The sequence below is a fragment of the Anolis carolinensis genome, chromosome 3 (assembly GCF_035594765.1).
Source record: "Anolis carolinensis isolate JA03-04 chromosome 3, rAnoCar3.1.pri, whole genome shotgun sequence".
Lineage (NCBI taxonomy): Eukaryota > Metazoa > Chordata > Lepidosauria > Squamata > Dactyloidae > Anolis > Anolis carolinensis.
This window is the reverse complement of record NC_085843.1, coordinates 50,310,472-50,382,560: the sequence shown is the minus strand read 5'-3', so window position 1 is coordinate 50,382,560 and position 72,089 is coordinate 50,310,472. Positions and strand designations below refer to the sequence as shown.

At 40.0% G+C, this 72,089-nt stretch overlaps 2 protein-coding genes across 8 annotated transcripts; both read right to left on the bottom strand.

Annotated features, from left to right (window-relative positions):
• Positions 1 to 17,651: 17,651 nt before the first annotated feature.
• On the bottom strand, positions 17,652 to 42,341 carry LOC103278394 (OX-2 membrane glycoprotein). Of its 7 annotated transcripts, none has more exons than XR_010004126.1 (8): positions 42,191 to 42,341; positions 34,181 to 34,262; positions 31,470 to 31,793; positions 27,460 to 27,729; positions 26,507 to 26,607; positions 24,238 to 24,455; positions 22,005 to 22,260; positions 17,652 to 19,558 (listed from the first exon to the last, which is right to left on the bottom strand). XR_010004126.1 is itself a non-coding variant. In XM_008107752.3 (6 exons), exons 1-5 carry the CDS (start codon positions 42,200 to 42,202, stop codon positions 26,537 to 26,539), a joined length of 759 nt encoding a protein of 252 aa, XP_008105959.3. In that variant the 5' UTR covers positions 42,203 to 42,341; the 3' UTR covers positions 17,652 to 19,558; positions 26,507 to 26,536. The 7 variants fall into 7 exon arrangements, 3 of the variants coding, with proteins under 3 accessions (XP_008105959.3, XP_008105962.3, XP_008105960.3); XR_010004129.1 differs by having other exon boundaries at positions 22,005 to 22,207; XR_010004127.1 differs by lacking the exon at positions 24,238 to 24,455.
• A 9,149-nt stretch (positions 42,342 to 51,490) lies between these two features.
• On the bottom strand, positions 51,491 to 63,568 carry LOC103278395 (OX-2 membrane glycoprotein). Its single transcript, XM_008107757.3, has 5 exons — positions 59,697 to 63,568; positions 57,886 to 58,221; positions 56,359 to 56,670; positions 55,306 to 55,430; positions 51,491 to 54,012 (listed from the first exon to the last, which is right to left on the bottom strand). Exons 1-5 carry the CDS (start codon positions 59,743 to 59,745, stop codon positions 53,908 to 53,910), a joined length of 927 nt encoding a protein of 308 aa, XP_008105964.1. The 5' UTR covers positions 59,746 to 63,568; the 3' UTR covers positions 51,491 to 53,907.
• Between the last annotated feature and the right edge of the window lie 8,521 nt (positions 63,569 to 72,089).

Genomic DNA, 72,089 nt, shown 5'->3' with positions numbered 1-72,089 from the left:
AGCTCTGCCTTTTCCCTGTCCCCTGTTTTACCAACTTCTCCACACATAGGTCTTAGCATTTCCTTTTTCTTCCTTTTTCAACTGACATAACCAAACAACTTCCTTTTATTGTTTTCAATCTCTCTGGAAAACCTGAGCTCATTTTGTGCCTTAGCCTTGCAAACCTTTTCCCTACATATGTTGGATATTTGAATACCTTTTTGGTGATTTCCCCACTTTTCCATTTCTTGTGCATGTCTCTTTTAAATTTTAGCTCAGTTAAAAGTTATTTGGACATCCTTTCTGGTTATTTAACACTTATACTATTTTTTTCTCTCCTTGCTGGCGCTGTTTGTAATTGTGCTCCCATCCCTCATTTTCTCTTTTAGTATTCTTGTCCATGGAATCATGCCCAGTATTTCCTTAAATTTCCTGAAGTCAGTTCTTCTAAAGTCTAGAATGCATGTTTGACTTTTCTTAGTCTCACCTTTCTTTTTTTATCACAAACTCCAAGAGAACATGGACACTCCCACCTAAGGATCCCACCACTTCCACTCCATTGACCAGATCCTCACTGTTGCTTAGGATCAGATCCAGAAGAGCTGATCCCCTTGTTGCCTCTTCTACCTTCTGGACAATAAAATTGTCTACAAGACAAGTGAAGAATTTGTTGGAATTTGTACTCTTGGCAAAGTTTGTTTTCGAACAAATATCAGAGTAGTTGAAATCCCCCATTACTACTATATCTTTTCATTCTGCATGTTTGGTCATTTGGTCAAGGAAGACTTAAAGTTTCTGTCTAGCTTGGAGGTCTGTAGTACATCCCCACAACTACATCTTTTAAAGTCCTTGTTCCTTTCATTCTTATTTAGATGGCTTCCACTTTGTCTTCACTTTGTTCTAAATCTGTTTTCACTTTGTTCTGAATATTTCAAGTTGCTAGAAAGGACTAGATGTGATTAATGTTTAGGTTTTTTCCATCCCTCATTTTTCTGGTCTTAAATATGCTCATTTTAAAACTTGTTTGCCCTTGTGCCAGACCCCTTTCCCAGGTTGGTCCCATATTTAACACTTGGACTCCTGTCACTCAACTTGCCTTATTTGTTAAAATCCTTTCTGAGATGTTACTCCTGAATAACCATCCTTATTCATATTGTGCAACCAGTCCTCTTTATTAATTCTTAAATGAAAACATCCAGACAGAGATGTAGAAAATAAAACCAGCAAAGATTTATTGTATAATGACTTTAATATATAGCCTTATAATGGTTTTATATGTAGTACACTATAACACCTCACTTTAAAACAAAGCAATACTGTACATATCTGTAGAATATAAAATTTGAAAGAACTATACAATATTTAAAATGAAGAACAATTTTAACCAACACAAACTTACCAATATTTCAATGGAAAGTAGGGAACTGCTTTTGGCTGATGTTAATTCATTTGGATTGTTGTTGTTGCCATTTAAGTCATTTAAAATTTAGGACAACCCTAAGTCTAAAGTTTAGGGTGGGGACCAAGTAAATGACCTTGGAGGGCTGCATCCAGCCCATGGGCTTTAATTTAGGGACTCCTGTTTAAAACTATATTACATTTATTTTATTGTGTTTAAATTTTTTAATTTTATTGTATACAAGTGACAAGCAAAAACAAAAATCTAGCAAAACATATAAATTACAACATGCTAAAAAATCCTTTCCCTCCTTCCTTTCCCCTTCGAACCCATCACCAATGACTTCTATCAGTACTTACTGTGAATCTTATATCTAATAAAACCTACCCTTATAACTACTTTAAATTGTTTATTGTAAAAAAAAAACCATTCATATCAACCATGCTTTTGCTGTACTTTATTTTATTTGTTATAAGCTGCCTTGGGTACTGTACTGGAAGAAAGAAAAGATACAAATCAGATTATTGAGAGGGAGAGGTCATAGATGCAGAAAATTGACGATGAAATATCCCATAGTTTCCCACCCTTTCCTTGGTCCTTGAGAAGAGGGAACACCAGTCACAAGATCCTACTTTGACTGTTGCTTGGAAAAGTTACTTTCTGAATTAAAGTGCTGAAGATCTTCCAGTCAAACTACAGGAAAGGAGATTCCACCTGAACATCAGGAAGAACTTTCTCACTGTGAGAGCTGTTGGGCAGTGGAACTCTCTGCCCCAGACTGTGGTGGAGGCTCTTTCTTTGGAAGCTTTTAAGCAGAGGCTGGATGGCCATCTGTCGGGGGTGCTTTGAATGAGATTTTCCTGCTTCTTGCAGGGGGGTTGGACTGGATGGCCCGTGAGGTCTTTTCCAACTCTACTATTCTATGATTCTATGATTTGACTGTTGTTGTTATCGATGGTAGCGATGATGTATGGCTTCAAGACATTTCTGACATCTGGTGCTAAGACAAAGCTATTATGGGGTTTTCTTATGCCCCTTCTAAAAGGTAAAGGTTTCCCCTGACGTTAAGTCCAGTCATGTCTGACTCTGGCGGTTGGTGCTCATCTCCATTTCTAAGCGAAAGAGCTGGTGTTGTCCATAGACACCTCCAAGGTCATGTGGCCAGCATGACTGCATGGAGTGCCGTTACCTTCCCGCCGGAGCGGTACCTATGATCTACTCACATTTTGCATGTTTTCGAACTGCTAGGTTGGCAGGAGCTGGAGCTAACAGCAGGCGCTCAAGCTGCTCCTGGGATTTGAACCTGGGACCTTTCGGTCTGCATGTTCAGCAGCTCAGCGCTTTAACGCACCGCCACCGGGGCTCCTTAGGCCCCTTCTACGCTGCCCTATATCACAGAATCTGATCCCAAATTATCTTCTTAGCCCAGATTATCTGGCAGTGGGGACTCATATAATCAAAGCAGATAACCTGGGACCAGATCCTGGGATATAAGGACAATGGGCCCTTCCACACAACCAAGAATATCAAGGCAGATAATCCACAATATCTGCTTTCAGCAGGAATATCTGAGTTTATACTGCCATATAATGCAATTCCATATGGATTTTATACAGCTGTGTGGTAAGATTTGTTCAGAGGTACATTGCAAGCACCAACATCTGTGTCCAGGCTCACCCAGGAGATTTTCCTGCCTATTGCCTAGGAAATTCCAGAAGTTATAGTCCAAATAGATTTCCAGTCTCTAATTTTGACATGCTTCCTAATGGTTTCTGGTAATCAGGAGAAACTAAACAGTTTGCAGTCATTTTAGACTATTTCCCTCTGAAAGAGCCCGGAGTTTCTCTGAGGAAGTAGACCTACTGAACTAGAACATTAGTTTGTTGAACTTAACACTCTACCCTTGATAGGAAAGATACAATGTGTATGAAAAACAGGAAGTGCTTCATAATCTTACCACAAAGCAGGCGAACTGCAGAGGGAGGTGTGCTACACAGAGATAAAAGTAGGTTGCACAGTTAACAAAAGATCTGAAACTGCACGCATCTAAAATCAGAGATAGTTTTCGGTAGAAATAGGGAAATGCCAGGTGATGTCTGTTTCTTTCCAGCCAACAAATACTTTGTTGTTATCTCTAGGCAGTGATCTCTAAATGGCTGCTTATATTCCTACAGGTTAATCATAGACTGATAACATGGAAGTTGACTTTATCTCTGTTTTTGGACAATGCTTAATATTGGATGCAGGATGAAATAACTGATTATCAATGGCTGGGTTGATAGATAAATCTCAGACTGGGACACCATAATATGTTTACTTTTTCTTTTTCTAAAAAAAATTAATGATTTCTCTCATGTCTCACCAAGTCAAAGTATAAGGATGACTGGATGACACTCTGTAGTGTGTCTCAAAGTGAAGGATTATATAGAAGACTTTTAAAAAGCTTTATACCTATATTTAACATGGCAATGATTAGTTATGTATAAAGGTTTGGAATTTTTCTCTGTTGGTGACATACATTAAATCATAATGTATTGCTGCCAAATAAGTAGCATTGTACTGATTATGTATTCATTTACTCCTAGCCTTTTTGGACCTTCCATCAAGAAGTTTAGGATGACACATGTTCTTCCCTCTTATCTTCACAGCAACGTTGTGAAGTAGGTTAGGTTAAGAAGCATTAAATGCCATAAGGTGCCAAGTGCACTGGTTGACTGCCTAGAGATTTTCAGTGTGAATTCCTATTAGTCTGACCCTGTAGTCTTAAGGACTTTATCACACCAGTCTTTTGTCTCATTACAATCTGCAATCATGTTGTTTAAGCAAACAGAAGTATGCTGTTATTGTAACAATCTGTTTCACACCTCAGTACAACTATGCTATGTTGGCACTATGGTGCTGTGAAATCCCATGATCAGTTTTCTGCACAGTCTCACTTCCTACCCATATTTGCCCTACCCAGAACATGCACACTGTTTTTTTTCTATTTTCTTCTCCCCTCCCCCATATTTTGCCTCAAATGTGCAGGTACATACTTTTAGCATTCTATCATAAGACCTCCCTCTGTTTCTTAATATCAAGACTGCATCAGAAGGACTGAATCCATTATGACTATGGATTCATTGATGGGCTTTCACCATCAATGAAAAGAGACAATTCAATTATGATTCAAGTGCAGGGCAACTATGGAAGAGTCACAACTCTCTGTAGTAATCTCCATAACAAGGCACTTTCAGCTTTTCATTTAATTTTATTGATCTTGTGTGATAGCAATCAACCTTTTCTTTCTTTCTTGAAATCCTTGATTTGGATTCTATTCCCTGAAATGAAATAAGGCCTGAGGTCCTAGGTCTGGATTTGGTAATCTGGGTTTCCCCATCTGTCCATAATGCTTTCTACATGACACCATTTTGTGTGGGTTTCCAGATTTTGTAAAGGTTTTTAAAAGAATGAAACTGTTATGACTGCATTCAAAAAAACTTGCAATACCACTCCTAAATTTTGGTTAATGGCAGTAAGAACTTGTAAATAAAATATCCTGGTATTGTCAGATTGAAGAACCACATGGCATAGTAATTTGGGTGAATTCCAAGAAATTGGTGAATTCCAAGAAATTAGGTTTAAAATCCCCACTCAGCCTTTGAAATCCACGGAGAGATTGGAGCAAATTACATTCTCTCAATCTTAGATGGAAAGCAATGGCAAACTTCTTTTGAATATATCTTGCCAAAAAAAAACCCCTATAAAAAGGTCACCATAAATTGGGGGGATCCACTGTGCAGCAGTGAAAGTAGTACTTAAACAACAAAACATAGAAATCCACTAGGTGATCCCAAGCAAATCACACTCTTCCAACCTGAATGAAGATGAAAGCAAATCCTGTCTGAACAAATATTGCTAAGAAACCTTGTGATAGATTCATCTTAGCATTGCCATAAATTGGATGTAGGAGCCACGATGGCGCAATGGGTTAAACCCTTGTGAACTGCTGACTTGAAGGTTGGGTTGCTGATCTGAAGGTTGTTGGTTCGAATCTGTGAGACAGGGTGAGTTTATCTGTCAGTTCTAGCTTGCGGAGACATGAGAGTATCCTTCCAGTAACACATCCAGGCATTCTCTGGGCAACACCTCTGAAGATAACCAATTCTCTCACATCAGAAGCGACCCCCAAGTCACTTCTGACACAATAAAAAAATTGGATATAATTTGAAAATGCAAAAAAACAACAACATATGTTGAATTCACCACAAAATATCTTTAAAGATTGGTATTGTAACTGAAATGATAACAAGAATTGGGGCAAGGGGGGAGAGAGTTAGGTGCCCTACCTCCATTCTGTTTTACACAGTTTTGATCTTGTGGTGAATAGAATGCCTGAAATGGAGGATGGGAGGAAGCCATGGATATACAACACAGACGGAATACCTTGATGGGTTTATAGGCCAATTTTCTGGATCTGGGTCTTGCTAGAGGCCCCACCGACTACAGAAAATGCAAAATAAAAAATCAAACCCAAAACCGTGGCTGTTTCTTGACTTCCAGTTTTTCTTTATGGTAAATGCAGAGTGTGTATGACAGATTTCAAAGGTGAACTGCTCATCCTGTTGATCTCAAGGAAATTTACTTTCCACCCTTTTGGACAGAAAAAAATGTGTCCAGGGAGTCTAAAAAGGTTGAAGATCCCAAAAACAGCCTTGGACCTACATGTGCTCCCAAGTCAACACTTTGTTTACTTCTGGCTTAAATCAGTGTAATGAGCTTTAATTAAGGTTTTGGATCAGAGGCAATATTACTTCCGAAGATGAGCTTTAGAAATAAGCTGAAAGACCCCTTTCTCACTATAGGAAACTTGCCCCAAGTGTCATAACCAATACATCACAAAGAAACCTCTGCGATTCTAATACTGCATTTTAAAATAGAAGAAACCACTTTTGTTATATCACATTGCAGAAGAAACCATGCCACATGACCTGATTTAGCTGGGGAATTCCTTCTGACACATGACACATGGTATGAGAGCCCTTAGTTGTTTTGAGGCATCCATAAAATATTTAAATTTTTCCATGGCTATTGATTGTATTCAAATTACAGAAAACATAGAAAACCATCAGCCAGAAAAAGGAAAGATTGGAGGTGGGGGGGGGGGTCTCATCAACCATAAAGAAAAAAAACTTGCCTAAAAGTCCCACCTAAAAAACCTACAAAATAATACTCAGCATGTTTTACTCAGCAAGATAAATAAACATGTAGTAAAACTGACATGCAGAGATTTCAAAAGCTGGCTTTTGGTTTCAGATCATATCATACTTAAAATTCCCACAGCATGCATGTACTATTTTGAGCTCTGGGAGATTCAGAACCTAAACTCTGTACAGAAATCTTATTAGATTTTGTAAAAAAAAGAAATCCCTACTAGATGATTGCTGTGGTAGGTTGCCATGTTTCATTGCTTAATTTGTTATATATTCCTGAAATTAATCTGTGTACAGTGAGGCTATATTTGGGAAGAAGATATCCACTGCCTTGATGTTGAACTATCCATCTATTTTGCTAAAACAGGGAATGTGCAAAAAAAAATTGCAACCCTTTTTAGTGTCCAAGATAAGGCTGGATCTGGTGCCTTTAGGAGATTTAACTCAATCTCGGTACTTACTCAGAACTAAATGACTGTGAACTGTATGTAGGATGCTTAATGAGATCTGAGCAGAGGTCACGGTACAACTTAACCTTCTCCCTTTTGTGAGATTGAAGAAAATTCTTCCTCTTTTTGTAGCTACAGTCTTCACTCAAAAGAAATCTCCCAATTCAGACCTCAAAGGCTACAGTTATCCTATCAGATAGGAAATATTTCATGCAATCCATATAAAGATAAAGAAATGGTTTTGTTGACTCATTAAGTGGCATCCTTTTCTTCCGCAACAATGCAACAATGATTGGCCATGTTTTTAGTAACAAGCAGTGCCAGATTTACAATTGTGCTTTGGTGTGTTTAAGTACAGGACCCCGTTGGCCAAGGCGGGGGGGGGGGGGATCTACATGCCAAATTGTTTTTTACAAAGGTTTTTGTTTATATGGTGCAATTCTACATTTGAAGGAATTCTGTTTCAGAGCGATTCTAGACATAACGATAGCGATGGGAGTGTGCCACAAAGCAGGCAGTGTAGGCCTACTGGGTCTCCCTCCTTCAGGGCCCAAGTAATGGGCCTCATAACTTAACTAGCACAGGGTCTCATTTGTCCTAAATCCGGCACTGGCAACAAGAGGCTTAATTTGTTTTCAAGCAGTAGAGAGTATACTTTTTCACCATGATGACTCTCTGATCATTTTGTACCAGCCTTGATGTGGGACATGCAAAACACTGGACTTCTGTTTCAGCCTGCAAAACATTTACACATAAAACTCCCTTTATAAAAAGAGCAATGCATGTGCCTGCTCAAACTGCACAAAAACAAGGTCTTTCTTCTCTCTCTTATTCCGTACCTGCAATATTTCTGGTGTAGCTGGATGCATTTTATCAGCAAATAGATTCTGTATAAAGTTGCCTACCTGTATGTATAAGGGCTAAAATGAGGAGCTCGGTAACAATATATACCCTGCCCCCTGATGTTGCTGTGTACTCAGGACCATTCTAGACTTTTGGGAGTCAAACACAAGCTCTATACTGGACTTTGTGTTTGGGACTGAATGAACAAGAAACCTCAACACATTGGGCTCCAGTTCTGTCCTAGGACACTTCCAGGATGGAGCCAAGAAAGGGCTACTTCTGGTGGGGCTCCATCATGACTCCGTCCTGGAAGCATCCTAGGCTGGAGCCCTGAGAACACAAGAGGCTTCCCATGTTCTCATTGCATCGAATGGGGACAGTGCAGGGGGAAGCCGGGCAGAGTGCTTTCCTCCGTGTGATGGGGAAAGTGGCGATGCAGGGCACAGGGCAATGGTTTCCCCCACTGCCCCATGGATTCGCCATGCTGCGCGATGAATCCCCCCACTGTCACTCACGTTAGGTGCCTCCATGTGATGAGGTCCATAGTCGAAAAGTTGTCATAACTGGAGACACTGAGAGCTGTGATTTCAGCTAAATGCAGTTTCAGAATAGGTTCGTGTTGAATCTATGAAGACTGAAAATGCCCATGAAAATGGAGTTTAAGCTTTAATGCATGTCCAGGCCCTATCTCAAGTTTTAGCCTTATATCCATAGTACTAGGAAAAGAGAGACACCAACTTCTGTAACCACTTTTTGGTTCTTGTATATCACGGTGTCAGAGGTGTTTGCCATAGTGACAGAATGTCTATTATGATCTCATCACAAAGGCCACTGGAATAGTCACAGGTGTGCCTGTCTGGGGCATGCGGAGTTTGTTGCTCCATACCCAGCACCACCTGACTTACCAGAGTGCCTGTCCCATGAGGGAAAATGTCTGCCATCTGGCTTCCCCACATTGATTAAAGGCAACACATGAAGTTTCCCATGTTGCTGTGGTGGCAGCATGGCCAATCTGCCTTCCCTTTTACGATGAAGCCCCCCCCCCCCAGAAGTTTCAGTGCATCGTGAGATGAGAGCTGGGGAGCTTTGTTTTTTAAAAACAGGTGAACCAGCTGCCAAATTCACCCTTATGTGATGAGGTCCTTGGTATAATGTGATTATTAACACAGAGAACTGGAGTAGAAGGTTGGTGGCATTTATTGCTGCACTCGTAGTCATAGGAATGACTTCAAAATGGAATCATGGTTTACTCCATCTGCAAATGTCTTCAAATGACATCATTCATTTTTATGGATGAAAGTAAAGATGCATACTTAAGGGCATCATTGGGATAAAGGAGTGGTTCTCAACCTGGGGTCCCCAGATGGTTTTGGCCTACAGCTCCCAGAAATCCCAGGCAGTTTACAAGCTGTTAAGCTTTCTGGGATTTGTAGGGCAAAAATATCTGGGGACCCCAGGTTGAGAACCACTGGGATAAAGCATTCAACTCAGCCAGGAAAACTATGGTATCTCGTAGACTCATAGAGTTGGAAGAAACAAGAGCCATCAAGTCCAACCCGCTGCCATGCAGGAATACACAACCAAAGCACTCCTGACAGATGGCCATCCAGCCTCTATTTAAAAACCAGGAGAGAAGGAGACTCTGCTACATTCTGCATATTCCACTCTTGAACAGCTCTTACCTTCAGGAGATTCTTTCTAATAGTCAACATGAGAAAGGACCATGCTGCTAAGAAGTAGTTGTAATATCTTTATAAATCAGTACTCATAAATGTATTTTATGGGGAATATAGATATCAATGGTTACTGGTAATGGCTATGTATTACCTTAAATCCATAGTGACTTCCTGCTTCTGCAGAGCTCAGAAATGTTACCATTGATACCACATGTCTTAGAATCTTATAGTCAGCTATGACTCTATGCTTCTACATTTACTGCTGGTTAGTCTTGCTTCTGGAATGTGATAGGCCTCTAGTTAGCCACTGTGGGAACAGAATGTTGTCTTTATCTATATAGACATTTTGTCTGATCTATTACAACTCTTTTTATCTGTGAAAACTTGAAAAAAGGCACTGCTGTATCTACACTTCCCACATTCAGTGCCAAAAGTAATCCAACAAGGTCTCAAGCTTTCCATGACTACTACTCCAAAACAATTTTGCCAAATAGAGGAAACAAACAAATAACCCAGAGAAAATCCCAAGAGTTTATGACTTGGCTGCTGCTTTTTTAATGCTTTGGGATTGTAAAGTGTCATTAGACATTATTTGGTAGCTATAAAAAATCCCAAATTAGTTTCCATTATTCATATGCAGAGAAATCTAAGCACAAATACTGTATTTACTTGAATCTAGTGCATCATCAAATGTAAATGTGTACCTCAATTTTCAAAACCCTGAAACCAAAAAACATTTTTTTCTGGTAAATGTAATGCTCAGCTGCAACAAGTGCACTCTTTGAAATTTGATCAGAAAAGATGTGCATTACAGTTTCTGCCATCTTAGAACTGCGTCTTTCAAAACCAAAGTGTTAGGACACCACATCTTCCAGCAACTAAAAGGAAAACCAGAGAAATAGGTAACCCTTCCTTCAAGGAGCCTCTCCTGAGCCTCTCTGCCTCAGCTTCCTTGGCTGAATCTATGCTATAGAATGAATGCAGCTTGGCACCACTTTAATTGCCCTGGCTCAATGCTATGGGTTCCTGGAAGTTGTAGATCTACAATCTCTTTAGCCTTCTCTGCCAAAGAGGGCTGGTGCTACAACTCCCAGGATTGCATAGTACTAAGCCATGGCAATTAAAAGTGATGTCTAACTGCATTAATTCTGCAGTATAGATGCATCCTAGGTGGGCTATGTTGGGGTCTTAGGCTTTAGCACCCAGATCTCCTTAGAGCTGCAAACGGGAACCATAAGCAAAGCACATGACTTCCTGGAAGGAATTATGGAGACTAAATACTCCAAAGGCAATCATCCAAAAATAGGATTTATAATCTATGTCTGCAGGATTCTGGACCTTGTAGTTTAGGGAGAAGGTTTCCCATCATCAGGGAGAGATCTCCTGGGCTCACTGAACTACAAGCCCCAGAACTCTGTAGGTTTTAAAGTGGGCCAGGAAAGTTCTATCTGATCTTGGAAACTAAGGTCAATGCTAGTTAATGTTTGAAAGGGAGACCCTCAATGGTAGGTTATATTTCAGTGGAAGGAGTTGAAAGAATCACTTTGTGGGGTCCCCTTGGGCAACGGTTTCTGCCTCTCCTACCTCTCTCCCTCCCCCCTGCCTTTCTCTTCCTCCCCGCTGGGGAAGAAGTCAGGCCTTCAGAAAGTTTGGCTTCATTTTTTAACTCTCCTCTCTCTTTCCCAGGGAGGGAAAGCAGCTCTGTTTCTCCTCTGTTTCCCAAGTTGGGAGACTGGGGAGAAATGGCCAGGGAGGGAAAGGGGTGCCTCCTCTCTCAGCTGGGAGACTAAAGAGAAAGGCTTGGGGAGGGAAGCCCCTGTTCCACCATCAGGTGGAGGCTGGCAAATTCATTAGTCTCACCCTGATGGAAGGGCAAAGTCACCTTTTGCCGCGCAATTGTAATGTGCTGTTGACGCCAATGCACATCTCAATTTTGACTAAGCACTTAAGAGTACATTAGATTTGAGGAAATATGGTACATTATATATAACAATCCCTGAGAACCCATCCGTATCTTTATTATATTATGAAATGCAAAGGAAAAACTGCCTGTTGGTTTTTTGTATTGTTTTATTTTACCAATGTCTACATAGACAAAAAGTGAGATAAATAAGGTACTGACAAAAGCAGAATATGATTATTTGGACAAGTGAATATTTGAACAAATTCTTCAGTGAAAGCCCAGCCATGCTGTGAAATGCTACGAAGAGATCCAGAGTGGGTGAACAGACTGAAAAATGACAAATATGATTTAGTGTGTACTATAAGGGTAAAATTACTCAAGTCAGGAACAAAGGAAACATTCTAACTTCACTTGTACTGATAGCGTCTGAAATGGCAACAGGAAATCTGGAAATAGATCTTGGAAGTGAAAGCTTTGAGCCAAGAGATTATTAGAAAAGAGAGCAGAAATAAAATTGCCAGCATTGCGATCCTTCAGTACCTAGAATGTCTTTAGTTTACAGCTGTATCTGCATCATTAAATTAATGCATTTTGACACCACCTTAATTGCCACAGCTCAGTGCGATGGGATCGTGGGAGTTGTAGTTGCCTTGGGCCTTCTCTGCCTAAAAATGCTGATGCCTCACCAAACTATAAACCCCTGCATTCCATAGCATTTGCCATGGTAGATAAAGTGGTTTCAAACTACATTAATTCAACAGTGTAAATGAAGCCTTGGTTACCGGTTCCAGTTGCACTTGGGGATGCATTTATCTAGCAAATACTTGGCTCTTTTCTCCTGTATATGGAAAGTAAGACCATCAGAATCAGTTGATAATTGACAATTTGGATAAAGGAGTTTATTTTCCCTTCATCCTTCAGTTCTTTTCTTGATGAATGATAGTACACATGGCTCATCACATTTGGCAAATTACGAGGAGCACATTGTAGGTAACCTGGAGTTTATCCTAAATGAGAAGGCAGTGTTAATCTGCCTTCTGTGGACTTTCATATTAGTCCACATAATTGATCCAGGGCTCCTTTTAAAGTCCAGATAAAACTCTGAGCAGATTCACCAACCGTTCGAAATGGAAGCTAAGTCACTGGTTATATGGCATTTTCCAGCATTACTTTTGGCTAGGCTGGCTAGGGCTGATGAGGACGCCACACAGTTTTTTCCTGCACAGGCAAAATGATGGGTAGAATTAAAGGCTATATCAGAGGCTTAGACTTTTAAGAAGGAATCTGATAAAAAAGACAAACGTAATTAGGGTTGAATTATACGTTCCCTTAAAATAATTCAGTGGTGAACTTCTAAATTTGATCAAGCTTTTTGAGAACTTGTGCAATAGATAGATATGGAATTATGTACAATGACTATTACAACGTCTCAGATTACAATTGTGGATAATGTGGTTAATAGTGAAGGTATTGTTTTAAATGTTTTAATGTATTTTTATTCTATTTTAAAATGTTTATTTTAAGTGTACATTGTTTTAAAGCATCAAATAGTTGTCTATGTGTAAAACCACCTTGAGTCCTCTCCGGGGTTAAGAAAGTTGGGGTAGAAATGTTGCAAAATAAATAACCCAAATTGTGATTGCAGCACCAAACAAACGTAATGGAAAGTCCTATTAAACTAATAAAGGATTACTTATGAATTGAAATCCACGTGATTCTGTTGTTAAGTTGCAGTTTCATACTTGGGAATACATGTCACTGAGCTCAAAATATCTTCTGAGTAAACATATATGAAAGGGGTACAGTGCAAAAGCGAGTGAGAAAAATAAGATATTGCTCTTGTGTTGCTGCATTGCCATCATAGCCAGTACTGGGAATTGCAGTTCAAATACATTTGAAGAGCTGCACATTGCCCACACGATTAGAAAAGTATGTAAAACAAATGTGTGGTTTCTTTTAAATCAACTATAAAATCGAATGTGACATCAAACTGCTGGGTATGAACTAAAGAACATTGGTTCTCAAATCTGACACATTCATTCTATTGTTCCAAGTGGGAGGATTTTTCCCATGACTTACTAACCTTCTAAAAATGGAAATACAGAAGCTCAAGGAGAAGAAGAAAAATCAAAAGAGTAGAAACATTAGTTGCTGGAAATTGATCCTCTATTCTTATTACAAGTTTTAATCTCTGTAAGAAATTGAAAGCTTTTTTTCATGTTTCACGTGTAACTTGGGAAAAACATGCCTTATGCACCATAACATATTTGAAGTAGATCTTATTAAACTTGGTGGTATTTTTGAGTAAATATAGACTTTGGGCTTCATCCCAACTTTTGAAAGAAAGTGAAATTAAGTACATCTACCATGAACTTTCACAGCTGGATACGTATAAAATTTTGGCAAGGTCTTCTAAATTCTTAGTTGGGAAGTAAGTAATTTAAGCAATGTCAATGTGCTATCTATGCTGTCCATTAGGACCTGTTACATTTGCTTTTCTGGTTCTTCACATTTTCATATGGATGGTGCCAGAGAAAGCACAGACATTACCCTTGCCAAGATGGAAGCCCTTAATAACTTTTAAAATTCCCCTTTTAAGAAACAACTCTAGAACACAGTTATTCTCATGGTTTGTGCCAGGGAAAGGTCAGTGTGCCATGAGGGAATAAAAATAAGCAATGGCTTTTCTGAACTGACATACCAGGAGGCTCCCCACTCCTTCTGTATTTGCCTCACTGGTAAAAAATATATAATTGATTTAGAAGACAGCTCCCAGGGAAACTGGAGGAACTTTCTAGGGCAACAAATGGACTCTGCAATAAAGTGTTGTAGAGTTCCAGTCAGCAAACTAGCTCCTTTTCCTGGATACTCCATCTCTTCCTTCTCAATTTTCCTACCTCCCAATATTAATTCATCATTCCTGCGGTATGCACTAAACTCCACAGACCTCAAATGATTCCCTGTGAATGAACCCTGTCCTACCCTTATGTTTTTTTTCCTTAGCATTTTTTCCTACATCTACAAGCCATTTGGGTTTTCACAAGCCTGTTAATAGGTCGCTTTGTGTATACATAGTGTGTTGCCACTCCTTCACACTGCACAATTATAGCACTACAATTCTACTTAGATTACCATGGTCCCATCCAATGGACTCCTGGGATTTTGAGAAGAGAGATTTAGAATTTGCAGCCAGGGTACTCTAGTGCTGCTTGAGACAAAAGATAATACCGTGTCCTTATTCCACCTAGACAAATTACACATACTTTGTTTAATGTTGGTATGTGGACAGCAGGCTACTTTGATGGGATGCAGTTGTCCTCTATTTGTGTTGAAGGGCCATAGAGGACTTCTACCACATTGCCCATTTTCTACTGCCTGAAAGAACCACCTCCATTTGCTCTGTGACAAGATCATCCCTGCCTTCCTTCTTCAACAGATTCTACAATAAGATAAAAGGTAAAGGTTTCCCCTGACGTTAAGTCCAGTTGTATCTGACTCTGGGGGTTGGTGCTCATCTCAATTTCTAAGCCGAAGAGCCAGCATTGTCTGTAGACACTTCCAAGGTCATGTGGCCGGCATGACTGCATGGAGCACCGTTACAATAAGATAATGAGTCTGCAATATGTGATAATCAGCATGAACTGAAATCATGAACTATTACTCTATATAGATAAACTGTTTAGCAAATGGTGAAAGTTTTAGAGCAATGACCTCGTGGTTCTGCAGGGGGTGCTTTGTGCTTTTCCTGCATGGCAAAGGGTTGGATTGCATGGCCCATATGATCACTTCCAGTTCTATTATACTATGATTCTAAGACATTTTGGACTCTCATCATCCCTCACAGTTTCCTATGCTGGTTAATTCTGATGAGAGTTGCTGAGTGTTTGTAAAACATACAAATTTTCAACTAAAGTTCTATATTTAGTTTATTAATTAGGGATGCAAACAATTGTAGAAACTGTTGGAGTGAAGAAAAGTAAACTCGTCCTTTCACAAGTGATTCTTTTCCACTGGATGGCAATACAGGCAGGTTGTGTTTCCTGAGATCATAGAATCATTGAATAATAGAGTTGAAAGAGACCACATGGGCCATCTAGTCCAACCTCCTGCCATGCAGGAAAAACTCAATCCAAGTACCCCTGACAGATGGATCATCTTAAAGAACTGGGTATGTTTAGCCTGAAGAAGAGAAGGTTGAGATGATGTCATAAGGAAGAGGGAGCAGGCTTGTTTTCTGCTGCCCTGGAAACTAGGACTCGGAGCAATGGGTTCAAATTACAGGAAAGGAGATTCCACCTGAATGTTCAGAATAACTTCCTGATCGTACAAACTGTTCAGCAGTGAAACTCTCTGCCTTTGGGTGTGGTGAAAGCTCCTTCTTTGGAGATTTTAAATAGAAGCTGTATGGCCATTTGTCGGGGGTGCCTTGATTAGACTGGGTGGTCCATGTGGTCTCTTCCAATTCTGTGATTTCAAAACAAACAATAAAAGGTTTTACAATGGCCAGCAAATCTCACAAGAAACTATACTGATGGTGGTGTGTGGAGTTGATATTTTTAAATACTTTTCTAAGGCTCACCTGATAGATAGATAGATAGATAGATAGATAGATAGATAGATAGATAGATAGATAGAGATATATACATATACATACATACATACATACATATATGAAACAAAAGAAACGAGCACACCTAAAATCCCTTAAATCTATTTCATACAGCAATTAAAAGAAAGAATTAGAAGTTAAGTTCCAAACTTTTAGTAAAAATATTTAGAATGTCAGCCTAAATTGAAATATCCAGTCCATGAAAATCATTTTATAAATATGTATTTTGGAGGGTGGGGAGGGGAGGATAGATATATGGATTATCCAAAATAATTGATGGAATTATCCAAAACATAACTGTGGTCTTTAATTCAATGACTTTCTTGTGAAGCATGTGGACCCATGTAGTACAAGAAACAGTGACATGGACAAATAAACACGTTAAATTATATCGTATTGTACTATATTTGTGGCAACTATGAAACAAAGAGCCAGTGTGGTTGACTTGCTCTCCAAGAAATCAGGCTCCAATCTCTGTTCAGCCCACCTTGAGACCTTGGGCAAGTTTATATGCAGTTCCCTAGTGCAGCAGTTCTCAAAGTGCGCTCCGTGGAGCCCTTGGGGATCCTTGAAGCATACCGAGGGGCTCTGCGCGTACTCCTTCTTCCCTTCCACTTCCCCCTTCAAGCATTCTCTCTTCTTTCCTACTCCTCCCCCTCCCCCTGCCTCCCTCGCCCACAAAAGCCTTTTTCTCTCAGCCCTCTCACGCCAAAAGCCTTGTCCCTTCATTGCTGCCAAAAGCCTTGTTCCTCACCTTCCTCACTTCCCAGATCCTTTCCCCCTCACCTTCCTTGCTTGCAAAACCCTTAATTCCCTCCCATCACTCAGGGAGTGCTTTGATTGTGCATTTTCTGCATGGCAGATGGGGTTGGACTTGATGGCCCCTGAGGTCTTCCACTGAAATGCTGTTAAATTTTTACTGGTTAAAAATTTTCTTTATTTTAAATACTGTATTGTCCTTCCTTCCTTCCTTCCTTTTCTTTTGCACTACAAACAAGATGTGTGCAGTGTGCATAGAAATTTGTTCATGTTTTTTACAATTAATTTACACAAATACTCTTCATCCATCTGTCACTGGTCCAGCCCATCTGTCAAATTTTAAAACAATGTGTCAAAATGTTTGTCCATGCCTAATGTATATACATTATATATAATACAATATGTAATATAATATATAAGCAATTCTTGGGACTCCACAAGAAACTTTTGCTTCAAAAAGGGCTCCAGGGATGAAAAAGTTTGAAAACCCCTGCCCTAGACGAAGGCAATGACATATTTTCCCCTAATAAATCTTGCCAAGAAAGCCAAGTGATAAGTTTCGTTTAAGGTCCCCATACATCAGAGATAACTTGAAGGTGCACAACAATATGAATCAAACAGAGAAATAGAGAACATTGCTTAACAAAGCAAAATAACAGAGTTGAGCCCTGGGAGTAGGTTTGGTCTATCTAGTAGAGTTTGAACTACTCTACTAGATAGGGGAGACTGAACTGTGAATCTACATGGCCCTTCAATAATGAATATACTAGAAGATACACCTTGAACAAGAACATTATAAGATAAATGTACTATGGACAACCAGACCAGCTTTCCAGATGAGGTATATTAAGAAGTTTTAATTATTATTTTTATTTAATTATTTATTTTGATGTATGATCCCATCATAAAACAGAGCAGCTTTCAATATGGACTGAAATGATACCAAAACATTTACTACATCAATTCAATTGTATCTTAAAATTATAACAATTTAAATTCATAAGCAATTTTTAACACAGCAATTTTTAAAAAAATACAAGACCCATCTGTTAAAATCTCTTTCTCAGCAGTTTGATCAGTTGCCCAAAGCCTCCCTGAACAAAACTTGAAGTCGTCAGGTTCAGACCTATGGTTGGTGTCTGTCTTTTCCTTCTTGGCCACAATCCCTTAGCAAAGGTACACATAAATTATAATGGCAGATAAGTGAAACTCAGTTAATAGTGAAACTTTGCTGTGGTTCAGTCACAGAAAACTGCTAAATATCTTCTAATTTAACATAAAGTTCACAAAGAATGACAAAGGAGCTAGCAGGGCTTGCTAAGACTAGCCTTCCCAGAATCCTTTGTGAAATAACAACAACAACAATAACAACAACAATTTATTTATTTATGTCCTGCCATCTCTCCCTGGAGGAAATCTGAGCAGTTGAGTCCCTCCGGGGAGAACTTTTTGGATCCTGCTTGAGTCAATGTAGAAAATTCACAGAAGTGTAATCCTTTGAAAATCATTGTTAAACTTAATGTTAAATTCATAGTTATATGTGAAATAGATAACTTTCAAAATGCTCTTCTGTACATCAAGCTGAGGAAATGTAAATTTAATTTCAGCAGGTTGTCATATTTCTGTCTTTATCATATCAATTATTTTACATAGCTGAAGAAACTGAAAGAAAGTTCCAGTTAAGATTACCAACTTAACTGTGTTAGTCTAAATCCTGGTTTAGTCCCAAATAGAGAAAAAACCGTTGAATCAATTAGCTTTACAGACATATTATTCAATGTTATTCAATAGGGATATTTTCGTTACAACTAATGAACAGTGTTCTACTAGTTTGCATATTGTGAAGACATAAATACAAATATATTTGACAAAGTGTTTCCCTTCTTTATTCCTTTTTCTGATTAGATGACCATTAAGTGCACAGCCTCCCAAACGGCATTGATACAGTTCCTTTGCATAGATATCTGAAAGTATTATCTATATTTAAATTATGTACATGTGTATTTGCTGAATATTCCTCAACTTTGAGGTGACATTTAATTGAAAGAGTAAAAAAAATGCAAACTATAATGTAAATCCCATAAAAAATCTCAAAAAACCTCTGTAAGTGTTTCCATAATTAGTGCAAGGGTTGGATATTTTGGGGGTTTTTTTAATGCTAGAGGTAGTCACATAAGGAGACTATAATGAAGGCAATGGTGTTGTGAGGATAGGCTTTTAAGCAGAAAGCCCTTAGCAGCATTTGTAGAAAGACCCCGAAACATTGTATGGGAGGTCTACCTGATTCTGAAGTAAATTAAGTTAATTAATATTGATAATCATCTATAAAGGCAGGGGAATAAAAGACACAACTCCGAATTCTCAGATTAACTACCTGAACCATTGGGTGGAGGCCATGTAAAAGAAGAAATTGCCATGTAACACAGTTACAAATAATGCTAGGAATCAATCATCATAGAAAATGTAAGATTCAATAAGGCTCTTCACCCATATTTCTTTCATACATCTGAAATTGATATAATTAATTCACTCGGTTTTTCTAAGGGTTCAAAACAATATCACTTCTAGCTTCCAGTGTTTTCTCTGTCATCTTTCCTCCTTTTCCCAGACTCGATTGGTGGATCATTACTTTTTAGTCTTAAAATGCAGTCTAGCCAATTTAGTCTAGATTGGTACCATCTCCTAGGTCCTTTGTTTGTCAATTTTATGGAACGAAATGTTGAGGTTGATTGAAGCATCCCTTTGAAACCTAGAAGAAAACAGACATACTTTTGCAGCCATATGACATTTTCCCTTTTGCTCCTAAAACAGTTTGATCCTCACATATGAATAATTATTTCCTTGTCAAAGGATAGTCTTACAGCCCCAGTCAATCCTCTTGACAAACTAGATCTCAATCTGTCTTTATACCAATCTTATTTTTCACATTTTCCATTTTCTTCTGTTATTTTAAATATGCTTGAGCACATCCGTGACATATTATTGTTTAGATACGAACTTTTTTACTGTGGTCACTACTCCTCACTTGAATATTACCGAATGCTTCTTTCTTGTGAGAAAGGTATTGTCTGAGCAATATATGTCTTGCCCCACAGCCTGTTTTTGGGGAGCTTTGTGATCTGCACTTTGAAGATAACTAAAACCTTCTAGAATGAAAAAACTTTCCTATAACAGCTTTAAAATAAACACCAGTAATATGAACATGAAGGGCAAGGTCAGAGTTCTCCCAGTACAATACATCCTGGCTGGGAGATGCTGCTACTGTCTGGAAAAGATCCCATTTCCATTGTTTATAGGAAATGATTTTCAAAAGCTAAAAAGTCAGTTTGGAGAGGACATTTTATCAACAGAACTTCTGAATTATGATTTCTACTCCAAGAATGAAAGAAAGAAAGAATGAATTTGAAACTTCTAATTACTTTGCAAGTAGTTTAAAATATTCAAATTAAGCAGATGGTGCTTTGAGCATTGGGACTAGGACTCTGGAGTGACTAGGGACTAGGACTCTATAGTGATTTGAGCATTGGGACTAGGACTCTGGAGACCAGGTTCAAATCCTCACTCAGCCATGGAAACTCACTTAGTGACTTTTGGCACATCACACTCTCACAAGCTCAAAGAAAGGGAAAGCCAAACCTCTCTGAAAAAAATATTGCCAAGGAAATCCTGTGATGGGGTCACTTCAAAGTTACTACCAACTGGAAATGAATTGAAAGCACACAAGAAACAGGAACAAACATGCATGTGCAGTACTATTATCCTAACAGCGTTTTCTACTTGAAGAAGAAACCTACCCTCTCAAGGCTGTTTCTTATCAAACTGCACTGTTTCCTTCTATGTCCATTGTCTTGCCCCATGAAGACTCTCACTGTTTACCCCTAGTTAAGCCTTTTTTTAGTTAGAGAGATTAATATTTTATGTACAGTTTGTAGAGGGTCGGTCTAGACAGCCTCTTTGCATTTGAAGCCTCCTTCGCCTTGCCTTTTTAAGAATCCCCTCACGGGCAGAGCCTCAGGAAAGGCACTTCTGGTTCTGAGAAGAGTCAGCCTTTTTCGTGACTGGATGGTGAAGAGAACGGAAGGCCAGGTCTACAAATAGCACGTCTAGTTGGAGCTATATGAGCTGTATTCAAGTTCATTCTTATCAGTATTGAAGTCCAGTCAGAGTTAAATATTGAGATCATTTTAGAGACAGTTAAACACCATACAAGAAAGAGACAATAGGAGGAAATAATGATTCAAGAGCCTCAGTTTGGCCAGAACTGTGTCTATCTCTCAAAGACTTTGTAGTGAGACTCAGGAGAAGAGAAAGTCTAAAATTCTTGTCAGTTAATACATGCTTGTTTGATTTAACCATATAGTCTCCGACATGTTCCTTGTGCAACCAATTCACCTTCCAAGTAGTTAAGATAGCATGGGGGCTTCCTGAGTACATCCATATTAAAGTTATAATTGTATCCATATGTACATAGAACTAAGTCCAATTAAATGCAGTGAATAAACATTCTGGCTTGATTTTGGCATTAGATATCTCCTTCTTCTATTCTCCCTTTTATAGGGGGCACATTTAGTGAGGAGGGAAATAGCATTCCCAACTACAAGAGGTCCATTAAGCATTTCTACATCTGTCTATATATATATAGCATAAGAGCCTATTTTGAGAAATGTAAGGCAGGCCTCGCTTTAGTTAGTAAGAATGGGGATATCAAACAATTAACTTGAAATCTGGGAACAACAGTATTGACAAAGATATTAATATGATATTAATCATTAACCTAAAGCAGAATTTCTCAGTCATATTCATTCACATTGAGTTCATATTCTGCAGTTCACAATATTGCCATTAAAAACACACACTTGAAATAGTAATTTGGGTTCTTTTCATTGAAAATTAATTTTATGAAAATCCGTATTTATCACCATGATATTGTTTGATTTTGGGAGCTTATCAGAGTTTAGACTGAGTTGTACCTGGATAGGAGATCATCAGAAAATGACAGAAATCTCAAGTTAGGACTAGAAAGAAACCCAATGCAAAACTCCAGAAAGATATTACCAGGTAGAGTGCACACTACTGGTTAATATGGATCAGTAGTTTGACTCAGTATAATGACAATTTCACATTACAGAATTAGTGTATTAAATGCCCTGGAGACTAGGAACAATGGCTTCAAACTACAGGAAAGGAGATTTCACCTGAACATCAGGACGAACTTCCTCACTGTGAGCTGTTTGGCAGTGGAACTCTCTCCCCCGGACTGTGGTGGAGGCTCCTTCTTTGGAGGCTTTTAAGCAGAGGCTGGATGGCCATCTGTCGGGGGTGCTTTGAATGCGATTTCCTGCTTCTTGGCGGGGGGTTGGACTGGATGGCCCATGAGGTCTCTTCCAACTCTACTATTCTATGATTCAAATTTTGTCATAATATGTTTAGAAACTGCTTTGAGTTCCCCATCTGGAGTGAAAAAAGCAGTATAGAAGTGAAGTAAATAAATAAATAAATTATAGTGTTATGATTCCATTTTAACCATTGTGGCTGCATCATGTGGGAATTCTGGGCCATGCTATCCCTAAATGCAAACCCCAGTTTTCCTTAGGATGTTGTCATGGCAGTTAAAATATAGCTGCAGGACCAATGTTGGTTAGAGTGAAAGGCTGTTATCCATACATTCTCAATATATAAACTTTGAGATGGAGGGCTTCATCACTAACAACAGGAAGCTACTCTTTCCCCTTTTCCCTTTTAACAGATTTTTTCTGGTGAGTAAAAAGAGGGAAGAAGCAGTGGGAAAACAGACGAAATAATGAAGCTTACTTTAAATTTCCAACAAAATTTAGTAAATGAGGCAATATAATAGCTCAGTTATAGCCTTATCTGGAAGCACTTCACAAGAGATGTTCTGTTTGCTCAAAGATAACATGAATGCATACAATGGCTACAATGGGACTTTATTCCTATGTTTCTCTGAGAAATGAAAATGGGACTGTGAGTTTAGAATGCATCCAAGGCAAGGTTTGGTCTGCATACCATTTTTACAGAAAAAGTATACTTTTGTGGTCTTGTACATATGGGTTCAGGGCTGTTTCTCCATCAGCTTTTAAAAACTTTGACCAGCATCCCTTGGAAACATAAGGAAATACAGTAGAGTCCCACTAATCCAAGCCTCGCTTATCCAAGCCTCTGGATAATCCAAGCCATTTTTGTAGTCAATGTTTTCAATATATTGTGATATTTCGGTGCTAAATTCGTAAATACAGTAATTACAACATAATATTACTGCGTATTGAACTACTTTTTCTGTCAAATTTGTTGTATAACATGATGTTTTGGTGCTTAATTTTTAAAATCATAACCTAATTTGATGTTTAATAGGCTTTTCCTTAATCCCTCCTTATTATCCAAGATATTCGCTTATCCAAGCTTCTGCCGGCCCGTTTAGCTTGGATAAGTGAGACTTTACTGTATTAGAGAATCAGAATTCTTCAAAGTATCAGTTTCCTTTGTTTGATAACGGAAGCTGGCATTACTGGCAATATTATTCTTTCTTCTGGAATTTAGCTTCAAGATAAGAATTCACAGGAAAACACCCGTCTACCCATTAATTTAATATGACCTCCTGGTTGAAGCAGGATGCGCTGCTACAGAAAACATTATGCTACTAGCTGATAAAAAAGCTCAGTCCCAAGAAAATAGCCTTGCCCAAATTGCGGAATACATGGTTGAAAATATTATTCCCCCCCCCCCCCAATATTTTTAAAGGAGATCTTTGTATTCTGATGATTGCCCAACTATACCCTGTTATGGAAAGCAAAATTTCAAATGTCTATGTATTTGATTAAAATTGCTTACTTTAAAATGTAAAATATGTGTTTTTAATGAAAGAATATTTAATTGAAATATATTTTATCTAATTCTGAATACTATAGTTTGCTTTCAATGCATTTTATCTTTTTGTCATAATTTTTAAACAACCTTATTTATAAACTAAAGTTATCTGTCACATGAGAAAGAACTCCATAGCAGAAGAACATCCAATACAGGCAGTCCCTGAGTTACAAACATTTGACTTACTAATGACTCAGTTAAAAATGGGGCTGAAACAACAGGAAGTGAGAGAAATCTTCTCATTTGAAGGGAAATTCACTCCTGGAAGAGTTATCATGTGGAAAAGGTGTCACCACTGAAGCTTTACCACCAATCCTTGTTTTCACAGCAAGCCAAATTGTTCAAAATCCAGTTATCACATTGACAGAAAGTGAGATGAAATCTTCTGAACAGGAGTACAGATAGCAAAATAAACACCACAGGGATGTTAACCTCCTCTATGCTATCCCAAGCATACACACACACACACATGTCAGAACCCTGCTACTAGAGCCTGGGTATGGCTCTGAGTTTCAGGGTCACTGACAATGTGAACTGATAAGACACCTGCATCTCGGGATCCTGAGAAGAAACGGCTGCTGGACTTGGCGGGGAAACTTCGCGGGGTTTTGTTGGGTGGGAAATGCATTTTCAAATGAGGGGGGAGGGTATAAAAAGGAATGCTGGCAGACGCCTCCCATTCTTGGCTTTTTCCATGTCGATGTTTCCTGCAGTAAACTTTCTGGTGACAACACAGCTAGTCTTGTGTATTCATTCAGGAGCGGCTGTAGTGAGCCGACACACACATATAGAGAGAGAGAGGGAGGGAGGGAGGGAGAGTTACACTTTAAAAATGTGTATGTTCCAACTTACATACAAATTCTACTTAAGAACAAACCTACAGAACCTATCTTGTTTGTAACTTGGAGATTGTCTGTAGTTAGTTTCACAAGCCAAGGTTCTGACCCATTTATATGTAAAATCGTTATGTATTTGAGCTAGAAGTGCAACAAGGTAAAACAGTGAAATTATGGTAAAACAGGAATTATCATTCCAGAGTCTAGATGTACCCAACAAGATGGAAGGTTTTTTGCCTTCTCTAAGAAAGGTTTTTATTGTCCTTGAATAAGGAGGAGGTAATAGCAGAGAAATAGAAAGTGAGTCAATCATGGGGTTTTCTAGGGCTAAGGTCACCCAGTGGGTTTCTGTGACCAAGCAAGGAACAATCCAACTCTGGTTTCCAGTATCACAGTCCAATGCTTGAACTCTACATCACACTGGTTCTCAGTCATAGTGGCCTACATATCAAATTAAGTGGTTGTTTAGGAAGATCTATGACGTCTTCACATGGCCCTTTTGGGCAGTGCTGTTTTGCCGGCAATTGCCGGTGAAAGGGAGGCACCCTGCACATCCTCCCTCCTTCCCCATTATATGGTGGGGACAGGACAGGGTGTGTTGACATCCTGTCCCTGTCCCATCAGATGGAAGAAAGGGCAGCAATGTATGTTGCCCTGCCACCCTTTCCCCATCATACAAGGGAAAGGGGAGGAAAGTGCGGATAGCTCCATCAGAGCTACCCAAAACACATGTTCCTCCCTGTAGTGGTGGAAGAAGTGTCTTTCTGTGATTCCCCTCCACTTTGGGAGGAATGTGGGTGGGACCTGTGTCGTGTGATGGTGCATGGCAGGCCCCAGCCTTGCTGCAAATAAAAGCGCCAAAAAGGGGCTAAAATGTCCCGTGTGAAAAGGTCCCTAGAGAAGATTCAAACCTATAATATTGCATCTCTAGCAATATACTGATTAACCTCTATTTCCAATATTCAGTAAACCTGTGGTCTCATCTACAAAAACATAACCTAGACTCACCCTGAGCTCACCTCTGGTTGTCCCCACAACAGTTCACCACTTCCAGTAACTATTCTAGGTTAAACAGTTTTAATCCAGTTTATCCCCAATTTTGGAAAAGCTATGGGATGTGACTACAAGACAGCATGGATAGCAGGATTGTCCATTTCAAACCAGTCCACTGTCTGCATGCGACACTGCCACAATCGTATTTTCCCTGTACTGATGAGCACAAAGGGGGGTGGATTGCACTTGAGTCGATGTTGCCCTTCTCTCAGCCAACTGCAGGTGTCTGTATGAGTTCCTGGCCATCATGGCTGTTCTGTAATGACGTCAGCTGAGACACCACAGGACGAGGAAGAAGATGGAAATATTGGTTCTTTCATTCAGGCCTTGAGAAAATGATTTTCACAACGAAGATGTCACTGCAGAAAGGTTGCTCTCCCTTATCCTACCACAAGGTGTTTCTCCTATTGATGATCCACAGATAAGGATCACTCCAACAGATCTCTATACTTATGGATGCATATATAGATAGGGAGAGGTGTTCTTCCCAAATACTAAGGTCTCAAACCATCCAGGGCTTTAAATGTAATTGTTCGCCAGCTTTTCTGATTTCTATCCCCTTCTTCTTTTCCAGCAGTTCATGACAGCAGCAGGTTTCTTCTTGGGGCTTGGCAGAATACAAGGGCAAGTGAAGAGCCTTCTGTGTGCTACTGAAAAGATTGCTTGCAGTAGTCAACTTCAAGGTTAAATCACATGGAAGAGATCATTTAGTATGTTATATCTAATCTCTGATGCAGTAATCTATATATAACATCCATATCCATATATCGCCTTTTCTTTCTTGTCTCCATGTCTACACCTAGCCCTATTTGTTTTGTTTTACAAGATCCCGATCCCCTTATTTGCTCACATGCATGCATTTTTGTGCAGCTATTTTAAATTCTATACATTGTTTGTGCATTTCTCTTTTCATTTAAATAACTTACCATTATGATTTGTAGCCTCAAGCGATGTATCTAATTCATAGGAAGGACCATAGGCATTATGGACAGAAGGATTAGAACCGCATGATTTTTATGACTGTGACCTACGAGGAGGAAAGAAAATGATGTCTCAGGTGGCAATATAAACAGGTAATTCTGTACCTATGTAGTCGCAATTTCAAACCAAAATATATGAGTTCTTCAACCTGTATAAGATACACAAAGTAAATATATGCAGAAATGGTGATTTGCAAAATTTATTATGCTTTGGCAGACTACCGCATAGAACTTCCATCAATTTTCCCCCTAATTCATTATCTGGCTTCTGACTGTTTATCAGGGTTTGCAATCAAGCTTCCATTTAAAAGCAAGAATTCTATTCTGTACATAGTTCAGCCTGCCTAATATTTTTTCTGTTTGCTTTAGAATTACAGTATACCCAGAAATTTAAGAATAAAGTGTTATTCTAAAGAAGGGTAACTATGTGTTGTTGAAGGCTTTCATGCCGGAATCACTGGGATGTTGTGAGTTTTCCGGGCTGTACGGCCATGTTCCAGAAGAACATACAGCCCGGAAACATGGCCATACAGCCTTCTGGAACATGGCCATATGGCCCGGAAAACTCACAGCAACCCAGTGATTTCGGCATGAAAGCCTTCATATTTATTATTTTATGTTTATTATTTTTAAAACAAAACAGTTGTAAATTAAACATTTTATGATAAATATTAATATAAATATCTTCCTATCCAATAAAAGATGAGCAATCACAGCAGTATTTGATTGGATACATTCACCCTATTTGGTGGTGCTTTCACAATAATTCTAATTTCTACTCTGCTTCTCCTCACATAAAAAATAAACCGAAGAGCTAAGTAAGATTTTATAAGACTAGTAAACATTCTGTTAGCATCTATGAAATTGTAGTGCTAGGATTTTGTATCTTGTTCACTTACCTCTTCCTGGTAGTGCCAGCTTGAGGTCTACTTCTTTTCCTCGGTGTTTAACTCTACAGATCAGTTCTTGTCCAACTTGGCTTTCTGAGGTATTTAGAAAGATGCTGCTCATGACAGACACTGTGCCATTAGGATTTGTGACCTGTTTCTCATTCATTTTGCCTCCTTGTGTGAGCCATGAGATCTGAGGATGTGGGAAGCTAGTTGCAAAGCAGGTGGCATCTGTATGTGTTTTAGAAGTTTTATAGTGTATAAAGGTGTTGAGGTGAGCTGTGTGACACAAACAACAAAAAGGCCCTTTAGCAAAGTCTCAAAATTCTTTCTAAAATCCTGCTTGATTTTGTTAGATTACTTTGTAGGTTTTTGTTTTTTAAATTCAATTTGTCTTATGAAATATGTTCTTAATCACATCATTTCATTGTCTAAAATTGTAAGCTTGTTTCCTTCATGTACAGTATTGCTTTTCATATTCTCATTCCCTAAAATCTAACCCTGGGAATTGCTATAAGTCAAATCAATTATCTCTATCTCATTAGCTCTTTGACTACCAATTATGTTTTTTGCTGAAATTTCTTATCTAGTACAAATTGAAACATGAAGCTCCCGGTGGCACAGCACATTAAACTGCTGAGCTGCTGAACTTGCTGACCAAAAGGTCGGTGGTTCGAATCTGGGGAGCGGGGTGAGCTCCTGCTGTTAGCCCCAGCTTCTGCCAACCTAGCAGTTCAAAAACATGCAAATGTGAGTAGATCAATAGGTACCGCTCCAGCAGGAAGCTAACAGTGCTCCATGTAGTCATACCAGCTACATGATCTTGGAGGCATCTATAGATAATGCTGGCTCTCAGCTTAGAAATGGAGATGAGCACCGACCCCCAGAGTCAGACTCGATTAGACTTCATGTCAGGGGAAAACCTTTACCTTAGAAATTTAAACAGATCTTAACTAAAACCAGACTAGGAGGAAGTCCAAGAAGAGCTCATAAACATAAAGTAGGTGGAGATAATGTGCAGGAACTACTACATTCATAGAAATAATAATAATAATAATAATAATAATAATAATTATTATTATTATTATTATTATTATTATTATTATTATTAAGGTTTTTTATACCCTTCCTTTTCTCTCCACAAGGAGACTCAAAGTGGCTTACATTAAAAGCATTTCAATACAATTTAAAATATATAAATATGAAAACAGAATTAAATATCAATTGTATTAAACCTCAGTTAAAATCTATAAAAACATATTCAAAGATAAAAACCACTGCACTCCCTGACTTGATCTTAAAAACCTTCTTCTTTAAAAGCCTGCCCAAATAAAAAGGTTTTAGCCTGCTGTTGGGCAGGGAGTTCCAGATTCGAGGGGCAGCCACAAAGAAGGTCATCTCTCTCAGGGCAGGTCCGTACAAGGGAATGTGATTAGTAGGCTTGAGCAAATTTTTCGTTAGTTCGTTAAATTCGTTTAAAATTCGTTTCATAATTACTTTTGAATTGATATTGAACCATCTGCTCACTGCCTTACAAATATTACGAATTTGAATAATAAAAGTACCTTTTTTTCGTTTGTTTCTGATGTCTTCGGATGTAGCTGTAGCCCCTCTGAGAGGAGAAGCCATGTTGGCATGCCTCTCAGCCAATCAGAGCAGAAGAGGGAGGGAGGGAGAGGCATGGCCATCGATCTGCTAGCATTTTAAAAATGCCATTGAGATGCCCCCCCCCCCCCCCGCGGGGACCACACCGGATCAGTAGAAGCCTTCCGCGAAGCAGGGAGGGAGCGAAGAGAAGAGAGAAGAGACATGCCTGCCTGCGCTTGGCCTTCTCCTCGCCCTGCCTCGCCCTGCCTTGGAGCCGCCGTTTGGTTTTGCTTCTTCAGCCAGGCTTAAAGGGGAATACCAAAACCAGGCTTGCCTTCCTAAACGGAATCCTTAGAGCCAGAGGATATCCCTTTAAGAGATATCTCCACTGAGGAGATCTCCCGGAAAGGATTCTGGCACCAGCTCAATTGCAACAGATTCAGTGCCATGTCATGTGAGCTGTAGTTTTACAAAGTCCCTAGCCTTCCCTGCAGAAGAGAGCCAGTACCATGCCAAACTACAACTCCCAGTTTTCTGTCAAATTGTTTTGGATTTCAACTCCTACAATTCCTAACTCCAGACATGGGCAAAGTTTGCCCTTGCCTGGTATAGAAGCATTCTATTCTTCTTCTCCAGACATGCCAACAGTATTAAGTGATAAAATCTTGGGCATTTTTTCCTTTAATGCTAAAAGTTCATAGGTTGTTCAGCAACAGCCTACTGGCTGGGTTGCTATGAGTTTTCCGGGCTCTATGGCCATGTGCCAGAAGCATTCTCTCCTGACGTTTCACCCACATCTGTGGCAGACATACTCAGAGGTTTTGACGTCTGTGCGAAGCTAGGCAAGTGGGGTTTATATATCTGTGGAAGGTCCAGGGTGGGAGAAAGAACTCTTGTCTGTGGGAGGCAAGTGTGAATGTTGCAATTGGTCACCTTGATTAGCATTGAATAGCCTTGCAGCTTCAAAGCCTGGCTGCTTCCTACCTGGGGGAATCCTTTGTTGGGAGGTATTAGCTTGCCCTGATTGTTTCCTGTCTGGAATTCCCATTTTCTGGGTGTTGTTCTTTTACTGTCCTGATTTTAGCTTTTCTGTAGCTAAAAATGCATATAAAATTGATTCTATAGGGAGGATAAATGATTGGATTTCAACTCCTACAGCTTAGCTTTCTCTGCCAATAATGGTACCATACCAAACTAAAGCTCCCAAGATTCTGTAGCAGTGAGCCATCTTGGATATTGTAAGGGATTTATTATTATTATTATTATTATTATTATTATTAGACCTTGCTCCCAGGAAGGTGCCTTCGCTGTGGCTCCCAACTTATCTATCTACCTTTCCACATATTCTCCACATTGTGTGTATGTGTATGTATATTATATATACATGAGCCCCGATGGCGAAGTGTGTTAAAGCACTGAGCTGCTGAACTTGCAGACCGAAAGGTCCCAGGTTCAAATCCCGGGAGCAGAGTGAGTGCCCGCTGTTAGCTCCAGCTTCTGCCAACCTAGCAGCTTGAAAACATGCCAATGTGAGTAGATCAATAGGTACTGCTCTGGCGGGAAGGTAATGGCACTCCATGTAGTCATGCCGGCCACATGACCTTGGAGGTGTCTATGGACAACACTGGCTCTTGGGCTTAGAAATGGAGATGAGCACCAACCCCCAGAGTCGGACATGACTGAACTTAACGTCAAGGGATACCTTTACCTTTACCTATACACACACACACACACACACACACACACACACACATATGCAGTATATATCACACACACCCCAATTTAACAAAGTTTCAGCCACAAAAACAAAGTTTCTGAAGTAGAACAATGACTTTCACAGTAAAGACAACCCAATTTAACAGGAAATAAGACTTTCAAACCAGGAACAGATTTCTGCAATTATTAAAAAATGGTTTATTACAAAAGCTATGAAAATTCGCCAAAAGTCAGAGGAGAAGGGAAACGTTCCAAATTTTGGTGAGCTATCAGTGTTAAATGTGTTCTACCACTGTACCAAGTTTGAAGAAGATCACTCAAAAAATGAGGGCGGGAGAGTCCTGTAAAATCTCCCCTCGTGCTGTTTTTTTTGGCCACTGCGCATGCGCGTCCGCCATTAACGAATTACTTTTGAAACTAACGAATTTTCGTTAATTTCGAATTTTTTGGGGGGCAAAATTCGGAAATGACATCAGAAACGAAACGCTGGCGCCCCCTACTTTTGAAACAAGTTTAGAATCAATTTTTTCATGGATCGCTCAAGCCTAGTGATTAGCCAAATATCCTGGACCCGAGCCACCTAGAGCTTTAAAGTTCATAACCAGCACTTTGAATTGTGCCAGGAAACAAACTGGCAGCCAGTGGAGCTACTGTAACAGGCGGGTTGCCTGCTCCCTGTAGCCAACCCCAGTTAATTTTTAAAAGGAAAGACTTACCATAAACAGAAAGACAGGGTTTCCCTGTGACAGGCCCCAAGGGAAATGTATTAAATATGCATTGGTAGCACCCATTATCTTGGATGCTGGCATTCCAAAAGGTGATTGCAGTTTCATTAACTCCTAAAACTGTGAAATTGAATTGTGCGTCTGGCAGAACAATTTTCGGACCTCTTACATTATGATACACTGCAATATTTACAAGGCTTCCATTCATTTGTTTCTGCCATGTAACTTGAGTAGTCTCATACAGTTTTGATGGTGTACATCTCAAGGTAGCTTTGCCACCCAGTTCCACATCTTTGTTGTGTGTAATTATGGCACCTGTGATAACACACACAGAAAAAAACATAAAACACACCTTAGAGTAAAGAAAATAAGCCAAGGTATAGGTGGGTTCATATGTTCCCCCTGTTTTCTCCTTTCCCAGGGTGACAATTTTGAAACTTTCACTTCTAGGGTTGATTAAACACAGGTTCCCACATGATCTGAAACTATCAAACTCAAATTTAACTTTGTTTTTGGAAAGCCAGCATAGTTTGAGTGATGAACTGGGATTCTGGGAACCAAGAATTCAACTCTCTGGTCAGCCATGGAAAGGCACTAGTTCACCTTGGGCAAGTCACACTGATTCAGTCTAAAAAGAAGGCAATAGCAGACCTTCTCTGAATAAAGCGTGTTAAAAAAAAATCACGTGAGAGGGTCAGCATAAGTTGGAGTTCATTTCACTCTCACATTTGTGGGCAGTGAGAAGAGTATTTGAAAGATTTCTGCAACTGAATCTGTGGATACTAATCTCTTGTTTTAGTACAGACACAAATGTTGTATAAAATTTTCAGGTTCCATCAACCAAGATGCTCTCATCAATTTGTCCTTCCAATTATTTTCTCAGTTCCCGATGAGACATCCTTCTAGTAATTATATCTTTCCACCAAATCAATTCTACTTGACTCAGAATATGGGCAGCAAAAACTGCTTGTGTTTTGCAAGGCCATCTTGTGCCTATTTATGGGTGCTAGATCAATTCTTTTATACTTTCTTAATTTCAGGCAGTTTAGATTCTGCTTCTGGTTTCTCATGACAGCTTTCAGGTGGTGAATCTCACTGTTGCCCTTCATGGCAACCAAGCCCTGGATTCTTCTTCTGCTGTGGTAGCTACTTCAAGTGTGTCCTTTTCATTAGGCAAAATAATGGTTCACCTGAGGCTATAATGAGTACAATAATGAGTGCTGGACATTGCCTTTAAAGTCCTAAACAGTTCAGGTCCAGACTGTTTGACTAACCGCATCTCCACATACAAGCCAGCCTGGGCACTGCCAAAGGCAGATGAGGCCCTGCTCTCAGTCCCACCCCCGTCTCAAGCATGACTGGTGGGAACGAGAGAAGGGGCCTTCCCCATGGTCGTCCCCTGCCTCTGGAACTCTCCTTAAAGAGATCAAAATGCCCCCTCCTTTCTCTCTTTCAAAAAACCACTAAAAAACCTTCTTATGCTCTCTAGGATAAAGAGAAGATAATGCATAGACTATCTAGTACAGACATTACAGAACGGAAATGGCTTGTTACTTTGGCATTGTTGGCTTTTAAATTTTATACTTTTATTATTCTTATCCTAAGTATTGTCTCCTTAATGTTTAAGTGTGAAAAAGTAATTGTCATGTCATTGTCGATTTGTGGTAATACCTTTATTATGACTTTGATGTGGATGTTCGATATGTTTTTTGATTTGTGTGGCCTTGGTTGTTTCGGTTTTGTTAGCACCTTACGGCATTGAATGTTTGCCACTACTTCTTGTAAACCACCCTGAGTCCCCACGGGGAGATAGGGTGGGATATAAAAAAGGATTATTATTATTATTTTATTATGACACAGCAAATTATTATTATTATTATTATTATTATTATTATTATTATTATTATTATTATTATATGACACAGCAAACAAGATAGATATGCTGGATTTCGTATCACAAAATCACAAGTCAAACACTTCCCAAGTGTCTAGGACTGTGTGATGTATTTTCGGATGATGCGTGCAGATCCCAGTAGGGTGGCCTTTTGCAGTAGGCAGATCGTAATTTTGTCAATGTCTATTGTTTCCAAATGCCGGCTGAGATCTTTTGGCACGGCACCCAGTGTGCCCATCACCACCGGGACCACCTGCACTGGTTTCTGCCAGAGTCTTTGAAGTTCAATCTTGAGGTCCTGATAGCGGCTGAGTTTTTCCTGTTGTTTTTCATCAATGAGACTGTCACCTGGGATTATTATTATTATTATTATTATTACTATTAAGCAGCAACAAGATTTTGGCAGAAAAATTCTGTATTTAGTCCATGGCCTGGAGTCTCTTCAGTTAGTCTGTTACCTTTCGTCACTGAGTTTGAAAAAAAAAAAATCCCTTCCAGTCCTCTTGGCTTTTGTGTCTGAAATGAAATAGATTGCTGTCGGTGCATGCACTAGAATTTGTCTCTACCTGGCCATAATATAAATCCACATGTGCCAGATTGTGTTTGAAGACTGGAAATAAAAAAGTATTTTTACTGAAATATACTCAAAGAGAGTGGACCTATTGAACAGCCATAGGGCATATGTTTAACTTCAAACAAGAAAAGGAACCATGTGAAAATGAAGTATTGTATTGTGTTTGAGACAGGATCTACATAATAAAGAGCTTCCTGATATTAAACCTCAATTGTTAGATCATATTAGACTTACCTTGTATTCTACAGAGCTCTGTAAGTATGATACACCCAATTAGGTTCTGGAAAATCCACAAAGAACAATTACCTTCTTTCACCTAGTAACAGGAAAAAATAAAAATAAAAACTCTTACAGAATCATAATAGATTCCATTTGCCACTACAACAATGTCCACGTACATAATGAAGAATATCATATCATAGCATTCCCCCAAACGAGGGGAGAAAAACAAATCTATACAAGCTTAGACAAGACATCACATATGGCAAATTATTTGCCTGTGTGCCACTCAAATCTGACATAAAATATTGAAACCTTGAAGACAAGTACATTTATTAAAGCATGAGCATGTTATCCCAAATGTTCGAGGTATATGCAGCAAACATTACTGGGGACAGGACTGTAGATTATGACACTAGAGATAAATTGAACACAGAAAATACAAATAGTGGCAGCTGAGCTCTCAAATCATAGCTGCATAGCATAGCCTCAAAGCAAAGCTGCAGAGAGGAGAGTCAGCTTCGCCTGGTCACCTCTCCCTTCCAAGCTCCATAACTCAAAGGGAAGAGGTGATCTCTCGGGTGAACTCTCTCCTCTCCAGGCTACAAACAGGACAGCTGTGCAGGCAGGCGATGCTTTACCTGCCCACACGACAGTGTCAAAAGACAAAACTGGTATTGTGCTCTTCCTCGCCTAAAAGTAACACTCTTAGTTCACTCAACCAGGTGAGTGACTTAAGGATGCGACTCCCTTTATGTTGCTATGTCTCAACTTGTAAATCTTGCAAGATTGCCAGCTTTCTCCGTCAGGAGAGGAGATTTGATAGCATGGTCCACCTTTTATGGGGAATGAGTATTTGTACTATCACCATACACAGGGTGAAGCCTTATCCAACCAAAGGTTTCACTAGGTTGGTGTCACTCAGTGCGGTAACTCATGGTGATCACCCACCTGCACTCAACCATATTGAATCCTTAGTTTTTGCTTGGGCTTGTTTCGTATGTTATGCATAAATTGTCGTTCTCATTTATCACTGAATATAATGACAAAATCCACAACTATAGAAAGCCAAGAACAATGAAGGCAACAATGTGCACTTCTAGCTTGTGTAGACAAATGAAACCATATGATTCAAAGAATGTTGGATAAGCGAATATGTTGGACAATAAGGAGGGATTAAGGAAAAGCCTATTAAACATCAAATTAGGTTATGATTTTACAAATTAAGCACCAAAACCATGTTATACAACAAACTTGACAGAAATAGTAGTTCTATATGCAGTAATGCTATGTAGTAATTACTGTATTTACGAATTTAGCACCAAAATATCACGATGTATTGAAAACATTGACTACAAAAATGTGTTGGATAATCCAGAACGTTGGATAAGCGAGTGTTAGATAAGTGAGACTCTACTGTACATGTAAGCCAGGCTTACAAAGAGGGTTTTTGTGGTTAGATCTAACTACAGGGGCATTTTTATAAATTTTATGCCAAAACACCACATGAAAATTTTAGAGACAGTCATTTTTGGTATGTCCCCTCTGACAGTGTCACCTGTGTAATCCATACCCTTCATCGCTGTATGCCATTGTATTTGAACATTCTGCTTGTATGGCCGATCACAAATGAAGGAGAGAGCAGGGGGTGAACATGATGACTCTACCCTTCCTCTGCTATGGCTCTGGTTCCCTTCCATGAGTTTAAATCAAATATCTGAAGTAGGGAGCTATGGCTACTTGTAAAGCTTTCTCTCATGGAGTTTCAAACTCAATAAAATCAGATGTCTGAATTGCAACAAGAACCTCTATGAGAATAAAAGCCTCTCAATCTTTGCTCCAGTTAATATTCCTCTACAATGTGCCCAACCTTTGGTCCTCCAGGTATTTGGAACTTCCACTCCCAGGAACCTTGGCTAGCTTGTGCAATGGTCAGGAATTCTGGGAGCTGAAGTCCCAAACACCTGGAGAACCAAAGCTTGGACACCACTGTGTCTAGCACAAAAAAAACCCCTGAGGATACCATAGGGCAGTGCTAACATACTCTCCCAATTTCCATGTTAGTTCTAAACTACAAGTGTGGAAGGATTCTGTAAAGGACAAAATACTTCTTATTCATTATAAAAAAAAACAGGCTGCCTTATCACACTAGATTGTTGTTATGCCATTATAAGTCATGGCAATATTGTATAGAATCCTGGGATATATACTTAGGGAGGTGCATTTGCAATTTTCAACTAGAGAGCTCTTGGACCTCACTAAACTACAAGCCCCAAATTCTCCAGGATATTGTAATAGCATTTAAAGTGGGATAGTAGCACTTGTAAGTGTATAGTGTGATTGGATCCTAAAATAATGTTACCTGTGTTTTAAATGGCATGAAATGGTGTTAAAAGTCCTAGAAAAAATGTAAGAAGGATATTATATTAACATAAGCATAAGAAAAATAATTTAATCTCTTACGGGTAATTATTTTTTAAATGTGTTCACTGTTTCAATCATGTTATAAAAATATATTGTGAGTCAATTAATTTTTAAATGTTTGTAAATTAATACTTTTAAATTCTTTTAAATCCCATTTGAGGAGAAAGATGGGATATATAGTCTATGAACAAACAAATAATAAACATTTAACAACCAGGGATTCCATATCCGGGGGTTATCACTGTAAAGGCCATGATAGTCACACTTTTCTCTCAAGAATATTTGTAAAAGAAAATCCACTGATCTTAGGGTTAAAGCTTCTGATATGTTCGGAAATAAAATTAACAAATAAATACACAAATAAAAAATATATTTTATTACAGATCACTGAGTCTCAAGCTGAGAGAGAATGATATGACAGAGCCAGGATCAGAAATGGGCACTACCTGATTCATAGCAAAGTGCTATTAAAATACTATAGTCATTGAAAATGATTAAACACTTGAGAATGTTTAAGGAACAGAGTCATTATGAAAGGGAAATAAGTCCATTGTTAAGAAAAGGTCTTAGAGGAAAATGAGGCCAAGGAAAGGTTTTAGCTACAGGACAAGAAAAGGAAGCATCTGGAGAAAGAATAACAAGGAGAGAACAAATTAATTTTTAAAAGAAAAACAAAATGAAAAGTAGTTAGTTTGTGCCTTAATGTCTTAATGAGAAATACCCCAAAGAAGCCAAGAATGGATGAGAGAGAGAGAGAGAGCGAGAGAGAGAGAGGTGAAAAGCAATCAAGTAAACAAGAAATATTAGAACTCTGAAATAGCTTTAGAGCCCCATCTACACTGATCATTTAATACAGTTTCAAACCAGCACTGAAAAATGTGGTTCCACTGAGCAGATGCTTACATTGGAAATCCTGGAATCAGTTTGATGGCCAAATAGCAATTACACAAACCACAGAGTGTTGATGCATATTAAGAGATTTCTTCCATGCTCTTTTGTGGGAGTTCGTTGTCTGGCCACCACAATTGGAAGCTAGTTTTGAGCTGAATTAAATTGTCAGTGTAAATAGAGCCTAAGTATAGACGTCTCTAGGGATACATCTAAAATTAATGAAGATGTAATTAATGCATTAATTAATGCAGAAGAATAAATGAGCTGCATTAAATTGTCAGTGTAAATACAGCCTAAGTGTAGACGTTTCTAGGGATACATCTAGAATTAATGCAGTTTAACATTGCTTTAACTACTATGTCTCAATGCTATTGTAACTTGATGAGGCACAAGCATTCTTTGACAGAGAAAGCTAAAAGCATTGTAGAACTACAACTCCATTGAATCCATGGTATTGAGCCAGGGAGATTAAAGTGCTGTCAAACTGCATTACTTCTGCAGTATAGATGCATCCTAGATGCTGCAATCCATGGACATTCTATCAAGTGGCACATGTGTAAATGAGCCTCCATTGATTACTCCCAATACACAATGTTTGCATATTATCCAGTTTAATTCAAACAGTAGACATATACCTTAGCCCAGGCATGGGCAAACTTCAGTCCTCCCGGTTATTTGGACTTCAACTCCCACAATTCCTAACAGCCTACCGGCTGTTAGGAATTGTGGGAATTGAAGTCCACAAAACACCTGGAGGGTGAAGTTTGCCCATGCCTGCCTTAGCCTTATCAGTAATCTTAAATGGAATCAAATTCATTCATTTCAGTGGGATCAGTGTTTGCACAATGCCTCTGGTCCTGCACAAGGATTAATGTACTTTCAAGACATAATGTTCTAACACCTAGTTATGGTTCTTTTCCCATTTGTTTACCAAAATAGAGCTTTCTCTCTTGCTTCTCAGCAGTCTACATGGCCAATTTTGAAAACAGAAATTTGGTAACATGTTTTCTTGACTTCAATGGCATGTCCAACTGAATGAGCCTGCAATCATCACTAATTCTAATAGGATTAATCTGTAAACATTTACTGTCTAAAACTCAAAGATTTCAGGGGGATTCAAACCACATTTGTAATCATATGCATCCAGAAGCATGACCATTGCAGTTGATGAACTTACTTTTAAATATGTCATCTTACATATAACCCAAGATCAGGATATGTTCTTTCTGAGTACGCTGTGTACAGGATTCAGGATCTACCTTTCTTAGGTAAAGGTAAAGGTTTTCCCCTGACATTAAATCTAGTCATGTCTGACTCTGGGGGTTGGTGCTCATCTCCATTTCTAAGCCAAAGAGCCGCCGTTGTCCATAGACACGGCCAAGGTCATGTGGCCGACGTGACTGCATGGAATGCCGTTACTTTCCCGCCAGAGCGGTACCCATTGATCTACTCACATTTGCATGTTTTCAAACTGCTAGTTTGGCAGAAGCTGGGGCTAACAGCAGGAGCTCACCCCACTCCCCAAATTCAAATCGCCAACCTTTCGGTCAGCAACTTCAGAAGCTCAGAAGTTTAACCACTGCACCACTTGGGGTTCCCATATCTTTTTTACATTACGGTAACTCAGATGAAAAAGATTCTGTCCTACAATCTTAATCTTCTAGTAATGTTATAATTTTTGACAGCCTACAAGAAAATAACTTAATTTGTTCTTGGGCTCAAAGCAAATGTTTCAAGTTTTGGATTGGTCTGAATGGCCTTTTAGTGGTCTTCTGTAGCCCAGCATGTTTTTATTACAAGAAGATTGAGGATCTCTTCAGATCCTATACATCTTAAGTGATAAGTTTTTTTATATGTAGACACCTGGAGACAAAAAAGAGAAGAGGACCTGCCTCTTAAAATCTGGTAGTGGGTAACTTTTTGATTATGTTTTTCAGTGGGAGGTAGAATGACCCAAGTGAAGGGCTTCTTCAACCTCCCTCTACACCCCAGATAAGGATCAGGTGAAGTTGATAATGCTGAGCTGTAACTGGGACTGAAAGAACACAGAAAGGTAACTCGCTGACTGCAAGAAATCGTATGACATTAATACCGTATTTCTTCAAATCTAAGACACACTTTCCCCCCATATAAATATCTCTAAAAATTTGGTACATCTTAGAATTGTGGGTAGTTTTTTATGTATGTAAATCTTTTTTTCTGTTGGTGATACTGGGATTAGTGTGTGTGTTACGATGAATGATGTCTTTGAATAGAAGAAATCCAAGGAAGGAAAGCAATCTGTTGATGTGGCGCTGCAGCTCCTTGTCAGATTGCACATATCAATATAAATGAAGTTTATGTTTGTATATCCATTTGTTATTGCATTGTGAAAAAATAGCTAGATAGATATTTACAAAATTTGAGACATATGGTTAGAATTGTCTGATTCAGATATAGTTAGGGAACATGAGGAACACTTTATTATTATTATTATTATTATTATTATTATTATTATTATTATTATTCATTCCTTCATACAAAGTATGATCAAATTTATGACTTCTCAGGAGCAACGTGCTTTCTAAGATCAACTGAGAGTGATGTACAATGGTAGGAACGTTTGAGCTTCAAATGAGAGAGCCTTACTTGATGAAATCAATCCACCTGCAATGTGGTTTCCTTCTATTCTTACTGGATTCTGTTATCCAATTTTCCTGTCAGTCATGTAATCTCATTATATTCTTCCAAAGTATGATAGCCTCAATTTAGTCATTTTTGCTTCTAATGAAAGTTCAAGCTTAATTTCCAATAGGGCCCATTTACTTGTCTTTTGGGCAGTATGTTGTATCCATAGAACTCTCACGTTTACAATCAACTGATGTTTTTTCTACCGCCATGTATTAAAAATAAAAATACCATGATATTGATTATTCTGACTTTGGTGTTTAATGAACAATCATTAAAAGTGGTTAATTATTATTTCAAACAATGTAGGGTACTCCATCTTCTGCAGCCTACTGTACTACAGCTACATTGTAAACAAACGGTCAGACCTAAGTTGGGTGTCCAATCTGCACTTTGTGTGTGTGTGTGTGTTATTTTACATTGTATTTGCAGTCCAAAATAGTAGCAACTGTGAATTCAGACTCAGGAGACTTATTTGTGCGATGTGCGTCTGATGGTTAGCTTAGAAATCTTCTGGTTGTAAGATTTATGAAGGCATTGGAAGTGATGAAATTGTATTGTGAAGGCCACAAGAAGCCCATGCAGTTTAAAATCCAAGCAATGTAGAAGATATTTATCTGAAACTAAATATTTATCTGAAACTAAAATAAGTACGATTTTGCAGACGTTGTGTGCCTTAAGGTTGTTTCTGACTAAATGGCAACCCTTAGGCAATCCTGTCATGTGTTTTCTTGGCCAGGTTTGTTCTGAGGTGGCTTGCTTTTGTCTTTTTTTGAGAGAATGTAACTTGCGAAAGGTCACCCAGTGGGTTCCCATGGCCAAGCGGGGATTTGAACTCTCATCTCCAAAACTGTAGTGCAACACTCAAAGAAAGCATTACACCACACTGGCTTTCACCTTTTTTGCAGATACATCAGTATTAATTGCTACAAATCCTTATTAGTTTCAGCTAGTGTAGACTTACTGAATCATTTATTGAGAGTGATTCAAAACATATGTAAATTCCATCGATTCCATTGTTTAGTTCCAGTTGGGACCAACAGCAAGATTGAATCCCATGTTTTCCACAAGTTACATTGTGTTTTAAAATTCAGATTGCCCACATTTATATCAGCTGTTGCCAGAATGGTCTCAAAATGTTATAAGGCTTTTATTTTATCTAGGAGTTGGTTCACACCAAAAACAATGGAATTTCCTTCTCACTTAACAAGTATGAGATTAGGTTTTGTAGCTGTTTCCACATGTAACTCTGATTTACTTATGCCCATTTTCTTGCAAAGCTTTCTCTATATTCCAGTTTTTTTAGTTTTACATTTTTTTCTCTCAAGTTTGCAAATTTTGAAGTTTTTTTAATCGCAATTGTACTGAAACATAATTCTTACTCATCACCACTAGCAAACTGTTCCCGGCATAGAGACAATCATATTTTACCTGTCAGTCTGTTAGGGGGGAAATGCAACATAAATTCACCGCTTCAAATACAATTAAAATGCAAAGGGTCAAACCCAAATATTTTTAAATGAAGGACTCAAAGCCCAGGGCTGATTTAAGAAACTTTCAATATTCTTAATCAATCCATTCTTGAAAATATATTACTTATAGATTCTCTGAAAAACTTTCCACTAAGGAAATTTGTGTAAGGAACTATCTTGCTTTGTGTCAGACTCTGACATTGATTGTTACATAGGATGTAATACTACACCGATTTGTTTAAACTCAACTCCACTGACAGTATTTCTTCCCCAGTGCGAACATTGCTTCTTTGAATGTTTTCTTCCCCTTCCAAATGCAAGATTTTTTTAAAAAATTCGCCATTGACTTTTTTGAACTATTTGACTGCAGACTATGGAGGTTTTATGTTTCCATTGTTAAGCAAACAAATTTAAGCCAACGGCAACTAAAATCTCATGTGAAAAAGTTACATTTTTGCTTATTCACTTCATCAAAGCAGACTGCTTTAAAGCATTTTTCCTTCTCCATCTCCACCAAACCAAAGCCAGCCTTGTGCCCCAGTATTGTGTGACACAACAATATACATCTTACCTTGGGAGGCATGTTACTGCAATGTGGAAAGAAGAGTGCATCCAAGTACAGCTGCTGCCTTGAGCTAAAAGCGTAGAAGAAGCCATAGGTCAGTCAGAGAAGCACAGAAAAAAATCTGCCCTTGTAGAGCTCCTCCCACTGAAGACTGAGGAAGTAGAATTTCCTGCCTGCTTTTCTTTATGTCAGAGCCTTCAGCCCACTGACAGGGTGATCGAGTACCCCATTGAAGAAAGTCAGAGGCACCTACCTACTATGAATTCTCCCATGCTTCCATAGACGACAAATACAAAATATAATCATTATATTGAAAATGTCCCTGCTTTTTCTAGGTTTATAAACCTTGCTTCTGATCCAAAGCAATTATGGCAAATGCAGGCCCGTTTTCCACCGTTGCAGTATGTTTCACCACATTTGGGGGGTGGGGGAGGGATCAACTGAAAATGCTTTGATGCAACTGGAAGTCAACTTCAGCTTTATACTTCTGATTCTGGAGGTTGATTTGTTGTTGGATTTGAGGAAGATCAGAAGGGTTATTTTTTACTTGGAAATGTTCAGAGTTATACAGTAATTACAGGGGAAGTAAAACAAGGACATTCCCCTAATAAGAATTCTACCCTCCAAACAGCATGTTCTTTTAATTCTCCATTTTTTTTATCATGACAGTAACTTAAAATTTCAGCTGAATATGTACAAATATATTAAGGCATCCAAAAAAAAGGAAGCCACTAAAGGAGTGTAACGCAGCAAATATAAGCATTTGAAATGTGGAAGGGGTTCAGTGTGAAAGATTTTCAAGAAAAGAATCCCTAGAAAAGGAAATTTATTATGGAGTGACATTATTATGGAGCACCCGCATTTTGTCTCTCTGTCCTGCTGCTGTAAAGAGAGATTTCCTACTATTTCGATTTTTTTTTAAATGGAGATCTAGGGGGTTTTTTTTGGGGGGGGGAGGGCAATCATGAAACAAATGTTTGTAGGACACATTTTCCCTTGCCTGGCTTTGAATACCAGATATTCAAGAATATTATGCTATAAGTTTAATTGTTCCGTCCCCCAGGACGATGGTTTGCCTTACCTATTGGTCGTTTGTTTGTTTTCCCTCCTTTGCATTTTGTTTCAGCCTCTGGCTGCAAAAGCCCAGGAAAGGTGGCTTGGAGTCTGCAAGAGCTGGCTGCAGTTTTCTTTGCAATGATTGGTCAAAGAGTACAACATCTTAGGACCGCCCTTTTTTACCAGGGTCTAGTCTCCATTTTGGAGCCTCATTTTGGCTATAGTCTTCCAATGTGCTGCAGCTGTGCAAAGCTAACTGGGACAAATCATCCTCAAAACCAGGCCAATCTAAGCCTATCCAAATTAGATAAGTATTGAATTATACTGATCTGGAATAGGAAATCTAGTTAGAGGAGCAGGGTTATTCCGTCGCTTCTAGAACTAATCTTTGCTGTAAAGATAGGGAAGGAAAGAGTTTCTCCTTCTAATATAGACAGCGTGATTAGGGTATAGTGGTTTTATAATCACCTTTGCCTTCTGGAACCAGGGATAATTCTGTAACTAAAACCTATAGAAATTTGTTTCATTTTCTGTAACTTTAAGATCTGTGCCAGGTTTACAACCTTGTATGAATAAACATCCTTTTTTGAAGTTTTCCAGACTCAGTCATTCAATATCTTTAGGACAGCTTATAGGGATTTGCAGTTCGCCCGGACAAAGGACGGCACGTTTCAGCTTTATAGTTTTTTTATTGTCTGGCGAACGGCACAGTTTTGAGGACGATCAGCGGTTTTTCCGCTTGAGCTAGCCTGCACGGCCATAGAGACTTTGCTTTTGTTGGTCTGTTGCAGTGAAGCTTGCTGCCAGGCCGATAGGCAAGTGAGAGAGTGGGGCTCCATTCCTTCAGCCTCTGCAGTATCCTGCTCTTCAGCTCGCGTGTGTGCGAGTAGCCCCGCGGCTGCTTCTGCAATTGCACAGCTGTGCAAAACCCAGCAATCTACCCTGAGCTCCTTCGGCGGCAGGCATCGAGCCGCGGAGCTCCAGCAGTAGTTCTTGGGCTCACACGGAGGTGTTGAGTCCAGAAGCACCAGGCCGGGACCCAGATAAGCCTGGCAACTCCGAAAGAAAGTTCTGGCTGAGTCTTCACAGTGGCTAGGATCTCGGCCGGGACAGTCGCCTGGCGGTGGTGACCTGCCTCATCGTCCAGCAGTGGTGACCTGCCTCATCATCCTGCGGTGGTGACCTGCCTCATCGTCCTGCGGTGGTGACCCGTTTCATCGACCTGCGGTGGTGACCTGTTTCATCGACCTGCGGCGGTGACCTGTCTCATCGTCCTGCGGTGGTGACCTCCCTTCACAGCGGGGAGGAGGCGTCTCTTCTCTCCTCCTTTCCAAAGCCAGCCTCGGTGCTCCTTCGGCGGCAGGCCTCGAGCCGCAGAGCACAAGGTGCTTGAAAATTTGGCGAAGTCGCCATTTTGGCAGTTTACGTCACTCGGGCAAGCCAGGTATCAAGTGGCAAGTTGCTGTCAGTTGGCATTTTGCAGCTTGCCCACCAAAGTCTGGCGCCAAAGGTCACAATCTTTGTAAAGTATAGTTACTTAGTGATATATATTGCTATGGTTAAGTGCTGTGCATTGTATTATATATTGCATTTGCTTTTATTGTAAATTTACTTGCAGGTATATTGCATTTGCCTTTGTTGTAAATTTACTTGCTATTAAGAATATATAATGTCTATGCAATTTCAAGATGATACAAATGGTATATCTCCTTCTGAGGCTGAAATTAGGAATGAAAGGCCCCAAAGGATAAAGCACCCTTCAGCCACGATGCTAGCCCATCTAATAGATGAAAAGGAGCTCCTCCATGTGAGGTTAGGTTCGGCATGGGAGCGCATTGTAACATTAATGGGCAGAATAGAGAGCTTGGGTATTACAAGGGTGCCATCCATATTACAGACAGACCTTGAAGAGACCTTCGGTCTTTGGAGGGGTTTGGTGTCTAAGATAGTCCAGGTCCTCGAGCGCATTAACGCCAAGGATTCAGAGTTAGAAATAGTGAGTGTTTTAGCTGACACTAATGAGAAAGAAAATAGGGTGAGGGCAATCCTAGCTTCCTTATGCAGCCATGAGACCAATCTTTTAAAATCACCTGCTGTGGCACTTAGTCTTAAGTCCAACCGCTCTAGCCAGGTATCTAAACTAAGGGAGCGTGCATCGTCTAAACACAGCCACTCTAGCAAGTCTTCTGCTGCTGGGAGTGCCATCTCTTCCCTAGCTGCCTTGCACATTAAGGAGGCTGCACGTCTGGAGCTGCAGAGTAAAGTGGCGGGGGCGGAGGCTGATGCTAAGGCAGCTGATCTCACCCTTCCCTTTAAAGAAGAAGAGCAACGACTGCAAATAGAACAGGCCCATAGACAAAGCGAAATGCAAATAGAACAGGCTCGTATAGAGATGCTTAGAATAAAGATGGATGCCGCAGCCAAAAGGGTAAGGGCTGAGACTTTGGCCAAAGCCCTAATTGAGCCACTCACAGAAGAAAATGTAAGCCAGTTACCAATACAGGATCCTTCTGCCAAAGTGTTTGCGCACCTTGGCAGCATGAACAGCCAGTTTTCGGATGAGGAACAGGAAGACTTCTCTCCTTACCCAGAGCAGGGCCCCAAAGTCACTTTTGAGTTTCCTGCAGAGCAGAGCGTCATAGCGGGGAGCTCACCCTTGCTCGAGCTACCTGTGCCTCCTGCTAAAACCCTAGGTCAGTCAATCAGGGCCTCAAGGCCGAGTGCTAGTTGGCCCCTACAGACAGCTGCACAGGGAGCCATCGATTCGTCAGTGGTCGATGTCATCCCTCCAAGAGGCCAAAGGTTGACGCAAGGTGCACGGTGGGAGTCCACTCCACAACAGCAAACTCCTCAATTGTTCCCTTCGACGCCAGAGTCCCAGCTTGTCTCCATCATCAGAAGCCCCAGAAGAGATCTTAAGGACAAGGGTGTCGAAAAGTTTTCGGACAAGCCTGAGGAATTTCTTCTCTGGAAGGCCACCTTCCAGAGAGCAATCAGAGACTTAAAGTTATTGCCTGAGGAAGAACTGACTCTTCTGGCTGCATGGTTGGGCCCAGCCTCATCCTCACAAGTTAAGAAGATCTACGCAGCCCACGTAGCCGATCCCGACAAAGCCCTGGAAAAGGCCTGGGCCAGGTTGCAGCAGAGGTATGGGGCCAGCACAGAGATTGAAGCATCTCTTATGGACAAGCTCCAAAGGTTCCCAGCTTTAAAACTCAAAGACTTCAAACTCTTGTGGGACCTCAGCGATCTCCTTACGGAATTAGAGTCGGCCAAGGAGAATCCAGAACTGCCCGGTTTGAGGTGCCTCGATCAGCACCTGTCCCAGAGGCAGATCTTGACCAAGCTGCCCTTCACTTTGCAAGAACGCTGGGGACAGGAGGTCTTCAACTACAAGGAGGCCCACTCCCAGGCATACCCTCCATTTTCTCATTTGGTCCAGTTCATCACCAGGGCGGCCAGAGAAAGGAATGATCCACAGACGGGCCTCCCCACCTTATACCAAGGGACCCAGCCAGAGAAGGCACCTAAAGTGGAGAAAAAACCATCCAGAGAGGCCAAAAGACCGGTTAGTGTTAAGGCTGTTGAAACTCAGCACAGGGCCAACGAATCCAAGTCAGAGGTGAAGGAGGTGCTCTGCCCCATTCACCAAAAGCCTCACAGTTTGGCCAACTGCCGGGAATTTGGCAAGAAGCCTTATAAAGAAAGACAACAGATTGTTCAGAAGCTGGGCATATGTTTTAGGTGCTGTGGAGCAACTCTTCACTTTGCATCCAACTGCAAAGAGGACGTCAAATGCGCAAGGTGTAACAGCCTTAAGCATTGCACCGCGATGCACAACTCTGACGCTGTCTCCCACGCCAAAGGGGACACGTTTTCCAAAAAAGGGTCATTTACTGAAGCCACCAACACGCAGGCCGCGTCACGGATGCAGGAGGATGCTCCATCGGTCGCCTGCACTAAACTATGCTCTGACGCGCACCAGCTCAGAGTCTGCCATCCCATCTGCCTAGCAGATGTATATCCAGCCAGAAGACCTTGGCTTAAAAAGAGACTTTACGTGGCTTTGGATTCACAAAGCGACGCCTCCCTGGCGACTCCAGAGTTTTTCCAACTGTTTGACATAAAAACCCAGACGGTCGACTACACCATGTCCACCTGTGTAGGGAAGAAGAAGTTGCAGGGTCGCATAGCATCCGGCTTTGTTGTCTCCTCTTGTGACCAGAAGAGACTGTTCGAGTTACCAGACCTCATTGAGTGTTCCTCTATTCCCCGGAACAAAAGGCAGATTGTCACCAGAGAAGTCGTGGAAGCCCATCCTCACTTGCGAAGGCTGAAGAACGCCTTACCTGCTTTCCGTCCAGATGTGGACATTGCCCTTCTGCTTGGTGCGGACTGTCCGAACTTGTTCTATGTGAACGACCAAGTTAAGGGACCTCCAGGGGCGCCCATTGCTCAGCTGCTACCACTAGGCTGGACAGTTACAGGCCCAGTGTGCATAAATAGGATGCACCCTCCATCGTCGGTGGGCACTCGTCAAGCGCACGTGCTTCAAGGCAGTCGCCCCACACTAATGCATAGCTGTTTGAGTCATATCTCGGTCTATTGTCAGGGGATAACACCAGAGTATTCTTCCATCTTTGAAGTCTCCGAAAGGGATGAAACTACAGCGCTTTCCAAAGATGAACAGAGGTTTTTAGAGATCATGAACTCTCAAGTTTCCCGGAGTCCAGAGGGAAATTGGATAGCCCCTCTGCCTTTTAAAGCAGAAAAACCCACTTTGCCAAACAACAGGCATGTGGCAGAAAATAGACTCTGGTCACTGAAGAAGAAGATGCAGAAAGACCCCAAGGTAAAAGAGCAAATCGTTGGCTTTATGGAAGACATGTTCCAAAGTAACTACGCCGAGGTCTCTGATCAAAGTGAGGTCAATGAAGAAAACTGGTTCCTGCCTTTCCATAAAGTCACGCATCCCCAAAAGCCTAACAAGGTCCGAATTGTATTCGATGCCAGTGCCACATGCCAAGGCATTTCTCTTAATAATGTTTTGCTAAAGGGACCAGAGTCTGTTCCAGAAATAACAGCCTGCAAGACCACCACTGCAATCAAGACAGGCCAAAGATCTTACCTGGAACTGCACCGCTTTGAGCATTTTTCAGAGTGGCGCAGTCTTCAGAGAGCAGTTGCTAGGCTCATACATCGCTTAGTCTGCAAAGATAGTCAGCCTTTGCAAGTTCAGGACATGCTGAAAGCTAAGGGAGTAATACTCAGGTCAGTTCAGAGGCATGAGTTTAGTCTAGAAATAGCCAGGTTAGAACAAGGGCTTAACACCCCCAGCCGGAGTTTCTTGCGTGAGCTGAACCCATTTCTGGATAAAGAGGGCATTTTGAGAGTGGGAGGGAGGTTAGCTAAGGCTAAACTCAAAGTGTGTATAAAGAACCCCATCATTGTACCCCCCAATAGCCATATTGCTTTGTTGTTGGTTCGTCACTACCATGAGAAAATTCACCATCAAGGTAGAACTCTGACTGAGGCGACCCTTAGAAATGAAGGCCTGTGGGTGGTAAATGCTAAAAGTTTGGTCAGCAGTGTTATTTTCAAATGTGTTAAATGCAGGCACCTTAGGCGAAACTGTCAAAGTCAGTTAATGGCAGAACTACCTCAGGATAGGACTTTGACAGACCCACCCTTTTCCCATGTGGGAATCGATGTGTTTGGTCCTTGGGAAATTGTTACCAGAAAAACCAGGGGTGGTGTTGTAAATAACAAGAGGTGGGCAGTTTTGTTTACTTGTTTAGTAATACGAGCTGTCCATATAGAAGTCATAGAAGGAATGGACACTTCATCATTTTTAAACGCATTGAAAAGGTTCATAGCCCTCAGAGGGCCAATTAAGTCAATTCGGTCGGACTGTGGCACCAATTTTGTAGGTGCGACCAAAGAACTCAATTGTGTGTCTAGGTTTGGGAGAGACCCAAAGGTTCAGAACTTTACGAATACTGAACAAATTATGTGGACTTTCAATGTTCCCCACGCCTCCCATATGGGTGGTGTTTGGGAGAGGATGATTGGTATTAGTCGCAAAATCCTTAATGCCATGTTTTTGAGTCATAGGTCATTGACGCATGATGTTTTGGTGACACTTATGGCTGAAGTTACCACAATTATCAACAACCGGCCGCTGGTTCCCCTTACCAGTGACCCTGAGAACTTACAACCACTGACTCCTGCACTTATTTTGACACAAAAGGTGCCAGGATGGAAGGACATCATGTTGCCAGTTCCGGACGGAACTCACCGTGCCCTGTGGAAACAGGTGCAGTCCTTGGCCAACCACTTTTGGAAAAGGTGGAAAGCTGAGTACTTAAGCCAGCTTCAAGCTAGAAGAATCTGGCAAAGCCCACAGGACAACATTGAGGTTAACAACGTTGTGTTGTTAAAGGACAAAGACTTGCCCCGCCATGCGTGGCCCATGGGCATTGTATTAAAGACCTTTCCTTGCCCGGACGGTAAGGTCAGGAAAGTTCAATTAAAGACTTGCAACAGAGACAAAGTGTCCATTTTGGACAGACCAATTAGTGACCTCGTGTTGCTTATTGGAGATGTTTAAAGTTCTAGTGTTTGTATTGTCATATGTGCAAATGTGTTTGTATTTTGGGGTGGTAAATTCCCACATCCTGGGAATTTAAGCGGGGAGTGTTCCGTCCCCCAGGACGATGGTTTGCCTTACCTATTGGTCGTTTGTTTGTTTTCCCTCCTTTGCATTTTGTTTCAGCCTCTGGCTGCAAAAGCCCAGGAAAGGTGGCTTGGAGTCTGCAAGAGCTGGCTGCAGTTTTCTTTGCAATGATTGGTCAAAGAGTACAACATCTTAGGACCGCCCTTTTTTACCAGGGTCTAGTCTCCATTTTGGAGCCTCATTTTGGCTATAGTCTTCCAACGTGCTGCAGCTGTGCAAAGCTAACTGGGACAAATCATCCTCAAAACCAGGCCAATCTAAGCCTATCCAAATTAGATAAGTATTGAATTATACTGATCTGGAATAGGAAATCTAGTTAGAGGAGCAGGGTTATTCCGTCGCTTCTAGAACTAATCTTTGCTGTAAAGATAGGGAAGGAAAGAGTTTCTCCTTCTAATATAGACAGCGTGATTAGGGTATAGTGGTTTTATAATCACCTTTGCCTTCTGGAACCAGGGATAATTCTGTAACTAAAACCTATAGAAATTTGTTTCATTTTCTGTAACTTTAAGATCTGTGCCAGGTTTACAACCTTGTATGAATAAACATCCTTTTTTGAAGTTTTCCAGACTCAGTCGTTCAATATCTTTAGGACAGCTTATAGGGATTTGCAGTTCGCCCGGATAAAGGACGGCACGTTTCAGCTTTATAGTTTTTTTATTGTCTGGCGAACGGCACATTAATATTCTTAAACTTCTGGTTTTCAGAAATAGCTTGGCTCTAAGATCAGCTTCCTCTATGTTTATACAGTAGAGTCTCACTTATCCAACACTCGCTTATCCAACGTTCTGGATTATCCAACACAGTTTTGTAGTCAATGTTTTCAATATATCGTGATATTTTGGTGCTAAATTTGTAAATACAGTAATTACTACATAGCATTACTGTATATTGAACTACTTTTTCTGTAAAATTTGTTGTATAATATGATGTTCTGGTGATTAATTTGTAAAATCATAACCTAATTTGATGTTTAATAGGCTTTTCCTTAATCTCTCCTTATTATCCAACATATTCGCTTATCCAACGTTCTGTCGGCCCGTTTATGTTGGATAAGCGAGACTCTACTGTACTATCAGTTGGGTGTTGTTGTTGTTGTTGGGATCGAATTTTGGGATATAGGGGCAGTGTGGAAAGTCCCTGAGAGATCAGTCATGGGTTTCTTTGTCAGAAGTTCAGTGTTCTCCACAGTTCACAACCTACAAGTGATAGTTTTACTGTTTAAAATTTCACTACAACTCCATTGTTTTTGTTTACTTCAGCAAAGGCGTGTATATGTGTATATATAACTTCTGGTGTGAGAGAATTTGCCATCTACAAGGACGTTGCCCAGGGGGCGCCCAGATGTTTTACCATCCAGTTTCTCAAGTTGCTCCTGACACAAAAAAGTGTATACTTATGCACATTTTTCTCACACAGAAATATCTCTCTGCCTACCTTTCTATACACACATTCATGAATATAAATGGCAAGCTACACTGGGCAACGTTCTTTGTTAAACTTGAACATACACTAGATCATTACCCAGTAGTTTACATGTGTAGTACAGTCAGAAAAACACTAGATGGCAGCAAATGATCTTGAAGTTTGTTAGGCAGCTGACAAAAATGAAAGAACTTTGAAATGAGAACTGTGTTGTAATTAACTCAGTGCAGAACAATTGTTTATTTATTTATTATTTTATTTACTATATTTATACTCTGCTCTTCTCAACCCCAAAGGGGATTCAGAGCGGCTTACAGATTATGGCAAAATTCAATGCCATATTATACAACAAATAATAAATAAACATATCAAATTATAAAACAATTAAAACATATAAATGTAATAAAACAGATTAAAACATCATTTTAATGGAGCAGATGTTCCGTCAGGGGAGGAATGAGACACAAACCTGGGATCACGGTGGTCGCGTTCACTCGAGAGGGCCAAGGTGAATCAAGGACCATGGCCGGAAGAAACAAATATCTGTGCTGACCCCTGGATGCCAAAATGGAGGCTGGTCAAGATGGAGTCTGGCAACACCAAGCAGCCAGAGTGAATCCCCAGGAGTAGTAATTGCACTTAAATGGGAATACATTAGGTAAACAGAGCAATGCAATGCAAGGCTATGAAGGAATCTATTTCCTTTAACACCATCCACATCAAACCATTTGTATACTTCAAAAATATACATTTAACAACACAACTTTTTCTAGTCTTCTTTTTTTTCTCAGATCTCATTAATTGCCCACTTGTTATACCATACTTGTCCACTCATGACTTTACTTTTTTTCCCTCTTCTTCCGCTCAGATTAACTAGTCCTAATATACTCTTTATTGTTATTGTATGCCTTCACATTCATTTCTGACCTATAATTACTCTAAGGAAGACCTATCACAGGGATTTGCTTTCTTCTAAGGCTGAAAGAGTGAAAACTCCAAGGCAATCCAGTGGGTTTCCATGCCTGAGTATGGATTCAAACCCTGGTCTCCAGAGTGCCAGTCTAATGCTCAGAGCCATCACTTCACATGAGCTATCACACGCTCTTTAACTATAGGAGCAAATTATGCAGACTTTACTATGGGATATCGGCAAATGCATAATAGAAAGCTAAAGTACACAGGTTAGGACTCTAGACCAGTGGTTCTCAACCTGTGGATCCCCAGGTGTTTTGGCCTACAACTCCCAGAAATCCTAGCCAGTTTACCAGCTATTAGGATTTCTGGGACTTGAAGGTCAAAACATCTGGGGACCCACAGGTTGAGAACCACTGGTCTAGATCTATATCCACTCAATCCCAAGTGGAATAGGCCAATTTAATCAATGGATCTTATATAAGTGTTAGCTTACCAATTCTCAATGATTCAATATGTCTATTCCCTTTAGAAGTAACAATTAGATTTATACAAACTGCCACCTAGAGCTATTTGTGTGGATGTAAAAAGAATAGGGTCGCCAAAAGCTTGACAAAGCTCCTGCAGCTGTAATGGATGTGTAGAAGAGGGAATTTCAGCAACACTTGCAGATAACCATTAAAATAACTATTAAAAAGTATATGAGCTCTACAATAGTTCAATACTATACTCTAAACCGATGACCCCAGCTCTACTTCCAGGGTAAAAATCCCCCACAGAAGTACAGGCAGTCCCCAAGTTACAAACATCCAACTTGCAAATTATTAATAGTTAAGGACAGGGGTGAGACAACAAGAAGTGAGAAAAATCTTCCCCTCGGAAGGGAAATTCACTCCTCAAAAGAGTCATCATGGAGAAAAGGTGCATCTACTGAAGCTGTATTGTTTCCACAAGTAGCCAGTTTTTTCAAAATCCAATTACTACAGGGACAGAAAATGAGGTGAAGTCTTCTGAACAGGGACACAGCAAAGCGCAGGGCATTAACCCTTCCCTATGCTATCCAAACTTCCTATCTATCTATCTATATGGCTGAAGTTACACTAAAAATGTACCTGTTCCAACTTTAACTTTATGAATTGAACTTAAGAACAAACCTACAGAACCTATCTTGTTCGTACCTTGGGGACTGCCTGTACTCGAAATATGGAAAGGGACTTCCAATGGAAAGAAATGGCCCTTATACATAGACATGCTTTTGGTGTGTGTCTGAGCACTAAGAGATTCACTCGGAATAAAATACTAAAGGAAAACAAAGGGGGGAGGGAAGTCTGACCTATCAAACCATGGCACGGGCAAGCAAAAATACATGATTTTACAATACACAGAATATTTAAAGAATAAATACAATCTTTTTTAAAAATCCTAATGTTCACAAACATTTTTAAATAAATAACAGTTATTCAATATTAGTATGCTAAGCTATTGATTCAGTAACCCTTGTATCAAATGCAGCAGCTGAATACATTTTTTCTGTATAAATATAACAGTAGTTATTGTTAAAAGCTCTAAAAGATGTTTTTTCTCCAAAGAATTTTCATCTGTCGGGAAGCTTTCCTTCAGGATGTGATTTCACTGGGACTTCTTGCAGAGTATAAATATATTTTCTATCTACTACCGTCCCAGGATATGCTGGAAAAACCTGGCATAAAAAGACAAACAGGTTATTACAAAATTACAAAGGGAAAGGACTATTGTAGAAGGCTGATAGTGACATGCATATTTGTTTTCCTCAGCAATTGTCCCCGGGAAACATTTGTTTATGCTTATATTACATTGCTTAATATCCATGTCAGACAGGATGACTTCTTCCTGCTATGTAAATCAAGGCTATTTAGCTTGACTCTTGCTCTAATCTTTGCAGGATTTTGCAATATTATAACAATTTATTATGGTTATTTCATAAATTACATTTTTTAGAACACTGGAACCCATTATTTCCTTATTTAGACCAGGAGTGAGAGAAAATGTGACCATGGAGTGACATGCAGCCTCCAAGGGCCCCTTCTACACTACCATATAAAATCCAGATTATCTGTTTTGGACTGAATTATATGGCAATGTGGACTCATATAATCCAGTTCAAAGCAGATAATGTGGATTATCTGATTTAATAATCTCGATTATAAGGCCATGTAGAGAGGTCAAGGTTAATTGTGTGGCTCTTAAACCTTTCAGCCTCCCTGGATTGTTGGGGAATGTGATAGAAAGTAGTGTATCTCACAAGGTAAGTAATTGATCTACACTGAAGAATTAATACAGTTTGACTCCACTTTAAACTGGCATGACTCAATACCACAGAATCATGGGAGCTGCTGTTTTATGTGGTCTTCAGCCTTATCTGCCAAAGAGTGCTGGTACCTCAACAAGCTTCACATCCCAGGATTCATAGCACCATCAAAAGAAAGCATCAGGCCACTCACTGGGTTGAAATTGATGTGATTTTAAAAACAAACTTAGTAACGAAAGAAGTTTTTGTTGTTGCTAAATGCATTTAAGGATGCATCTACATCAAGCATGGGCAAACTTCAGTCCTCCAGGTGTTTTGGACTTCAACTCCCACAATTCCTAACAGCCTACTGGCTGTTAGGAATTGTGAGAGTTGAAGACCAAAACACTTAAAGGACCGAAGTTTGCCCATGCCTGATCTACATCACAGAATTAATGCAGTTTGATACCACTTTAACTGTAGTTTGCTGAGGCACCAGCACTCTTTGACAAAGAAGGCTGAAGGACTTGTAAAACTACAACTCCCAGGATTCCATATTATCAAGCCATGGTGATTAAAGTAATGTCAGTTATTCAGAACCTGGCAGGATTTAGATGGTGCCACAGAAACCCTATGCCACAGATACCTATTTCTTAACTTCTGTTTGTTTATAATTTTGAGTTTGTCAAATTAAAACAAGGTGGTTTTGTTTCTTGGAAGACTTACCCAACATTGTCTTTTTTCTGCCCGAAGTACTTTCCAGCAGCAGCAGAATAGGAAAAATAGAAGAATCAGAGCAACCAAAATGCTGATAGTAAGTGTGATGTCAGTTCCTGGATTTTTGTTTGGAGCTGGATATAGGAAAGTAACAAATTAGAATAGCTATTGGAGCAGTTTTCAAAGAGGAATAGAAAGCATATAGAATAGTTAAAATTCATGATTATGACATGTGTTGTTCAGTGACTCACTATTAGAGAAATCTAAGTAGCACACCAAAACATGTATCTCGGGGTTCCATAAAATGGAGTTATAGCAGTTAAGATGGTATCATAATGTTGATATCATATATATGCTGGTGTCTTGTTAGTGACACATGCCAGCAAAGTCCATTTAAACATGCCATTTTTGGTCATTGTGGTGGATGATATTCCCTTCTTTTCTCAGCAATATCCAAAGATCTCTACCAAGATTCAAAGTGGTCTTTTGATAGCATCCCTAGCCATTCTGTTCCTGATGGGAAAAGGAAGGGATCACATATGTGTCTGGTTATGTTTCTGTAGCCAGATCCATAACGTCATATGCTCAGACCTCTGAAGAACCACAGTAGATCTCCACTGAGATGTCCTCAATCTGCTTTTGTTAGGGGGTTCATAGCTAGATGCTTCTCCAGTGTGGAATTCTTAAGATCTGTTTAAGGTTCTCAGCCAGTATATGTATTATAGGCAGGAGCACAGATGTAAAGATGCAAGGAGCCCAAGGGTTTGGAAAAACATGACTACTCTGAAGAGGGAATCCATCACATCATACTTTGTTTTGTTTCCTATTCTAGCTCAAATTGGTGAAATTGTAATGCATTATGGAGATGTTCTGGCATGGGAAAATTTTGGAGAATAGAAGAAATACTATACTGCAACATGTGTGCTCAAATGGGAGGCTGTCATTACTTTGGTCCATGTCTTTCCTGCAATGTTAACCACAGAACGCCACAATAGAATACAAGCATGCTCAAGAAATGTGGCTTTGAAACAAAAGATGCCAAAAAGTCTTATTCAGACTTACTTTCTTCCATCACAGTCACAGGTACAGTCAATTCTTGTGTAGTGTTTAAAGATGGATGATGAATAACACAGGTAATCGGGTTCTCATGGAAAACTTGAGAGGATATGTGAGTGAAATTGCTGACCACAGTCATTGTCTTGTTGGAGTGCTGGATGACATATTCCTTTGGCTTGATAAGGAGATGTTTGTTCGCCTTCCAGGTGATCACTGGCTCTGGCTTCCCTGTTGCTGAGCAACTGATTTCCAGCACCCCTTCTCCAGCACTGTCTGGATCAATAACGTGCTTCACTGTCACCCTAGGTTCTGTGAGAGCTTTGACACAAAAAGGAATGAAAAAAATTAGAGTTTTGTCCCCAGGAGTAAGTGAAATCCTATTGCTTCCTGATGCTTACAAGTTGGACCAAATGTGGTACTAGTTTCTCAGGCCCCTTCTACACAGCTGTATAAAATCCAGATTATCTGTTTTGAAGTGGATTATCTGGCAGTGTCAACTCAGGTAATTCAGTTCAAAGCAGATAATAAGGATGATCTGCCTTGATATTCTGGACTATATGGCAGTATATGCTGGTATAATGAAAGCTAACTGCTGCTGGTGAGATTTGTAAACATACAGTAACTGTATTTTTATTTTTCAGTTTAAAGAAATTAAAAAGTAACTTTTCAAGCTCTGTACTGTCCATTCTAGGTGCTTTCTGTGCAGTTAAAGAGGGTGGTGATACTTAGGGCCCTTCCACACAGCCATATAACCCAGAATATCAAGGCAGAATATCCCAAAATATCTGCTTTGAACTGGCTTATCTGAGTCCTTACTGCCATGTATTCCACTTCAAAGCAGATAATGTGGGTTTTTATACTACTTATATATTCTACTTATTTATTCTCCTTATATAACGTGCTTCACCTTTATTCTCAGAAATATCTCTGATAGCTGATGACATTCTCCCCCTATCTCTTTCAAAAACATTATTCTTTGGGAGTTGTTGTAGTGAATAGAGAGAAATAGGTGGATTAATTAAAAAAACTATGCAAGGCAGATAGCAAAAGCTTTGTTTAAATTTAATTCTGCTCTTGTCTTTATTGTTTGAGAGATAATACAAAGCCACCTTCCTCCTTTCCATATTGTGGGGTTTTCTGCCTTGATATTCTGGGTTATATGGCTGTGTGGAAGAGCCCTAGGTCTACATTGCCAGATAATCTAGTTCAAAGCAGATAATCTGGATTTTATACAGCTGTGTAGAAGGGGCCAAGTATACTCTGTTAGATATCTCCTTACATCACCTTTCACTTCCCCCTTTCTATTATTTCTTCTATTAATAACAGTATTTATGGGGAGTTTGGTTAGAATATCCAAAGGACACCTGACCTGTTATGGAAATGGCAAACTATATATTTGTAAAGATACAACTAACTAATAATTAATTTATTATCCCCAATTTTTTTCTTTTCCTTCCCTTGTCCTCCAACTTCCCACTTTCCTAGTAAATGTTTAATAAAATTATTTGGGAGGGGGGAGATCAAATAACTTACCATAAACCCTAAGACATGTCTTGGCTGAGATAGCTCCCAAGGGGAATGTGTTGAAGATACAGTCATAACAGCCTTCATCAGTCAAAGTAGCCATGTGGAAGGTGATGGCAGAAATTGTCATGCCACTTTGGAAAAGTTGCACATTACTTTGATATTTCCCCAGTACCCTAGAGCCATGGGATTCGCTGTATGTAGCTATGTTGGTTTTGGTTTTTTCATGCTCCTTCTGCCAGGTGACCTGAACAATGTCATGCTTTCCAGCCAACTGGCAGCGTAAAGTCACATTGGTTCCAACTGTAACTGTTTGTACAGACTTGTGAATTACTTGTTCTGCACCTGCAAAAGACATTCATGATGCTAAATGCTTAATATAAAAGAAAGAAATTCTACTTTTAGTCCTGACTATATTAGAGCTTTTGAATCAACTTGGTGTGCCTATATGGGCCCACCTATACTTCCATTAAAAAGGTAAAGATTTTCCCCTGACTTTAAGTCTAGTCATGTCCAACATTGGAGGTTGGTGCTCATCTCCATTTCTAAACTGAAGAACGGCATTGTCTGCAGCCACCTCCAAGGTCATGTGGTCGGCATGACTGCATGATTGCCATATAATCTAGAATATCAAGGCAGATAATCCACATCATCTGCTTTGAACTGGATTATCTGCCATATAATCCAGTTCAAAGCAGATAATCTGGATTTTATACAGCTGTGTAGAAGGGACCTATGTTGACTTGCAATTCAGCAATTGGTTCAATGGTTTGCCTTTAGTTGAAACATCCAACAGAAGTCTAGCCATTTTTATCAGCTATAATAGCTATCTGCAAGTACCGTAAATAAGATTATATGACAATACAATTCTCTAGAGAGGGAAAAGAAATAATAACCTTTCTCAGGTCTTCCTTGAAAGGACAATCTGATATAGAAACATTTCCTCTCTATCATTAAATGCGGGGATTCTTGGCAGTTAGAGAAGTGAGAGAAAGATACGTTATTCCTGTTGAGAATACTGAATATATCCCAAATATGATCATTATGCTTCTACAATTTCATCATTTTCCAGTCTTAACCTGGTGTTCATCACAAGATTTAAACTTTTTCCCCATTCCTAAGTTTGATTTGTCATATTTGTTTAAAAAAGAGAGCTTGTGAAATGTATTTTCATTTCAATGCACAGTTCTTCTAATGATATTCAATTTAGTCTAATATACACATTTCACCATTTTGTTTACTATACATGTACAGTATTAACAATGTTCATAATATAATGCACTGTAATTTAATTTCCTCTGCTTTTTATTTCCTAGCCTATCAGTTCACAAGTGCAGAGTTTGGTAATTATACACGAAAATATAAACTGAACAATTTTGTTCCACAATTCTTAGTCCAGGTATATATTTTCATGAGCCATTGTGCCACCAATCAAGTCCCACTTTCCCCTTCACTGCAGTTATTTCAATGAACTGTTTTTACACTGCATGTTAGCACTAGCAAATTCTTTTATCAGTTGTGGGGGTTGGCCCTTGTGATCCCCTCCAATTCTATGATTCTACTAAATCTAATCAGCCCAGAGCTACGTGAGATGCTACTATACTGCTACCAATATCATCCTTTACATTCCCAAAATTGTTCCATCTGCAGCATTTAACACAATTCCATCAAGAAAGGAAAATGTCATTTTCTCTTGACATAAACTTGTGCCATAGAATCACCACAACTAGAATAATTTTGGCAGCATCTTTATGGTGGCTTTGTCTATAAAACTAATATTCTATACAAAGAACCAGCTGCTTAGCAAGTGGATTACTCACCAATCACATCAGTCCAGAAGATACAGACAAAAAAAGATGTGAAGATCATCTTGTCTCTTTGGGACCTTGCACACTAATGATGTTTGCTTCTGGCTTTTGATATGTAGCTTAGTTGGTAGGAAGTGTGTCATTTTAGAGAACTTGGGAGGAAGAAAAACTCAAATATGCTTCCTAAATGTCATGTGACATTCCCAGGGGGTTTTGACTTTCATGAAAACCACGTTGAGATCCATCTATAGCAGCTAAAAATCCCCAGAGTTTAAACAAATACATTATAATTACAAACCAAAGGTGTGTGTGTGGGTTTCCATTTAACTGATTTGAGCAGCCTGTGGTTTGAGTTTCATAGTGAACATTATAGCTGCAGTATTTTTGGGGAAATAGCACAGGTGTCGTGCGTATCTAAAAATACATAAATGGAAGCCTATCACTAGTCTGACAGCAAGACAAGCTTTCTACCTGTTTGTTTAGTTTAATGAATTCTATTTTATATTGCAAATGAACCCTTGATAATTTCATATTGGTGGACTTTAGTAGGAAGGAGAATTTTACATCAACTTGTATCAATTTTACAACATCCTGATATGAACAGGAGAAAATTAAGTGCTCTAACATATTGATCAGGACACATTAATTTTTTTTCAGTTGCTTAGTGAGGTTCAAGTTCAGTCACGATATTTCTTTGCTATTAGAGCGTGAAAAGAATAGTGTTTTAACCTATAACTTCTATGATGATCCTAGCCAGTATTTGACTTTCTGGGAGCTTGTAGTGGGGAAAGTAACTTTTCTCCAAGAGTCTGACAGAAAGGAAGTACATGCTGTGCTGATAAAAATAACAAGTCACTTCCCCTTTGGAAATGTGGTCATTACATTTTGGTAATAAAGTCAAACTTTAAAAGTAACATTAAACAAGGAAACCAAATTATATGAATGCAATCTAGAGCCCCATATCCTAATCACAGTTAGTGTTTGGGAGCTAGTGGTCTTAATGGTTTGAACAATAGTTCTCAACCAGAGGTTTTGGCCTTCAACTCCCAAAAATCCTATCAGCTGGTAAACTGGCTGGGATTTCTAGGAGTGGTAGGCCAAAACACCTGGGGACCCACTGGTTGAGAACTACTGGGTTAGAAGGTTTTCAGGTCAGTTTCATTTTCTCTCAGCCTGACCGACCTCTGAGGGATCATATGAGGGGAATGTCAGGAAGAAGAGAGGCAGGTTGACATCTGCTTATTGTAGGAAAACCAAAATATAAAAGCAAATAAGAAAAAAAATTAATCCCACCAGACTCCAGGTTGCACATGGAAGAAATAACTCATTTGAGTTTATACAAGATTGTCAAAGAGTTTGTAACTAAATAATCTTTTAAACCCTTTGTTCATATAATGTGTCTATGTGTTACCTGTGCATTTATGGCAATCCTAAGAATGCCATAGGGCTTTCCTAAACAAGGCCTACTCAACAACAATATTTTGTTATGGTCCAAGGACCCTTATTGCACCATAGATGTACACAGTATGCAGAATAATGAGATTAACAACACAAAATGGTTAAAATTTACAACCGTTAAAAACTGTTTAAAACATGTTGGCTAAAACATAGGTAAAAGACTACAAAAAACATCAGCGTGTTTCACCCTGTGTCTAAAATTGGGAATTTTCTAATCCTAGCTGCCTCAGAAAGAAACTTGGCAACCTCCAAGGTCACATGGGGAAAGTCATCAACAAGTAAAAACTTCACATAAAATTTCATCGGACTATCTGGTAAATTTCTTAGTAGGGAGTTGATTATGTGTACTCAAACCTGTTCATAAAAACTCATATGTGGTTTAACACTGCTTTCCTCTGAAATGTAGCCTACTGCACTCGATATTCTTACACTAGTTTGCATTAAAGCCCATAGTGAAGAGTAAAGAGGACTTAAACCAAAAAATAAGAGAGGCAGACTTGGCACTGATAAGATACTCTCTTCAGGAGGAGGAATCTTTCCCCTCTCTTGGGAATGAGAGGGAGGAGGAAGGAGATTACCAGTCATGTTTTTTTATTTTTTATTTTTTGAATACACATACACATATTTACAATTCCCACCACCACCACGAGGATTGTTATCTATCACATATTAATACTTTTTGAGATAGTCCATATAGATTTACATATTACTGTGTTTCCCTGAAAATAAGACAGTGTCTTATATTAATTTTTGCTCCCAAAGATGTGCTAAGTCTTATTTTCAGGGGATGTCTTATTTTTTCATGAATCCTTTCTTGTACCCGACGGAATAGCTCTTTCTTTTTGCGCGCATGTCTAGGGATAGAGAGGCGGGAAAGGCCTTATCCTTCGCGCCACACATGCCTTCCTCAGCGGTGGCAGCTCCCTCCTCCTAGGTCTTACTTTTGGGGGATGTCTTATATTTGGCAATACAGCAAAACCTCTACTAGGTCTTATTTTCAGGGGATGTCTTATTTTGAGGAAAACATAGTATATAACATTGGTATCCTATTTCTTATGACCTTATCTCTAAACTTATTCATAATATAATTCTTGACCCGGTTCTTTCTACAACTTCTCACATTCTATTATCATTACCTTTTGAATCATTTAATTTTACATCCATAATTTCAAATTCCATATGAACCACCACATACTGATATCATTTATTTACTGTCCACTTTGATTTGTCTTTCCATCCCAATATATCACTGCTTGTGTGTGCTCAATTATTGCTTCCTGTGTTTCCCTGTAATTTCCCATTCCTTCTCTCTGTACTAAGACCTTCATTTCTTTTGTTATAACCCAACTGATTCCTAATATTTGATTTGACACATTTTATATAGTCTGCCAGAAGTATTGCACCTGTTTGCATGCCCACATCATGTGAATAAACCGCCCTTTCTGTTGACAACAGAAATGTCAAAGGGGATTACCAGTCATGTGAACAATATCTCGTAACTTCCCAGAGGCCTCTCCTGTTAAGATAATAAACCTGAGCCTTTGCCCTTGGACGTACCTACAAAGTAGAATTAATGCAGTTTAACCTCCATGGCTTAATGCTACGAATCCTGGGAGTTGTAGAAACCAGGAAGAAACCAATATTATTTGGCAGAGAGGAATAAGTATCTTGCACAACTACATCTTTGTGATTTCATAACACTGAGCTACAGCTGTTAAGTGATGCCAAACTGCATCAATTCTTCAGAATAAATCTGCCCACATCTTGAGAAGGAAAAATGTTGATGCCTTGCCCAAGAACTTGAAGGCCTAACTGGAGCTGAATTCAGAAAAAAGGATTCATCCGTACTTGAGGCCTTGTCAATGGACAGTGAAAGGAGCATGAGTGCATTTACGACCTTATCATAAATTCCTGGTGAAGTGTTCCACTTTGCTGGGCTTCTGAGGAAGAAAAAGGGAGCAGCAGGGCAAATCTGTCGCCCTGCGTGCAGCTCCCTCTTGGTAATGCTTTCCCCATCACATGGTGAATGTGTCACCATTGTGAGGAGGCATAACATGGAAAGCCTCCCGTGTTGCTGGGGAAGCGTCTGGCAATACTTTCACCCTGGTTTGGGGCAGGACTTCCACAGGAAGCTCACTTTTGTCATCTGATGTGCAGCGAGCCCATTTGTCCTCCAAATGTGGTGGACATCCTAGGATGCTAAAATCACCCTGTACAAAACTTATGTGTTCTCATTAATGCATTCTTTTTTAATATGTTTGTCCTCAATTTGTCTCGTTCCCTTAGTGACGTAGTCCTACTTCTGAGTGTCCATTGAACCAAACTGAACAAGACCTGACTAGATCAGACTCTCCAAATCAACAAAAAATAGAGTGCAACACAATCTACATTTTGGAAATTATTCAGATTAATGGACAAAAAGGAGGAATGCAAGAAAGGAAGTTCTTGTCGCACCTGAGCCTTGATTCACCTTGCTCTAACACACAAACTCCACAGCAGGTTTGAGTCTTTTTTAGTTTATTAAAGATAAAATAGTAACAAGTTCTTCAAAAAGCAAAAGTAAAGCACCAAAAGTCAGTTACAAATATAGTCTTGAGATATATGTCAGGAACTCACAAGGAATAAACAACATCCCAAGATAGCATGGCAAATTCCAAGGAACATGGATGGGCTGCAATAATAATCCAAAGCACAGCAGGAAAACTGGAGCTTGCTTCTCCGGTAAAAGAAAGTTGCTTTGACAAAAGCTTTTCCCCAAACGCCTATTAACACTCTTTGCAAAACATGAAAGCATTCCCCTGCTCCCTCACCTCCCCCCGCCTGTTTGCAATTCTCACACTACGCCGTACCCTCAATTCCAAACACTCAGCTCTATCTAAGGAGCCCATCCCATCAAGGTCAGCTTGCTTGTTATTTCGCTGAGACTCATTAGTAAGCTGAGAACCTTCCATCCTCTTCTTCCATTCCCATGTCCGTGTGCACCTGGCTAGCTTCAGAGGCTTCAGGGTCATCTACTCCAACCCTCCCTGTGGGAAACTGAACCTGCACTCTCTGCTCCTCATCCTCCTACAGGCCTTTCAGGGAGATTTTGAACCTGAATCCCTCTTTCCTCATCAGAGTCAATCTGAGGTTCAAGCTGAGTCACAACAGTTCTTTATATTTGCTTGTCTTTCTTATATATGTTGTTGTGGTTTATACATGTTGTGATGAAGTCTTGTGTAAGCAGCTTCATAAAGTTGTATCCTTTTCCTGTGCCACTGAGGACCTCATCACATGGAGGTCCCTAATGCAGGCAACCTGGCAAGATGGCACTACCTGAGCAGGGGAATTTGGCTGGCGGTGAGGCAGATCTATGATACAATAGTGGAAATTGTTGCCTCACATCCTGCATTGCCTGCATTGCCCCTTCCCCATCCCATAGGGGAAAGCATCACTGCCTGACTTCCCCGCATGCTGTCCCCATTCAAACTAATGAGAATACAAGAAGCCTCCCTTGTTCTCTGGGCTGTGTTTTAGGACATTTACAGGACGAAGCCTTGCTGGGAATGGTCCTGCATCATGTGATGTACTTTAACAGGCTCAGTCCTGGAAGCATCCTAGAATGAAGCCCAAGGCTCATGTGATGAGGTCTTCAATCTGCTTCTGAAGTGCAATAATTCATATTGCCATATTATTAGTCTTCCAGGGAGACATATATTTCTGAAGAGCCTTCGTCTTGGATTTACCATACATACTCATTAAGTCAGCCTCATGTATAAATCAAGGACAGATTTTGAGGCAAAAATTATGGATTTTGATATGACCCATAGATAAGCTGGAGGTTGTTCCATGGAGAGGGAAAAGTACTGTTCCCATCCCAGGAGCCAGCCATCTTTGGCTGCCTAAGCCATTTCCCTGTTCAAGCATACAAAAGGCCAGAAATAGTGCCATGATGCAGAGAGTAGAAGGGGTTGATGCTTCTTTTTGGTTCTGCTGAGAAAGACTAAACTCTTGCCTTTAGCCACTCTACTCAGATAAGTAAATGGTTCCTTTTTAAATAAGAGTCAAGGTACAGTACTCACACTGTCCCAAGGATAAGTTGACCCAGATTCTTAGAGTTTTATTTTTATTTCATGTCAAAAGCATTGCATAATAAATAAGTTTAAAGGTGATAAAATAAAGTAATCACAAACAGCTAAATAGTTTTGGACCAAAAGCCGGCAACAGCAATCACATTATCCGTAGCTTTAAACAACTCCTCCTCCATGCATGAGGCAGGGCATTGTGGGCAAGCATACATATGCAGAGTTGTTTGTTCTGCTTCACAGTCACACAAGCTGGATGATTCCTCCAGGTAGTACCATCTTGCCAGGTTGTCTTTTGATCTGCCCACTCCACTTCTGAGTCTATTTAGGGACTTCTAAGTTGCCCATTCTTGGTTTGCCCCTGGAGGCAGACCCTCATGGGGGGCCATCCAATTGGAATTGCCTGGTTTAGCTACCCAGAGGAATACTCTTGCTGTTGCTGGGGGAACATCAAGAGGAGTGGTGGTTCTCATGAAGCTTTTCCTTGATTGGAGTCTACTGGGAGGGGGCTGATAGTCATGCAGTGGTTGGCTTTCACAATGTTCGACCTTATTTCTCTCACAGTTAGCAGCAACTTCGCATTGCACATCGGGGGGGAGGGGCAATGCCAGCTCACTTAGAGTTTATCAACAGGTGTAGGTTTAAAGCATCCTGTGATTATTCTACATGTTTCATTCAGTACTATGTTCACCTGCTTCTCATGGACAGACTTGTGCCAAACAGGACAGGTGTACTCAGCAGTTGAGAAAGACAAGGCCAGGGCTGATGTTCTTATTAATTGTGGGTCTGCACCCCATGCACTGCCAGTAAGTTTCCATAGGACGTTATTGCATGCAGCTCCTTTGTGCTTGGTGTTCATGCAGTGTTTCCTATATGTTAGTGTTCGGTCTAAGGTGACACCAAGATATTTAGGATGTTTGAGCTCTTGGCCTTCCCAAGTAACTTTCAGTTTCCTGTTGACTTCACGGTTACGTAGGTGGAAAGCACACACTTGTGTCTTGGCAGGGTTAGGCTTCAGGTGGTTCTCTTTATAGTAGCTGGAGAGATCTTTCAAGGCATTAGTGAGCTGGTTTTCAACTGTTTCAAAATCTTTTGCTCGTGTTGTTAGGCCAAGGTCATCAGCATATATAAAATTCTTTGTGAGTGGTGATTTTGGCTGATCGTTCGTGAAAATGTTAAACAAGTTTGGTGCAACAATGTTTCCTTGGGGTAAACCATTCTTTTGCCTCCTCCATCTACTTTTCCTGCCCTGAAACTGCACATATAAGCTGCGGTTTTCCAGGAGAGTTTGGACAGAGTTTGGAGGCATCTTTACCAGGTTTTAAAATGGCAATGATCTTAGTTTTCCTCCATACTCTGGGAATCTGTTTGTGTGGCAAGCATTGATTGTAGAATTTCAAAAGCCAGTTTTCAGCTTTGGGCCCCAGGTGTTTGATTTGCTCCATCATTAAGTCATCTAGGCCAGGTGCTTTACCAGTTTTACATTGCTTGATAGCTTCTCTGAATTCTTTCAGGTTTAGAGGAGATGACAACTGGTGGGTTTCAAGTACCGGCATCCTGTTGATTTTCATCTTTACTCTGCTGCAGTTGGTTTTCCCATTTCGAAGCTATCTGGTCTGGTGTTACATTTGCATGTCCATGGTTGATCAGAGGGTCACTATCCAGGTGCCTCAGCAATTGCCAGGCTTTTCGGCTACTCTTGGACATGTCAGAAAGAACTTCCCCGAAGACTGAGTAAATCCATTCAGGCATCCCCTGGGCAACATTTCTTGTAAACGGCTAATCTTTCCAATCCAAAAGCATTACATTGCTTTTAAACATTTTTTTTTCCTTAGAGTTGATTTACTAAGTAAAATTTCTATGCCTCATGTCATGCTAGTCAACAACAGGGTATGTCATTGACTAGCATGACTTGTTCTAGGGACTTCATCCCACAATGGCTTGAAACCATCTTCTGTTTCTCTGTGCTGTCAAAATAGAGTCCATCACATGACACAAGGCCACTTCTGCTGGTAGCCTGTGGCAGCAAAGCAGTGAAATTAAGGGAAGACTCCATTTTCAGGAGATGGGTTCTACTGACTCCCAACTGCAGAAGTTGCAGAGAAGTTATGAAAAGGTTGTGATATATATACAGAGAGGGGTGAGTGGGAGGGGGGTCAGAGAGGGAGACAGAAAACCACTTCAAGAATTTTCCAGCCTGCAAGACTAGTGGCTGAAGAATTCTGAGATTTCTGGACAAAAATTATTCTTTTCCAAATTTGCAATGAACTCAATTTTTTCTTCTTACAAACCTCCCAGAAAAATTTGGTGTTTTCCATGTGTAATACAAGAAGTCAAAAGAATACATGTGCATTTTATCTCAACTACAAACTTACCTTTCTTTGAAACCAAATGTTGTGAATTTACAATGTGAGCTATAAAAAGAAACATCCAGTTTCCTGCCAAAGATTCCTGCTCAGATGAGCTGGAAGGCATAAGGATTTAGTTTGCCTTTATAAGAGCAGTACGTCATGAGCCTTAACTGGCTTATGTAAATATTGGTAAGGTTTCCATTAATGTAGTTCCAGGAAGATGGTTGTTTTAGAGTTTTTTTTTTGTTTTGGTCCACTAAAACAAATGTTTTCTGAATGAACAAATACCTTACTAAGTGACATGTTTTATTATTGTGTTATTCAGTACATGTTTTTTGCATTAGTTCTCAGAAAGACTGAATATTTATCTAGAAATATTAAAATAATAATAATAATAATAATAATAATAATAATAATAATAACTTTATTTATACCCCGCCACCATCTCCCCAATGGGGACTCGGGGCGGCTTACATGGGGCCATGCCCAGACACCATACAATATAACAAAATAAACAGCAAATCATAACACAATATAACAGTGCAAAATCATCGTATATATATTACAACACAAATCGGAGAAAACAATGAAAACCAGGGCAGGCCACATGAACACTTAATTAAAAACTCGGGAGAGAGAGACATAGGAATAAGGGAAACAGGGATATAAAATGGTGAAGCAGTCTAAAGGATAAAATCCAAGGGGAATAGCCAGAGTGATATATTACATTTACTCCCCAAAGGCGCATCGGAAAAGCCATGTTTTTAGATCTTTCTTAAAGGCTAACAAGGTGGGGGCTTGCCTAATCTCAGTGGGCAATGAATTCCACAGTCGGGGGGCCACAGCAGAAAAAGCCCTCTCCCTCGTTCCCACAAGACGGGCCTGGGACAGAGGCAGTGGCGAAAGGAAGGCCTCCCCGGATGAACGAAGGGAACGAGCAGGTTTATGGTAGGAGATATGGTCACTAAGGTAGGTGGGTCCCAAACCGTTTAGGGCTTTATAGATGATGGTCTGCACCTTGAATTGGGACCGGAAAGTGAACGGCAGCCAGTGGAGCTCTTTAAACAGGGGAGTAGATCGTTCCCTGTAGCTCGCCCCTGTTATTAATCTGGCTGCCGAGCGCTGGACAAGGGCCGCATTGGAGACCACATCTGCTAGCTCGGACAGAGAGACTGCTGGGTCGCGGGGTGGACGGTACACCAACAGAATCCCCAAGCTGTCTCGGGCTCCCACCTTCAGGAAGACACAGTCGAACCTCGGAGATTGTGGAACGGCGCATCTGATCAGGGCGATGGACTGCCGAAAGATCACCGCAACTCCTCCTCCCCGCCCCCCAACTCTGGCCTGTTGATGCACCCCGAAACCAGGAGGACACAGCTGGGTGAGATTCACACCTCCCAGCTCATCGAGCCATGTCTCGGTGATGCATGCCAGATCTGCCCCCTCATCCAGGATCAAATCCTGGATGACAGCTGTTTTACCATTGACAGATCTGGCATTCAAAAGCAGGACCTTAAGGTTGGGGGGTCTGTCCTGAAGACTACCACACCTAATCCTCTCCAGGGTCGCAAAAACTCTGTTGCGCTTCTCCCTGCGTTGATGGTGACCGTGCTTTCTCCTCCCCCATATCACCTCAATGGAGCCACCTCCATGCAAGCCCTCCTCCCCCTGATGGAAGAACTGGGTGGAATTGCCAATTGCCGGGACTAGTCAACTGTCCTGGAAAGGAAAGCCTCCAAAAGTGCTTGTTTGTTTAAAAAAGGAGCTTCTCTCCATTAATGGGAGAGAGTAGTCGATTGATTTGGCCTCATCATAAATAGGAAAATGACTAGACAAGAGTGGAGTCTTGTTGTGGGACTGGGGGGTAGAACAAGCATGACTTAGCATTGGGGAATCTTGAATATCCATACTCAGCCCGATGTCCAAGGGGCGAATTAGTGGGTCTACTAGCACCCTCCTAAGAGTGATGCCCCACTGTTGCAGTTTGGGCCCACACAAATACAATTTATCCCTTAATATTTTATCTTCCAAGCCAATGATAGGACACAAGGAGCGGTTCCAGGATTGGTACTCCCTACAAAGCCAGTCGATAGTCTTGATCTTCACTTCCGACCAGCTTATGGATAAAATTTGTGAGAGAGATATCTGGACCGCTCGCTTAGAAGTCCACCTGCCTCTATTCAATAATGAGTCTGAAACTCCCACTGCAACCTTATTTGTTCGTAAAAGATGTTAAGAATTGCAGGAAGTATCCAAAGATTGTTCGACCAATTTAGAGGACAGCTCATTGTTCGGCTTCTGCAGGACATTGTTGGTTTCCTTCCTGTCCATCCTCCCCAGGCTCACTCCCCCAGATAAGACCCCGCCCCCTTTCTAGTTACTCCAAGGCCTGATCCGACGACTACCTTCTGCTCCTTAAGCTTAATTCCTCCCCGGCCTTCCAGAGTGCTTAATTGCTTATTCATGTTAATGGGCCTGGTTGATATAGTTGTTATAATGTCTGTAGGAGAAGGATTTTTCACAATCAGGGAAATTCCTTTGAAGAGGAATTCATATTAGTAAATAAACCCCATGGTGGATGCTACTATTGCATGACTTCACAAAAAATCCAAAACAAACCAGCTGTTATTTCCCCCCTTTTTTACTAAAAAAACAAACCCAAGGCTTGTATGACCATTACTGTACAGGTCCTGTAAACTGCATTTCAAGAAGTGACATGATTCATTTCTTTCCTACTTCTTTTTTTAATGACATCCTTGCTTGTGTGAGGGAAATTCCTTACAAGGCAGTTCTACTATACTTGGCTTGGTTAATATAAAAGGGTTATTATACCATTTTATAATGTTTTACTTTCAGAATGTTCCTCATTCTGACTTCAGCCAGCTGGTTGTTCCATAACGTCATATTGTTATAATGGTTTTAGCTATCGCTCTTAGTTGCCTTTATTTAGTGTTAAATTTATATTGCCTGTTATACCAGTACAGGTTGTTTAGTTTTTATTGTTGATTATTTTGTTTGTTGTTAATTTTTAGGGTTAGGTCGCTTTTCGGTTTTGAATGTTTTTCCCTTTTTGTCATTGAATGTTTGCCATACATGTTGGAAACCACTCTGAGTCCCGTTGGGGAGACAGGGTGGTTTACAAATAAATTATTATTATTATTATTATTATTATTATTATTATTATTATTATTATTATTATTATTATAGATGAAGACAGATGTGCATAGAAGGAAAGAAGAAAAGAGAAATTAGAAATAAATATGACTGTTGAAGAAGATACAGGAAACAAAGTACACTCAGCTTTTTGTATTGGGAACTGTTTCTCTTTTAGGTCAGCTATCTATATGTGGGGGAAAATATTGGGACCTCCCACTTCAAGCAAACTACAACCCAAGTCCTCCCAAGTGTCTTCTTGTAAACTATAGCTAAAGACCTCCCAAATGTCTTTTTGCAAAAATCATAGTTCTAAATTGATGGAAAGGACAGTTTTCCTTGCAAATACATTGTCTGTCAATTGATGCTGGTCACACACATAGGATGACATATCCAGTCAGTGGAAGAGGGGCTACATCTGTGTGTGAGGAGGAGAGTATTTTTCTGCTAACTGAAGATGTGGCAGGTTCACTGGAAGCAGGTGCTACCTGAAAAGCTTCTACCTCTGCAGTCCTATAATGGGACTTTCTGTGTAATCATCATTTGACTTCAAGGTCCACTTCCCTGGCCACACCTGTGTCTAGGTTTGAAAGTGGAGCAGATGATACAGTAGGAGAAATGCAGCACAGAATACTCAAAGAGGCAGTACAAGAATATTGAGCTAATTTAAATGAATTTAAGTCTTCAGCACCAGATGAATTGCATCCAAGGATATTAAAAGAACTGGCAGAAGTAAGTTCTTGAACCGCTGGCAATCATCTTTGAAAAATGGAAAAAGTCCCAGCCTACTGGAGGAAGACAAATGTTGTTCCCGTCTTCAAAAAGGGAGGGAAAAAAGGACCCAAACAACTACTGCCCAATTAGCCTGACATCAAAACCAGGAAAGACTTTAGAGCAGATCATGAAACAGACAATCTGTAAGCATTTAGAAAAGTATGGCATGCTCACTGATAGTCAACACAGGCTTCTCAAAAACAAGTCATACCAGATTTATTTTATCTCCTTTTTATATACAGTTGCAAGATGAAGGGGATGTTGTGAATGTAGCATACCTTAATTTCAGTTAGGCCTTTGACAAAGTCTCCCATAATTTTCTTACAAAAAAAAAAACTAATAAAATGTGAGGTAGACAAAACCACTGGTTGGTTCTACACTGGCCATGCATTAAACTGCATTAAATGAGTCTACACTGACTGTTCTGTCACGCGCTGGGCCTGTTGCTGATTGTCTGTTATATAGGACGTACGCTTTACGCCCAGCGAGAAGCCAGGGGCCTAAAGAAGGGTTGTTGAGGAATTTTCCTGAAAAGATGGCCTTGAAGTCTTTAAATAAACAACAAAGTCTTTATTGATGAACAAATAATAAATCTTCAAGGAGTC

Excerpts from the sequence above, each read along its gene's own strand:
- LOC103278394 (XM_008107752.3), bottom strand. Across the intron at positions 31,794-34,180 it reads AGAGCTCTGTAGAATACAAG|GTGCCATAATTACACACAAC; the intron begins GTAAGTCTAATA and ends GTGTTATCACAG. Across the intron at positions 26,608-27,459 it reads GCTGGCACTACCAGGAAGAG|GTCACAGTCATAAAAATCAT; the intron begins GTAAGTGAACAA and ends TCCTCCTCGTAG.
- LOC103278395 (XM_008107757.3), bottom strand. The coding sequence starts at position 59,745 with ATGATCTTCACATCTTTTTTTGTCTGTATCTTCTGGACTGATGTGATT. Across the intron at positions 58,222-59,696 it reads CTTCTGGACTGATGTGATTG|GTGCAGAACAAGTAATTCAC; the intron begins GTGAGTAATCCA and ends TGTCTTTTGCAG. Across the intron at positions 55,431-56,358 it reads TGTGACTGTGATGGAAGAAA|CTCCAAACAAAAATCCAGGA; the intron begins GTAAGTCTGAAT and ends TCCTATATCCAG.